At 41.6% G+C, this 63,364-nt stretch overlaps 1 protein-coding gene across 1 annotated transcript; it reads right to left on the bottom strand.

Annotated features, from left to right (window-relative positions):
• Positions 1-28,285: 28,285 nt before the first annotated feature.
• Positions 28,286-46,494, bottom strand: Kcna3 (potassium voltage-gated channel subfamily A member 3). The gene is made up of 2 exons (XM_052730243.1): positions 43,056-46,494; positions 28,286-33,937 (listed from the first exon to the last, which is right to left on the bottom strand). The coding sequence occupies exon 1, from the start codon at positions 46,188-46,190 to the stop codon at positions 44,604-44,606; it is 1,587 nt and encodes a 528-aa protein (XP_052586203.1). The 5' UTR covers positions 46,191-46,494; the 3' UTR covers positions 28,286-33,937; positions 43,056-44,603.
• Between the last annotated feature and the right edge of the window lie 16,870 nt (positions 46,495-63,364).

Raw genomic sequence — 63,364 nt, 5'->3', positions numbered from 1 at the left:
GCTGCCTGACTTCTTTGTTTACTTAAAATGGCTGGCCTTTTCCCCTTGATCTCCAGGCAAGTTTTATTTATTAACGCACAAATAAAATATCACAACATTTCAGCACAAATAAAATATCACCACAAATGTGGTAATAATAAACATGGTTCCATCATGAGGTTGCTCAGGATCAAGGAGGCACAGGAAGGAAAAACACATAGTAAGTGTTCAATCATTGGCTGGCCATGAAGTCCTGGTGTTACCAAATCCTACCCACTGCCCTGTACTGAAGTCCTCTTCCCTTGAAATTCGAAGGCCCAATTGCCTAAGCCTCTTGGGTCACCAACATCATGTCAATCAAAGCCATTATTATCTTCATCTGTCTGACTTGTCTTTATTTTGACAGCTAGGTCATAGGCTTTCCAGAGCCAGAATCAGTTTCTGGGGCTCTCTGTAACCTTCATTGTTGGTTCTTAATATGCTCAACAACTATCTGTTGCTTAACTAAGTCTGGAGAAAAGGAGCATGAAAGGAACACCAGAAAAAAAAAACAAAGCAAAACAGAGATGAAATCTAAAATAAAACAAGAGACATTTAAAGGCCGATTTAATTATAAAAATCAATCATGCCAGGCTCGCACTGAGGAGGAAGTGAGAGGAACAGAAGCTCCTATTACGTGGACAGGAAGTGAAATAGCAAGAGCGGGAATGTGGGGCAAGAGTATTGAAAGTCATGTAACTTGATTAGGAAAATGTCTATATTTAGAAGAAATACTCTCTGGCAATGCTGTTTCCGCTTTTATACATTTTTTTTGAAATTCAGTAAGAAATGGATGATTGAAATGAATTAAAATGTCCCTGCTAACTCCTAAGTGTCTTAGACACTCTGATGGGGACAAGGCACTATATATGAGTCATTAAAAGGCCATAAGTAGTCCCCTATTGTGGTCTACTCTGGACATCTTGGGATTTGAAATTTGCATCCAGTTTGGTCTTTAAAAAAGGAGAAACAACAGGAAGGAGTCTGCAATCAAGAGAGAAGGAAATGGCCTCACTCCTCTTTCATGCTCACCTCAGAAATTCCACCCACTTAAGGTTGCAGTGAAGAAGTCTCTGGAATGTCAGAGGGATTTTTCATGCTCTGCATTCCTGTCCACTCAGGACTTGTTTTCTATGGGAGACTTCCTCATCCAGACAACGAACTCCTTGAGAGCAGAAACCCATATTCTTCTCCTTCTCCTTCTCCTTCTTCTTTTTTGTTTTTTTTCCGAGACAGGGTTTCTCCGTGTAGTTTTGGTTCCTGTCCTGAAACTCACTCTGTAGCCCGGGCTGACCTTGAACTCACAGAGATCCACCTGCCTGTGCCTCCTGAGTGCTGGGATTAAAGGCATGTGCCACCACTGCCCAGCAAAACCCATGTCTTCATCTCACTGCTGCTTGCTGGGGACTTGTTTGCTTTTCTGGTGCCCAGCAGAACAGGTGTGCCATAACCATTTGTTGACTGAGGTCTTTTTGTAGTGTACTGGACAAAAGGCACTGACTGACAAGAGGTTGTATTAGATGCCCCGTTTCAGAGCTCCCACCATGCCCTGTTCTTCTGCATCCTATCTCCAACCACACGGGATTCACTTGCACATGGTAGATGCCTCTCTTCCAGACACATCCTCAAGACCACAGCCTGACTATTTGTGTTTATAGTAGGCACAAAGTCAGTGCTAAATGATAAAATGTCAGCTGAATAAACTGACATAATTCATCACGCTGTGAACCACTTCAGAGTTGAACAGAGTTGATTATCCTGGGAATCATGGGTTTGCCCTTTGCAGTCAGAGCAAGTCCTTGACAGCAGGATTTGATGTACTCTCTTAAAACTCAAATTAGATTTAATCCATCTCCTGGGCAGACCATGAGGATCTTCAAGGCTTCCAGATATGCCTGCGGTTTGGGTTCTTAAGGGTATTTTTAAATTCTTGGTGCTCAGGACAACTTTCATATCAATTAAGCTAGAATGTCTAGGAGTGAGAACCTGACATTGGTGATGTTCAGAAGTTCCCCATAGAACTTCCCCATAGAATCCCAAGAAATCCCTGGTTTCCTCAAGACCCTGCATGATCCTCAACCAGAGATTTCTAAAGACCTCTAATGGTCCCAAGATCTTAAAGACACAAGATCCCTAATGGTTCAGTCAATTTAGGGAACCATTGGCTTGGGAGATGCCATTTTATTATTGAAGTTGAGTTAGGCTCCCTAAATCACATGATTATTATACATACCTAAGCCTCCACTATGATGTAAGTGGAGTTTTAACTACAAAACATCTGTAAGGATGAAGGGTCTGGGGTGAGGGCTGGGATGTGTTCAGGTTCTTTAATGTCTGTGATGCTCCTGAGAAGCAGGCTCAGGTGAACATCTTCAGCACAACTTCTTTCTCCTTCTTCTGTGGGCTTATTCAGTAATGTAATTCTTGGTTGCCACACTGAACTATGAACACCTCAAAGGCTTGGACCACAAGCAAAGTGAGCATCTGACCCACAGTGGATGAGTGACACGTTGGTGATTTAAATGTGTCTATGCAGTGTGTGACAGACTTTTCCTGGGGAGGAGCAACACACACACACACACACACACACACACACACACACACACACACACACTCACTCATTTATTCATCCTAAATAGGGAGTCTATGACAGACGGAAGTACAGATACAATCTGAAAAGGAAAGTATCAGCTCAGGACCCCCAAGGCCAAGTTCTCAGCACAAAGGAGATGTATTTGCCCCAGAGGGACAGAGGGCAGGGAATAAGAGACAAACACAGGACATAGAGGATGAAGGACAAGGGAAAGGGGGTAGGGATATTTGTCCCAGAAGAACAAAGGACTGGAGAAGGGAGACAGGCACGTCACATAGGCAAATGGCAGTTTATAAAGGTACAGGGGGGACCCCATGCTAGGATGAGGTGTTTAATTCTAATTGAGAAGGTTAATTAGGTGAGCCAAGGGGGGCTTTTGATTGGGGGACTTCAATAGCTGAACCTTGGTAGTCAGCCTCAGGAGAGATTGGATAAATAAGGGAATGCAATCTAACACTTTTTAGCAAGGCAGAGGGAATGAGGGAGATGGGCAAGGCCTGTCAGAGCCATGCTCACCTCGCTCGAGCTGGCCAGAGTCCCTGCACCAACAAAGTCCAACGTGGTGAATCAATGAGTTTTACTGGGGTTACTTACAGGAGCATGGGTGAGGGGTTACCTACCTGGGCAGAAATAACTCAAAGATGGCTGCATCACCAAAGCCCACCCCAGCATGAGAGGCAGCTCACAAAGCTACTGAATCGTCTACAGCAGCTCAACAGCGTGGAGAGTGTCCTTCCTTTCCAGGTGGCTCAGTTGCTCTGCGCCTCTTTCTGGCAGCTGAGCTGGTCTTTTGTTTCCTCTAGGCAGTTTGACTGGTTTCTGATTCTCTCAGGCTGCTTGGTTGGTCTCTGCTTTTTCTGGGCTTGTCTGAGAGAGACTCTCAGCAGTCTTCACTGTTTATACACTCTTGGGGAAAGAAGAGCCAAGTGCATCTGGTCAGCTTCAGGGACTTCCTAAAGCCTCTTTGAGTTATTTACTTCCTGTCCTAACAGGCTTCCCTGCAGGATGGAATGTTTTACCTCCTCTTAGAATATCCCATTGTTTCACCTGCTTGTAAACATCCTGTCCTAAAACATCCCGTTGTTTCACTTTTCCTTTATATCTGATGTCTTAATGACTTTCCCTTTAATGTCTGTAGATCTTGCTGAGAGGAAACTGCTATACAACACTGTGAAGCCACTCATTAATTTATGATTAATTCAATGAACGGTGGTAATGACAGGAAGGTACAGCAATTGCAAAGAAGGAGTTAGTTAGGAGGAAAGAAAAGAAATATAGATCCCACAAAAAATAGGATTAAAGGTAGAAAAATCAAAGCTGAACAAGAAAAGAGAAAAAGATGGTATTTTTTCTATTCACATAGTTCATGGGTGGGTAGGCCATGTTAGGGGAAGTGTGTGCTCAGATAACCCTACAGCTGGACAGTTAGTTAACTTCTCTAAGTACCACGTGCTTTATTTTTTTCCTGCTAGGGTATTTATCACAATAAAATCAGTTTGTATGCTATTTCTTGAATAATCTCTCTTTCCTCTTCCAAGCTTTCATTTCAGTGGAGCAAATTCTCCTAGGGGAATCCATCTTTGTGTTCTAGTGTCTAACACAGCACAACCTATCACAGACACTGGATAAATATTTACCAAGTGTCTTGATGATTTCTCATGGTTTTCAGTTCCTTCTGTTAAAAGCGTCATCATTGTTCCAAGACTGCTATGCAGAAAAGTTTCAGTGAAATATATAAACATCTAGTACACGGCAGGCAGGTAACATTTTAAAATTCAGCACTACGATGGAGGAAAACAGCACACATGAAGTATCTATCTGCTCTGCTGTTTTCTCTGTGATGTGCTGGGGAAAGGGACAATCAAAAGTACAATATGTTGTATCTTTTAGAAAAGGTGAAGGTTGGATAATTCAATAGATGTCATTAACTTCCTGGCCACCCTTCCCTCAAAGGATAGGAAACTCCACTCACACTACTACTTGACCACACCAAGGAAGCCAGGCAGAACCATTAAGACTCATATTCCAGTCAACCACCAGATGGCAACATAGACCCCACTCACGGACTGGCCAACAGCCCGCTGGGTAACAGTCAAAGCTTTTTCCAGGGTCTCTGAAAAACACAGGGGGAAAAGAGGTCTTAGCACTTGGCCTTCAAGCTTTGTTATGCGGTTTGAAAACTATATAATGCTTTGGGATAGGCATCTTCCTTTCCATTTCCAACCACCAGTCAAACCCTACCCTGGGGTCACCCCAACACTGAAGGGTCCTCATTCAGCATCTTCTCCAGAGCATCTGGGGTGCTCTTCCTTTAACTACCATTCTATTAAAGACACCACACATTGCTTCTGTGGAAGCTTGGGATTGCCTCGTCTAACCTTGAAGTCCCCCCTCCCTAAAGCTCAAATCCTTATTCTTATATGCCCAACAGTGGCAGGGATTTGCCTGCTCTCCTGAGTTGGCTCACGTCAAGTCCACACATCCACATTCATCCACTGCCTCCCTCTTCTCTCATCAGCACACGGAGAGACCCAGCAGGAAGGTTTATAGTTTGACTCCGGATGAGGGCTCACTCTCCCTCCTCCCCCAACGCTTTCTTTCTTGGTAAGTGCTTACAGCTAAGTTTCAGGTTTCAGGGGACCTGCATGATGCTTTATCAGAAATCTTCGGTGGTTTCCTGTCACACAAGCCTAGGAGGGAAGAAATAGGTGGGTTTTTTTTTTAGGTCCTTTCTAACTACCTGGCTGTATCTTCCATTCATCATATTCTTACTAGCTACTGATGGGTTTAAAGAAGAAAGAAGCAAGTGTGTAAGTGACATGGGGAAGGAGGAGAGGTGAGAAGCTTGAGAACAAACTGCCTCTGAGGTTCCCTGATGAACAGGAAATGATGAAGGGCACTATTATAGCCAAATGCCCCAGAGAAATTGGAGGTTTTTTTTTTTTTTTTTTTTTTTTTTTTTTTTTTTTTTTTTTTTTTTTTTAGAAATGCAGCAACTTTTGAGACTTACTGGAAACAGTTCCTTCCTTCCTCCCTCCCTCTCTCCCTCCCTCCCTCCCTCCCTCCTTCCCTCCCTCCTTCCCTCCCTCCTTCCCTCCCTCCCTTCTTCCTTTCTTCCCTCCCTCTTTTCTTCCTTCCTTTCTTCCTTCTTTCCCTCCCTCCCTTCCTCCCCACTTCCCTTCCTCCATTCATTCTCCAACATGTGTATTGAGCACTGCTGGCCTGTGACTACTAGGAACTCAAAGATAAGATCAAGTGCTCATCTTCAGGGCCCTCAAAGCTTGATGGATGAGACAAGCCAGTAAATAACCAGTATGGCTCAGGAGAAGTGTGGACTGCAGTAAGGCCACACAGAAGAGGGGAGGTGGCCACAGAAGGCTTCTGGAGTGGGCCTAGGAGTGGAGTACTGAATGAGTAGGAGGAGCTAGTGAGCTTTGTAGAGTTTGTAGAGAAACCATCACTATGAAAACATGTGTGGACATCAGTGAAGAAATTCATTATAATTGAAGCAAAATTGACAAAGGATGAAGAGAGGGGCATGGAGAGATAGGGGGAGCCAGATCTTCAGGGTCAGTGCGGAAGGTTCTCCTAAGGTTCTTTGGACTTTACTTGGCTGGTATGAAAACTTTAAAGAGTTTAAGCAGGTGGGCATCATGATTGCTTTTTCTTACTAAGAAAGAAAAAGCACTAACTCCACTGCTGGGGGGCATGTGGCTCTGGTGGTGAGGGTTTAGGTTACACAGATTCCTGATAAGCAGACACAGGGAGAGGGGACAGAAAGGGAGACAGATAACAAAGATGGCAAATTCCTGGCTGCTTCCTTACCCTCTGGACCTGAGACAAAGGCCTGGCATGCTTTTCCTCCTACCAGGAGGGCACGCCTGAAGGTTTACCAGTCTGACATCTTCAAGACTGGGCCCAGGAAACATTTACCCAAAGTGATGGGCTCATCTGTCAGCTTCTCTGTCTTTGTTTAAACTGACCAACCATAAAATTATGGGAGGAAGACCCTTCAAAGATGCTTACACTTCCCTGCTCACCAGGAGGGACCGGGTTTCAGGGCCCCGAGTTCCCTTTCTCCTCTGCAAAGGGGTTTCCTCTCTGTGTGCCTTGCTGAGTATGTTTCTTCATCCCTAATGAGCCTTTCTTTCTGGTTGATAATGTTGGCAGCATTTGAGATTTTTTTCTTGCACATTAATTTTTAACTGGCAGAGGAAGAAAACCTGGTTAAGACTCCTAGATTGTAACATTTGGATGGGGAAAGGGTTACTACTGGAGGTGCAGAAATTATTGTAGTGGTCAGGGCAGAGTGTAGCAAGCTTTCTTGTCAGACTATCTTTGGACTGCCAGCCTGCAAATAATCCTGGAGACTTATTATTAATTATAAAAACTTGGCTTTAGCTTAGGCTTTTCCCCAACTAACTCTTACAACTTAATTAACCCATATTTTTCAAATCCATATTCTGTCACGTGGCTCAGTTACCTCTACTGTGGGCTGTATGTCCAACCTCTTCAATGTCTCCCTGGAATCTCATATATGCCTAGATTCCTCCCTCTCTTCCTCTCTTTCCCTGGAAATCCAGCCTATCTCTCCTGCCTAGCTATTGGCTATTCAGCTCTTTATTAAGCCAACCACAGTGACTCATCTTTACATAGTGTAAACAAATATTCCTCAACAGCAGAGACCAGGGTATTAGTTGACAAGAGATGGCATGGAGAGAGACTCTGTAGGCTCTACAATTCATATAGACTGATGGAGTCTGGGAGTTGGTGGAAAACGCAGGGGGATTTTGATATTCCTGCCTTTAACTCAGAACAGGCCTAGGTGGATCTGCAGGGAGATCTGGAAGTCAGTACAGACAAGGCCTCCGTGGTGTGAAACTGATCAAGGCCTAGGAACAAGTAGAACAGATGATAAAGATATAAGAGCATATCAGGGCCAGGAAGAGAAGAAGGACACATCAAAGGGAAGAAAGGATGGGGAAGCTCAGGAGGAAGGTCAGAGAGAGGGATGTATCCACTCAAGTGGTGCTTTGCTGGAGTGACTATAGCAAAGGGTTAAGTGAGTTAGACAACTAGCAAGAAACCACCTCAAGCAATGACCAAAGACTCTAAATTGTCTTTTGGCAGGAATGGAAACAGGCAGAGGCTGGTAGGATGGAAGAGGAGAGTGTCTATGTGGGGAGGGCACCAGCAATCAAGTATGTGGGGTGTGAGAAGCAGGAAAGCCTAAAGGTTGGGTTGAAAGTGGGTGACGATTGCAGAATTTCCAAGGAGTGATATGTCCAGATCTTGTCAAAGTCTAGGATGAGGCTCCAATTGGGATTCCCAAGCGAGATCAGTCTGAGAGCCTGGGATGAAGAAGGTCAAAGGTGTTGGGTGGATCGTACCCAGGTATGTGAGTATCAAGATGATGTCTGGATTCTGGGAGAAGCCTGTGGGGCAGATGCCAAGAGGTAAAAATGGAGACAGAAGGGGACAGATTTCCAAGTGGAAGAGAGAAGCTGTCCTAGGAGGTGGGGTTTCATTGGAAGGCAGTGGCTTTGGGGAGACAGATCCATTTGAAAGGGCTCACAGCTTGTGAAGTCTGTAGAAGAGTAAGGTCTCCTTAAAGTGAGGAATGTAGGGAACACGGCCAGGTATGTAAAGGGTTAGGTGCAGGAGATGGATCAAGAAGAGAGAACAGCAAAGGGACAGAGGATGCCTTGAGCCATGTGGAGCAAGAGGAGGTGCAGGCCAGACTTGGTTGCAGACGTGAAGCCCTGGAGTGTTTCCAAGGGCCTCTGCCCTCCTGCTCTAGCCCATCCTCCTTTTCCATGTCTCGGCTTCAACATCCCAAAGAAGTCCCTTCTGATGACATTCCCACCCTCCCTTCTGATGACCATGCTGTCAGAGCTGCAGAAGAAATGCTGAGCCCCATGTGGGAAGTGGCTTAGACTGACAGAACTCCGGATGATAGAAGGCTTTTCAGGCTAGAGTTCCCATTCTCTACCCACCCTGAAGTTTTGGTATGCTGAGCTTGGAGAATGAGTGAGCAGCTCTGAGAGGAAGCCTTGTTACAGTCTGGATGCTGAAGCTGCGCAGGGGATGCTTTAGGAAGCCACTTGACCTAGGTCAGCTTTTGGACAACAGAGTTGAAGTGACTTGACTGAGGACAGGCAGTGAGGAAGTGGCCGTGTCAAAATGGAATGAGTCGAATGTGTGGACTCTTTCTCTTCCAACTCTCACCAACAGCCCATTTGCATAGATGTTACAGTTCATAGAAATCTTCCTTTATAGTAAATCTTCCTTTATAAGATTATTGTTTATTCTGTTGAGTTTGAAAAAACATTTTCACCACTGCCCTTGGGGAATATACACCATGTTCCACCATCCTCATCTTCCACTGTGAATAATAGGGGTTGAAGCAGAGTGTTGGCTTTTAACCATGGCAGGTAAAGCTTCCATAATTTGGTGGAAGAGTGCTATGCGGGGAGTTACTGGGAATATTGGGGTGTTTTCTGAATCCATTATGGTGTCAATATGAGGAACCATCCTTGGATGTACACAAATGCTATGCTTTTGTATGAGATTTTGTTTGGAAAGAGGAGTGTGCTTCCTAGCACAGTGTTAATATCTGTATTCTGGCTGACCCTGACTCTTCACGATGCTTTGGGTCACTGAAAGTTTGCCTTGTCTATAAAGAGTTGACTCAACTTTATATGCTGAATGTAGGACATGCCTGGTGGGTGGCTTGTCTTCTGCAAAGCCTTGCCAGTTTTGTTGCCTAAGTACTTGGTGGGTACACAACATCCCAGGATGCCTCTGTACGGCTTGCAGTGACCGGTGGGTTCTCTTTGGTAGCAGTAGCAATGCTCTTCCAAATTCTGCTTTACTAAAGTGGTTTTGATGGGCTCAGCTTTTCCCAGGACCTTTGATGATGAGTCACATCCTGAGTCTAATGAGTGGACAGCTAGGTCCTGTAGCCAAGCCTGGACCTGTTCTATGTCACCTAGCACCTTCTGGGGGCCCTGTCTCAGGCATGGCAGCTGGGATGGATCACTTGGCCACCAGCGAGCCCTCCCAGCTGGGACCTTTCTGAGAATCTGTGCCAGAGAAGTTACATCTGTGACTCACCACTCCAGGGGAAAACCCAGCTGCTGGGCTCCGCATTAGCCCCAGGAGGTATGGGGGAAGGTCCTGGAGGCAGGGTGGAGAGGAGATAGCCCACTTAGGCTTTCTCAGTTTCTGTAGAAGCTTGCCATATTTTCAGTTCCGCATTTCACAAAGGAAGTTGAGAGAAGGAGCTAGAACCTTTCAGCAAAGAGTGGAGCTTGTGGCTGTGGAGGGTCAAGACTTTGGGCTGAGTCCTTGGAGTTGCTCCCCTGGCCCTCTGAAGCTGCCGCCCTCGCATCTGACCCACATGTGACTGTCACCATGCTTATAGTCTGCACATGGTGTTTTCACTTGTTTCTGGCCCTCACAAGGAGCTATAACCAGGTTTATAGTCTGCACGTAGTATTTTACAATCATTGAAAATTTTAACCTTAACCTGGAGCCATGGAAAACATCCCCCAAATATTAGGAAAGAGCATGGAACCTGCTTCCTAACTCAGAACATTGGATTCTTGGACCATGAATTACCTTCTCTGAGGGAATGTTTAGCCAGGTGAGACCTGTACACCACAGCTGTTAAAGGATGACCCCAGGGCAGTCCCTGCAAGGACTCAAGTGACTGGGAAAGCTTTTCAGGGCCATGGTGGGAAGGGATGCTATGTTACTTTTCACAACAGTGACAGTCATTGCTGAGACTAAGATGTCTCTGTGTGGGTGGAGTAGAGGGGCCACCTAATCTGAGGTAAATCCTTAGCTGCTAAGGAAGCCCAGTAACTTTGGTTCTGATGTTGGATGAGTCCTTGTGGCCTGGGAGTCCCTCTTAATCTGCACAGACCAGGTGTGAAAGGTAAGGTATCTTGACAATCATGTGATCAGGCTGGAGTGTATCGGAGCGTGTCTGGAATAGTGGAGGCAGAGTAGCAAAGTCTAGAGGAGAGAACAGGAAGAGGGTGTTGTGGAAGCCCTGTAGCCCCAAATGGCAGAACTGAAGCCAATAGGTGGAAATCTTAGGTAGAAAAATTGTGATTGATCAGCAATAAGCTTCTTTGATTGTTTTAACATGCATCAGTCCACTAGTTAGGATCCTGGGCTGTAGAGTTGAGCCACAATGGGTAACTATTGGCAATCTTGCTCACAGATGTGCTTAAAAAAGTCTTTCAGTGTAGGCTTCCAGAGTAATTTTGAAAAATTGCATTCATTGCTAGTAAAAATTGGGAGATTTTTGTATAAAAATCTGTATTTATAGGCTTTCTTGAAAAAATGTGAAAATCTAATCAAATAGCTTCATACTGTTGTGTACTAATAATTGAGGGCTGGGTGGCAGCTGCATCCTCTACTCCTGTTCACCACAGGTACTGCCTCCCTGCACTTTTCTTATACTTGCTCAATTTCAGGGAGGCCCTCATGTCTAGTCCCAGGAAGTATTGTAGTTTACAACCCTGTTCTGGTTAAAACTTTAGAGTGTGAGTTCTGGGGTTACCCTTTGAAACTATTAAATAAGGGAACCAGCTTCCTTACCTGGGTATGGGATAAGACACTGAACAGAAAGGTGTAGCTCTGACAGAGCCACCTGGCAAGAGCTCGTTGGCTCTTGGCTGCTGCAGATCTGTCCAGCAGGGTAGGGCTTTGTCTCACAAAGATCTGATAGCACTCTTACCACCGTCAGAACTGAAGAGACCGTAACTTGGCTGAAAACCTGGGCTGCAAAGGAGAAATAACCACCAAGAATCTCTGAAATATAAGTGCCACGTAGGAGTTCTCTTTGGACCCTTCTAAATGACCAAGCCAACGGTCCTGTTTTAGGGTTGCTCTCTGATGCTCAGTCAAATTATATTTAATTCTTCTGGAAGAAGACTTAGTAAGAAAGAGTTCATCATCTAGAGTAATTGGCTTCCACTTGGGAACCTGTGGAATGATCACAGAGAGGTGGGGACTCCCAGGCACAAAGTGATGGGGGTGGGGCAGGGTGGCAGCATCCTTTGTTTCCAGCTTCTCTTGGTCAGGCTCTGTCCTCTTTACTGACAACACTCACTTTGCAGCTGGCAGGTGCTCAGCAGTCATCCTTCCAGGATGAACATCCAGAGGGCTGTTAAATCCTCATTAATACCTTGGCCTGTGATTCCAGCATTTCTGGGCCTTGGGTCTGCTCCTGGGAGCAGGCTGGGTAGCATGAACGCCCTTTGTATGGGTTGGACACAGACTGATAAGAGAGATTTTGGTGTCTGGGTCCCACTGGATCCAGAGAAGCTTTCTGCTGGAGTCGCACGGCATAACTGATGTGATTTTGGGTCTTAAGCCGTCGTGTAGTTCCTGGCTGGCTCTAGGAGCAGAATATGCTTTATGTGCCTGGGATGCTGAGCCAAGAACAGACACATCCTTACTTTCAAGGAGCTATTTGAAGAGAGGAAGCAGAGATCTATAGGTTGCGAGCATAGCAGTGCGTGTCCTTGTCTACCAGATATGCAGAGCACAAGCCAGGGTGAGAGTGGGCAGGATCATCAGGTCTGGAGGCTGCAGAAAGGCAGGCAGCAGAGGGGTGCTAGAAAGACATGTGTACTCAGGACTGGTGGCTAAAGTGAGGTGAGCTGCATTTGCTGGGGGCAAGTGTGCTCTGAATCTGTTTCCCTCTCTGCATCTCCACTCTTGTATAATCCACGCCCCACTTCCTTCTAATAACTGTTCCCCTGACTGTTGCAGGATATTTGATTGCACTGTGAAACCTGAGGCTGTGTTAGTAAAATCAACCTTAGATCAGGGGGTGGAGTCAGCAACTACTGTGTCAGGAATTAGCTATAGAGAGGACAGAGAGGCCAGGAATACAGATAGAGAGGTGCACACACAGGAAGGAGTAGGGAAGGATTTGGAGTTTCTCAATCTTTTTGGCTTGGGACAGCTGGAGAGATGCTCTCTGGCTGGGTCTCTGTCCCAAACAGAAGTTCAGCTGGTTGCTTCTCCGCCTCTCTGAGCTAGCAGGTTTTCACCCCAGCATCTGACTCCCAATTCTTTATTGGTAAATGGAATGATAGAGACTTAGTTAAAAACCACATTTGGTGGCAGTGGCATCTCTCCAGGTTGTGATCTGAGCAGTGGGGTGCTGACTGCAAGGCCATAGGGCCACAAACAGTAGTTAAAATATTAGTAAGTGCAGCTGCTAAGCTGATGGAAAAAGAAAACCTGACACCTAAATATCACAACGGCCAGAGAACATCTGTCAGTAAGCAGTCCCCGCCTCACCTCTAGGATGTGTGCCTCCCATGTAGCTGGCCTGAAGCAAGTGGAACAGCTGGAGCCTACCTTTCTATGCAATCACTAGGCAAAATCCCGACTGGCAGCCTAGCTTATGAGATGGCGAGGCTCAGGCTTTGTGTCCGTGCTTGAACTGATTGTACTTTTTGGAGAAGCTTTCCAGGCTCTGCTCTCTGGACACCAATCCCCATGGCTTTTCTATTGTGCCTCTGTAGCTACTGTATTACCATCTGCAGCCATGTCTGAAAGCTCTTGGCTTGGATCTGAGTAGCTGAAGAACTGTTCAAACCATTGGCTTTAAACATTAGATCAGGGAGGTTGCACATATTTCATAGCATGACCTCATTGACATACTTATTTACTCTTCTCCTGGCTATCCTAAATTAATAACTATGTAAAATCACATTTTGACATTGAAATTCGACTTGCTTATATTCTGTTTGGAGTGCTGCTTTGTGAGGGTGTGTATATGTGTCAGGAGGCCAGGGAGAGCAGAAGCAGACAGCAGATACTTTAACAGGAAGTCATGACTGGAGTGCTGACTTAAACATGAAAATATAGTTCATTAAAAAGTGTGGTGCTCACTTGCTGTGGCATGAACCTGGTTTAGACATCAGTGTGAGAATAAAGTGGAGAGGACTGTCTTCACTTAGGGAGTCTGGATTGGGAAATAATAGCAAACCTTCAAATACAAGCTAAATAGCAGAATGCAAATGCAGAATGACCTGCCGTATGCTCCACTGTACAAATCTGTACACACCTGGCCAAACAGTAAAAAACCAACCCAGGCTTTAAATTTTGAGATTTAGATTACAAAAACCTACACATAGAACCTCTTTCTTTTGAACTTGCATTTTCCTGTAGTATGGTGGTGGTGCATGGGCACTGGAGATGAATGCAAACAGCTCTCTTCCACTAGTTGCTCAAGCTCATTAATGCCACAGGACTTCTGTCTGCATCCTTTTCTTTATCTGCAACACAGGGACACAGCTGTTCAGAGGGTTCCTGAGAAGTTTAAAGAATTTAAAACGTGGTCATGCTTCCAACAGAGCCCGACACATGGACAGGACTTAATAGAGAGAGGAGCACACAGTGAGGTCTCACCTCCTCATGCTAGATCCTAAAGGATTTCTCCACCTCTCAGTGGTGCCGTAGACTAGCAACTGAGTCTTGAACATGTGGGTCTTTGATGGATATTTCAAAACAAATTATCCCATTGCACACAGGGCTGTGAGGAAAGCCCTCTAGTGTGTTGGATAAGAAAGTATCAGGGGTAGTATGAATCCGAGTGGGAAGGGAGGGAAGTCTGCCATGTGTCTGAGACTGAAGTGGAGTCTAATATGGTTTGAGCAGGCTTGTGTGGAGGTAGGTCTGAGCTACCAATGGAGTTAGTGGCATGCAAAAGCAGGCATTTTATTAATAGGCAACTGAAGGCCACGAAAGATTTTCTGGACAAGGCACTAATAAGAGGTATGGGAAGCAGAATCGTTTTGTATTTTAAAAGTATTAGAATCTAGTGGGTGAGGAAAATGGAGGAATCAAAGTTGATAGCACAGTTTAGTTTTTGCTTGGGTGACAAGGCTACGGTAACATCTGCTGGAAAGGACATGAGAGGACAGGGCTGCTGCACTGAGAGAGAGAAATACTTTGTGTGGACAGTTTGCATGTTAAGTGTTAGTGATTCATCCTAGAGGCAGTGACTGGCAGGATTTCAAAGATGGAGGAGGCGATAAGAGGTAGGCTAAGGATGGAAATGTGTGACTTCGTTCCAAAGAGCCAAAACATGAGAATACATGTGATAACACGGGGAGAGCATGGAAGTGAACCAAAGGGAGAAACTTAGCGACAGGCACTGAAGGGAAGGCCAGACGAAGAGGAGCCATAGGAAAACCAAAGGGAATAATCGCCAATGAGAAGTGAGACCAATAGCATGGAAGCCAGAATCCAAATAAAACCAAGTAGGTAAACATCAATGGAAGGCTTCTGGAACAGGTCACCCACTGTGACGTCTGCATGGTGTTTTAGGGAGGGCAGAGTAAGAGTTTGTTAGTGGAGGGAAGAGGCGGTTCAAAGGATTGTGTGAACCCATAAGAGGTTTGAGGAATTAATGGGAGAACTGAGCTACTAAGATTACTTGGGTTGTCTATCTTCTTTGCTTGAATTAAGTTTTGAACTAGATAAAGAGGTCAGATGGTTGCCAGATGCTAGGAAATTAGAAATAGATGTCAGCAACAGAAATGGAGAGGATGAGAGGACACATGTAAACATAACCACTAAGAAAACATTAAGATGCCATAATATAGAATTTCCTGGATTTGAGTTTAAATAGTTTAACTTAGGGCTGGAGATATGGCTCAGTTATTGCTTGAAATCCACAGAGTCAGCTTAAAGGACAAAGGAAAGAAAACTCACTAGACAGAACAGAAGAATTGTTGCAGGGTCCTGGAAGGCCGAGGCACAGTCCATCGCTGTTCTTCCATCTAGTCTGTCTTCAGCATCCAAAACCACGAGGGAGTGAAGAGACCCATGTACATCCATTCCAGGTCTTAAGGGTCCCAAGAGGCCACACCCCAGGGGTATATACTTCAAGGTCATAGGCAGGTGTAACAGTTACCTGCTGCCCCTCTAGGGGTGGTGCTTCAAGGTCATAATCAGAACAGCTATCCACTATACTCAGTAGTTAAGACTGGCTGCTTTTCCAGAAGACCTGGGTTTGATTTCTAGCACCACATGGTAGCTCACAACCATCTATAATTCCAGTCCCAGGGGACCCAGCACCCTCTTTTGGCCTTTCTAGGCCCCAGGCATGTACATGGTGCACGGATATATGAAGTCAAAACACTCTCACACTTGAATAAATAAATAAAATGAATTAAAAGATTTTTTTGGGAGGGGGACTGCTAGGAAAGCTTTCTACTTCTGAGTTGAATCTCTTTGTATTTTTTTATTTTGATACAGGGTTTCAGTCAGTTGTGCAGGTTTACCTTGGGTTCATTCATAGACTAGACAGAACTTGGACTTGTGATACTCCTGCCTTGACTTCCAAATAGCTGGAACTACAAGCCTGCACCACTAAGCTCAGGGGAAACACTTATTCAATATTAACACATTGAAAATGCTAGATAGGCAAAGGTCATGAAAAACGGTCGCATGACAGCAGCACACTGTCCTCCAGGTGCTTGGCTAGGCCACCAGTAACCACAAGGCTTCCTGTGGGTGACTGACTCTTTTCTGTTGTAGAGTCCCACCTGATGACACCAGTAGTAACACTTTTCATGGCATTTGTGTTGTGTTGTGTTTTATTTTATGTGTGCTTGTGTGCAGATGTATGTGTGTGCTCCATAAGCTGACCACTTTCATTTGTTGCTATAAAATAATATGGAAGACTTGATGACTTAGAGAAAAACAGTTTGTCCCACTCATAGTTCTGAAATCTGGGAAGTTTAAGATTGAGCAGCTGCCTCTGGTGAGAACCCTCTTGCTGGTGGGGCACTCTATACAACCCCAAGGAGGCACAGAGCATCACAGGACAAGACAGAGCACCCTAGCAAGGGCTCTTCTTCTTGTAAAGCCAGAGTCTCTTTAGGCTAGTGCTCCAGTCATCTTCATCACCTTGTTTAATTGTAATTACACCCCAAAGGTCTCACCCCTAAATACCAAAGTCTGATGAAGGTTTCACCCTCTTACACCAATATTCACAAATACAAATTATGATGTCACAAGTTGGCCTTTCCGATGCTTAAGTGAATCGTGCAGTGGTATCATTTACCCATTTCTACCAGTCAAAACTGCTGCCTTTTCTCTTGTTTTACCATCTCTTCTCCCCTCCCCACCCACACATGCACGTCTGTCATTTCCCAAGCGTCTCATTTTTCTTTTGTTTTCACACATGGGGACTAAATTCTAACATGAATTTTGTTCAGGCTGCTGCTGTTCTTCTTTTCATTCACTCTTTATTTACCCCAAATAAATGAACCTTTTAGGAAAAGCATTCTGGAAGCTGGTGATAGTGATCACATATGCATCCTCTCACCCATTCCCTTTCATCCTTCATTGTTTTCTAGTTCAAGGAACCCTTGCTATGCCCAAATGACTTTCTTGTTCGTTGGTTTTTCTTCAACACTGTCTAGTACATGAGGTTTATTTGGTAGTACCCCAGCTGTATGCATGCACCATGGCTCTACTCCAGCAAGGTGATGTGTGGGTTATTTGGAACCTGTTTTTGGTACTAGCCCTTCCCCTGCCAAACTTCCTTCATTATCACTTTCAGAGTATGGGGAGGGGGGCAGAAATTATACTAGACATCTGCTACAGACTCTGCCACAATCCAGTGTATTTAAAGTGCATTACAAAGTCCTTAAAATGACCTTGGATTAACCTTTGTCTCTTCCCCACTAAAAGAAGTGATGTAGAATAGCTTATGTGAATTTACATGAGTCTGTTGTCCCCTTTCCTTAACACACACACACACACACACACACACACACACACACACACACACACACACACACACACGATCTCTCTCCCCCTCCCCCAAAGTGCTAATTAATGAATAGATAGGATTGTTTAAACTGTCACAATATGTGACTGAGACGAGCTGAAAACTGTGCAAATGATCAGCACTGACTCCATTCTCCAGGAAAGACAGGGAATTTTTGCATACAGGAGCTGGCAATTAGGTTATTGTGTCTCTGCTGGCTCGTCAGGTTTCATGACAAAGTGAAGTAATTCCACACTGCTGAGATAGCTCTGCAGTGTAAATGAGATAATGTGTAAGGGCATGATAATCTGTGAAGAGATGAATAAAGATTGTCCCTCTATACTAGTTGTCCTTAATATTATCTTTGGATATTCAAAATATGTGAATTAATCTATGTCTTACGAGTGGGTGGAGTTCTGGTCAATACTACTCTTTCTGATCTTTTGGAGCCAGTCCAGGAGTGAGGAGTGGGGATGGAGAATAGTGATTCTGGAATTAATATCTGAGAGTATATACGGGGTGGAGGAGTAGCAGTTTTCAGGAGGATGCTAGGAGCATTACTGCTTCTTAGAAGGAACAGTCACTTATCTACACATCATTTGTGAAGGAGAGTGCTGTGGCTGAGCTATGAAGACGATGACCAAAATGAACCTCTGGTGGTCTCCTTGCTCCATGAGGAGGGACATCCCTGCATGAAACCCATCCTTTGTTTCCTCAGCTCATTACTCATTTGAAATTATGAGAGAGAGAGAGAGAGAGAGAGAGAGAGAGAGAGAGAGAGAGAGAGAGAGAGAGAGAAATGAAGAAATTATTCTCTCTATTCTGTCTCATTCTACTTGCGATCATGTGCCATTTAGGCTTTCTCTATTTTCTTTCCTTTATTTACTATTTCTTACTTAGTCGTCCCTACTCTTTGAAAGCTGAGGTAATGGTTGAGTTGTCATGGCAACCGTTTTACCCCGCCCCCCCACCTCTCTTCCATTTCTCAACAATTTTTCTACATTTTAATAAAAATAACTATTTATAGTGCACAAAGCTGCAGTCCTTTCCATCACAGCTCTGCAAGGGAGGTTTTTTTCTCTGACCAGAATACTAATGACTCACATATGACTTCTACCTAGGGGATGAGGAAGGCCTCCTAACAATCGCTTCAGTGGACATTTGTGCGTTCAGGCATCATTTAAACACATGTACAGAATGTGACCTGTGTGTATAAAGACACATATACATATGTTGGCAGAGCTGAAAGCCAAGTCTTGGAAAATACACCATGCTGGTTATACTAAAATAATCCTGCTGCATGTGGTTGGGAGAAGAGACGTGAAGTGTGGTGTTTTTACCTTTATTACCCTGGTAGAGGAAACTGAGCTCCTGAGTTCTAACTGTGTTTGGTTGAGATGTCACATCCAGCTCATTAGGTATATCTGGGAGATTTGTGACATTGAAGGTCGACAGAAGACAGCATAAAACAAGGGCAGAACACGAGCGTCACTGTTTATAGGCTGCAAGAGTGTTCTTATTTGTCCATAATACCTTCCTTGTAGGATTGTATATGTGTTTGCATGTGTGCATATGTATGGCAGCTAGAGTTTTATGTTAGTTGTCTTCCTCAGTCACCCTCTGTATTACTTCCTGAGACTTGTCTCTCGCTGTACCTGAAACTTGCTCATCTGGCCAGGTTGGCTGGTCAGTAAGCCCCAGGGGTCCTCCTGTCTCTGATGCCTCAGTTCTGCGAGTACAGGTGGATGTTTCTGTTCCCAGCCCTACGTGGGTGCTGGATACGGAGCTCACATCTCCACGCTTGTGCAGTGAGCACTCTACTGACTGATTCATCTTCCCAACCCCTTTCAGGCCTGTTGTGAGAAGTGGAAATGCTGTATCTTAAGCACTTCAGGATTATATATTCCAGCTCAGCTACTGTCTCATGACTTGAAGGGGGTTATTTGCCTTCTTTAATATCAGTTTCTGAATCTCTAAAATGGGAACGGTAGTGATAGATAAGATCTACATGTTTAGTGTTGTTTTGAGGCTCCAGTAAGTTCATACAGGTAAGGTCTTACAATGAGGTTTTCATTGGCTACAGACATTTGATAAATAAGAATTATTAATTTAGAAGTTCACTCAAATCCAGAAAGACTATATCAGTCCTGCGGCTTTGCTAGGCTTTGTGGCTGTAGTGATAAGTCAGTTGAAAAAGAGTTAGTAGGGGCCATTTGGTTACAGAATAAGAGACATCTAGTCTGCATTGAGACGTCCAATTCAATTGTAATAGGAAAATATGTTGATATGATTTTTTAACAACTAACAGTAATGGTGATAGATAATGGCTGTGCTCATTTCTGAATTACTAGGTGAATTAAAGGCCAAGGTTATAAGATGAGAGAGTTATTTCAAGGATGAATCAGCAACTTTTCAATTCTTAGAGTATAGTCATGAAAATATTCCTTTATCACAATATTTTGGAACTTCATGAAAACATATTTATGTAAGAGCAAGCCAGGTTATTTGGGAGTAACCTAATTTGGATTTGCACTCTCAGCCTATTTTAGTAGCTCACAGGTAGAAAGGCTGAGTGAGAATGCACAGTGACAATCTGCTAGTGGTAACTCTTACCCTTTCATGTGCATATAAATCACTATGGAGAATTTATTAAAGTTCTGCTTGTGATTCAGTAGGCTGGGGGCAGAGTCTATAACTCTGAATGTCTATAAAGCACATAAGTAATGCTGATTCTTTGGCCCTCAGGTACCAGTGAACATCAAAATTATGAGGCTTTTTTTATTAATTCAGAATTTTGTATAATATGTTTTAATCATATACACCCTTCCTGTAACTCCTCCCAGATCCACTCCACTTCCTTACCCACCCAATTTTATGTTCTATTTTTCTTTTACCCAGCAAATCCGTTTTGTGCTGCCTAAGTATAGTCTCAGGTGTGTGACTTTCCAGTAGAACATGGTCAGCTTTCCAGGGGAAACACTCTGAAGGAAAACTGATTGTCCTCTCCCAGAGGCCATCAGTTGTCAATAGCTCCTTAGCTAAAAATGAGGTTTTGTGCTCACCTGCCCTCTCCATTCTGGGATTTCGTGGCATGAACTTGCACAGATCTTGTCCATGTTGTCACAACCACTGTGAGTTCACATGTCCACATGCCCTGCTGTGTCTAGAAGACAGTTTCTTTGTAGTTATCAACTGCCTTGGCTCTTACTATCCTCTGTTCCTTCTTCCAGAATGATCCCTGGGCCTTGGGGGAAGGGGGAGTGATACAGATCTTCCATTTAGGGTTGAACATTGGTCAGTCTCTTAGTCTCGGCTCTTTGGTCAGTTGTTGTGAGTCTTTTGAGGACAGTTCTTCCCAAAGACATCTTTGAACTCCAGAATGGGTTTGGAGGAGGGGATCTTATTTCCTACATTGAAGCAAAGCTGGAATTACCCAACATGAACAGATCCAGACACCCAGGAGAGAAGGAGATTATGAATGATAATTGGAAGCTAGAAGCCTGTTCTTTTTCTGAGCTTTTGACAAGAGAAGTCATGGAAGCCTATATAAAATCTTCGAGGGGAGGCGTAAAGCTCAGAGATGTCTGAATTATGAAAGGGCTTTTCTTTCACTACTCACTTTGTTTTGCTCTTAACACTCAGAATCTAACAAGCTTACTATTTTTCCTGATTGTTGCTAAGGCTTTTTGGGAGGTGGTGGTGTTTGATTTAGTGAGAATATTTTAAAAACATGATGTTTGGATCAAAATACAAGTGAAGTTGAGCCAAATGCAGACTCAATTATTAAAATATTAACTTGAAATCTTAAGTTCCATTTAAAAGTATTGCTTTCCCACTATAAATCTCTGACAAGCTCTTATTTCAGTAAAAGCTTTGTTAAGAAGAAAAAAAGCAGATGATACTCTTGACATGCTTTTAACAACTAACAATAGTGGTGATACACAACAGCTGCAGGTTCACTTCTGAATTACCAGTGGAACTAAAGGCTCCATTATAAGATAGGAGGGTTAGCTATTTGATAGGATGAATCAGCCTGTGACTCATAATTATGAGTCATGTGACTTAAAAGTCCTGGTAGTTGTGAGCTTCTCTTGAAGGGATGGACAAATTGTGAGGAAATACGTTAAATTAGAATAAACGTAAAGTAGACTTCCCCTCTGAACTTTAGGTTAACTGTGACTCAAAGAGTGTGGTAAGACGTCTATGTATGCTCATTTCATTAGAAAGGTTATTTCAATCTAGCTCATTAGCTGTGTAATCTGTTCCCTTTAGCACAAGGAAGCATTCTGTCTATCCTAGTGTATAAAAATTGTCATTGCCTCCAGATTCTTAAACCAGTTCAATACCGTCTATCGAAAAGACTCACAGTTTGAGATATGTTGATACTAGTTAAGGAGTAATTGCTCTGACAGTAATGCCTTTGATGATGCCAGTTCATTTAACTAGTAACAATTCAGATTGGGGATGGGAGAGTGTGACAGATTGTATAAGAATGTACGTTTGAAGATGCAAAGTTCACTGCAGTGCTAGGGAGCTTAGAGACGCTGAGGAAGTTTGAACTGAAACCACATAACTGGATTTCAGATGAAAGTCTCCTCAGCTGACAGATGCCTACTGGGAAGAGACAAGGGGAGATTTATCTGAGAATACCATGACCTATCCTTAGGACAGAAGAGCTTTGCCTCTCCTGAACTTCCGGAGGCCTGTTAGAGTAGCTACCTCACAATTTGTCATTGAACAAATCCCCAGCAGCAGTTACATTAGTTATATCTCACTCCTCGACGCTCCAACTCGTGCTTCATAGACCTGAAAGACTTGAGATGTACAGGGCACTGAGACCCATTTGCAGTCCTCAGAGTCAGTATTTTCTTCCCAATAATCTAGATTCTTTATTAATGTGGATAGAAAAACCCCGATTTTCAGTTTTGTGGAGCTGTTTGCTTTGAATGATCAGAAACTAAAGTCTTATTTAGTCACTTTTTATTTTAGTAGTATGTATTAATTGCACATTTTAATGGCGTTAAGTGAGAGGTTTAGTACGCAGATAGCATGCCCCGATCCAGTCTCCCTGGGTACTCTGCCCCCAGTCTTCCCAGCCTCTATTTATCACTAGTCCATATTCAGGTTGGCTGCTGTGTAGAGCTTCCCCATCGGGGAGGAAACACACTGCGCTTGTTCTTTCCTGTCTGGCTTGTCTCAGTTAAGGCCCCCTAGTGCCACCCATTTCACTGCTCAGTGTGTGCACATAGCTAGCACATTTTCTTTGTCTTTTATCTGCCTGGGGACACTGGGCTGGTTGTGTACCTCAGCTACTGTGACCAGTACCGCAGCAAACAGGGGAAAGGAAGCATCTCTTTGATATGCTGACTTCATTTCCTTTGGATAGGCACCCAGACGTGGGGTAGCTGGGTCATGGGGCAGATCTCGTTTTAACGTTTTGAGGAGCCTCAATACAGGCCTCTAGTATACTGTCTTACATTCTCACCAACAGTGTATCCTTTTTCTTCACACCCTTGCCAGCATTTGCCATTTTATGTTTGGTGCTTGCAGCCTCATGTAGGCTAATTTCCAGTAGATTCTACAGAAAGGAGAGAACGTGCGTATATTTTTGAATTGAAAGTCATTTTGACTGGGATTTATAGAGAAATCAATGGCTGAATCCTTTATAGTTTAAACACAAGAGCCCTTATCTGAGCGGAATACTTCAAAGGATTGGAGATTAAAGTATGAAGTCTAAAAACTACTGGAAATGTTTAAATATTGAGGTTAAAATTACACTTGAGATAAAATCTGGTTTCTTGTTTCTAAGCCAGAAAGCTTACACTAAGGACCCTGAAGATTTCTAGAATGACAAACTACCCCTTTGTCAGCCACTGCATGAGGTAAGTGTGGCTGACTTGAAACACAGGTTAATTTCCTCAACACTGTTCATGTTTTAAGATTAAGAGAGAAAATTTCCAAGAGAGACATATTTGAAGTTTCATTGAATCCAAATTCTGCAATAATTTGAAACATTTTCAAAAAGCTTTCTACAGCCCAATGATTACAATCTATTGATTTATTTTATTTTTTATTCACTTGTGTTTTGAGACAGGGTTTTGTAGTCCAGACTGGCCTCAAACTCCCTTTGTTGTTGAGGATGACCTTGAACTCTGATCCTCCAGCCCCCACTTCCTAAGTGCTAGGATTAAGAGCATGTGTCACCATGCTGAGTTAAAGACTAATTTAGGGAGTAGTACTATGCCAGATGTGGCAGATTGTGAACAGGTTCATGTATCACTGAGCTCCATGATAATCAAAATTAAATGCATGAATATTATGCATTAGAATACTTAATGTTTGTTACATTTATTACTGATACATATTGTCAATTTGTATCTAATGCAGGTTTTTATCATTTTAGTTAAGTGTATAATAAGTAAATATGAAGTATTTTTCAAATTAATAAAACAAAAGTTTTTTTTTTTTAACTGCTAAGACTATTACCTAGTATCTTCAGACTGCATTTGACTTACTGATCTAGTGCTGGAAGCATCGGTGTGTAGTAGTTTTATGTGACTGTACAAGACAAGTTTTGGCCCTGGCTGCAAAGAGCTAAAATCCCTTCCCTACTCTCATTGGCCTCCTCTGGTCTTTTCTACCATTATGCCTCATCCCTTCTCTTATTTTCTCTTCCCCTTTTCTCACAGTACCTGAAGCTGCCTGCTACAGAACTTGCCACCGTGCCAGGATTAGAGGACTTGTCTCTTATGATTTCACAAATTATTGATGGCAGAAGCACATCTTCTCAGTCTAGTATTCATTCAGCAAATGTTTATTGAACTTCCCCTGTGTATCAGACATTGTGAACCCGAAGATGACTAGGTGAGTCAGCTTACAAGTTCCACACTTTTGCAAAGGAGTTACACTCCTGACTCAGCCTTCTTCCACCCAGCATCCTCCTCTCTCCTTGTCCTGCCTACACTATCCTTCCTGCCTGGCTACTGGCCAATCAGCGTTTTATTTATCAGTCAATCATAGCAACATATACCACAGCATACAGCACATCCCACAACAAAGGAGTCAAAGAATAGATTACTATATTTTGTGTTAAGTTTGACAACAGGCTATTGGGGACACATCAGAGGGACACTTAACAATGATTCCTAGGGAAGGTGTCAGAAAGTTTTGAAATATCATTAGTTGTCACCTCAGTGAGCCTAAGAGTATGGGCGGGGAAATTGAAAGACGTCATTAACTCTGGGCTATAGGATCAGTAAACGTAATGACATATCATATTGGAGTGTTCCACAAAGGATCATAATAGGTCTTGGACGTGAAAAAGTTTGGCCTTTATTCTAAAATGATAAAGAGTTTTTGAAACAATTTAGTTAGAGGGATCATTATATTTGTGATCGAGAGAGCTCACATTGTCCATAGTATAGAAAATTTAGGCAATTGCTACATGGGCAAGAAATCACAGACGCAGAAGCAATTCAGAGGTGGAGGTGGTGGTAAAAGTCACAGAATGAATTGTGAAGAGGGAGGGAAATCCCCGAGTTTAATTGATCCCAAGTTTCTAAGCAGTTGCATTCTGAAGCAGCGGTCTTATTCCCCAAGGTCATACGATGGGTTGTTGAGTGTGTGGTGCTTAGCTTGAACATGCCAATTTTGAGAACTTTTCATAGTCCAGTGACCACCCCAGATGGAGTCTGCCAAGGAGACTGATAGACAAAAAATAAGTTATCAGTGAGGGACAGAAAACCCCAATGGAGCTGGTCAGTATCATTAAAGCTTCTTAGGTTTATATGAATCTCATAGACCCCAAGGGCAATGAGCAGAATTTGCTGTCCCCTAACTGGAAGGTTTGTACTGGAAGATTGCAGCTACTTTCCATCTCTCACCTAGGCTTTTCACCTTGGCACTGTTCTCGATGCTTCCTTCATTCTTCTCTTGGCACTGCGGTGTGACACAACCCCCAAATGACTCTGGAATTCCTTGCTTCTATCTATCTCTAAGTCTCTATTCTGAGTTCTAAGGAGAAAGGATCTACCTTGGTCAGGTGATGCACTGTGGACAGAAAATGGGCTGACATGGGTTTTAGGGCTGTCCCTCTTAGACTGTAGAGTGGCAGGTTCTCTACAAAAGGAATGTGAGCAGGCTCAAGATTGGCTGCAAAAACAGGACTGTGGAGAGAGAGCGAGAGTAACAGTTGGTGTGTGATTCGGGACAGAGAAAGTAGCTATGGGAAGGGGTTAAAACTCAGGTGGTGGGGAGATTATAGAGACAGAATCTAGGTTCTGAAAGCATCAGACCCTTGGGGAGCAGAATTGAAGAGGTGACAAGAGGAAGATAAATAAAAAAGCGATCGAGAAGAGATGGGAAGAGACAAAGTGTCAAAAATCTAGAAGGAAGGAGGTGCCAGTCAATAGTGTCAGTTCTACAGAGATCTGGGGAGGTTGAGAGCTGAAGTACAATGAGCAAAGTAGTCTGGAGGAAATGTTCAGTGAAGGGGTGGGGACAGAATCCACACACAGTGGGATGACTGATTTGTGGCAATGAAGACGGAAATAATTACAGTATATCCCTACCCATTCCACAGTCTTACAGATTGCTTACATGCCTGTGGAGTGTGTGTGTGTGTGTGTGTGTGTGTGTGTGTGTGTGTGTATACTTAAAGTCTACTTACTGGAAATCACAGGATAGACATTAATATATACACAGGTCCCATTAATATATACTCGGTCATTCTGAGTATGTGGAGTAACTCTGAGGTTTGCCCAGAAGGATTCTCTATGGTCTAACTATGTAACGCATACAATGTGATTTTGGAGAACTGTTTGCTAGATTTTTTCTTGGCTATAACACATGCTGATGGCTTAGCCTGACAGTGCATAGCATTCTTGCTGGCATAATATGCCCAGAGGGACAAGCATATTAAAATTACAAATTCATTACTTTCTTGAGAGTAGGACACATAACATTCTAACAATCTTATAAACTGCCTCCAGAAATTGTAAGGCAAAATTAATTCTGTCTCAAAAATTGCTTCCATGTTTATGAATGCTATTTCTCTCTCCCAATTATTCCCATCTCTACTGCCACGATTAAAAAGCTAACACAGGCGTTTTCTACCTGGCTCCTAAGCTTCTCTATAGAAATATTTAAAACAAAAGCCTTAAAAGTGTAATTATTATTTCGTTGTCCAACTTCTAGATTCCAGTCAGTATCTTGAAGATGCCATCTAGTCTCTGATTATTTGTAAATTCAGTTTATGTGGAAATAACCACCTCTTCCATGGTTAGCATAATGGGTTTACATTACACAAGTACTTTCTGAAACTGAAGGTTATGATAGTGCCTGTGAACCCATGTGGTCCTCATCTTCATGTAAAAACATTTCTTATGCCAAATGGGACCAGGTATAGACTCCGCCACGTGCTCATTTTCCTATCAATTACGGGTTTTGAGATCTCTGGATTATTTACTTTTCTCTTTCTCTTGCTTCATTTAAAACAAATGGAAACAACAACAAACCCCCTCCCCCAAACTTCTCTGACTTTAAATTTTAACAGAATATTGTCATCTGGTTTTAGTCTGACTCCTTGGTTTTCATGACAGTCTTCTTCCATGATTCAAGCCAGGTATCATTTAGAGGGAACAAAAAGGAACAATTTCAAAACAGAATAAAGTAGCCTCCTTTTGGCTGTGACTAGTAAAACCTCTAACTAGTCAACTTAAAGGGGAGAAAGGCACAAGACTGGTAGAACTAAGCCCAGAAAATGAGACGATGTTCTAGTGGCCCTAAGTCACAGAAGGTATGCAGCATCATTTATATACTAACTTTTCAATGTTGAAGCCTCCCAAAAATGTGGATTATCTTATTTCAGAGTCTACTTACAATCACTTGGAAAAAACTTGAAAAACTTTGTTCCATATAATTAAACAAATGATGGCTCATGGAGTTGGCAATTAGAATTGTACAGAAGGCTTAAAGTTATTTCTTATAGAAAATGAAAGCTTAGAAGTAGGTATGTTCTTCCCTTTTTTTACAGCTAATCACCACACATATAAGGCTGTTTAAATCTCCACTTGTTTTTGCCTGTTTTAGATAAAGTAAAATTCCAGATGGAAACAGGAGAGTGCCTGTTTTGATGATGTCGCCATTGCTGACATTCCAAAAGCACAAACACATGGGAGGAGCTGCTGTTAGAGAAACAATGACGATCAACATTGCTGGGCACAAAATGATTGCAATGGTTAGGGGCTTGCTGGATGTTAGACTCTGTAGTAATCTAAAAAACAAAACAATAACGGAGATACAGAGAGACTGCATAGTAAAAATAAAATGTCCTGAACATCTCACTGTTCTGGATATAAATAATTACTCTCCTACTCTACAAACTTTGGAATATCTGACTATCTATAATCCATCTGATAAAAATAGGGTCATCTACACACTGACCGTAATACCCCCACAGTGTTTTGAACAGGGCAGTACATAGATGAATGTGCTCACTATTTTTAAGTGAAGTAATGTCATGATTTACTCTACAACTGGAATAAGGTATAAAGGCTCAGTATTATTATTTAGTTTTCTTTTTTGACACTTTATTGGGATTCTAGAACTGTAAGATGGACAATGGAATAACATTTAGGGAATGTTAGAAGAGGGAGGACAAGTGATAGATAATCCAAAGGCAGCTGATGCTGGCACAGTTGACAAGAGCTTAGCTTTTGATGTTTCTTCTTTTGCAAAAACAGAATAAAGGAACAAAAGGAGAGAAAGAGGGAAGGAGGGGGAAGGGAGAAAGAGAGAGAGGAGGTGTGTGAAGAAATGAAACAAATAGTCATTTGGAATTATTACTGCAATAGGACATTTCCAGGTGTTTTATTGGATTCTGTTTTTAACATTTGCAATAAACACTTCAAGTGCAATGACAAATTAAACAACAGTCATCACAAGAAAATATCACACAATCAAAACGCATAGGTAGTTACTTAACAAAAGGGCCCAAACTAAGCAGAGAACATGGTGTTTGAATTTACCTTTACATTACTACATGGTAAATTGACCTAACTCAATGTCAAAAGAAAATGAATATAAAAATATAAAATGCATGTTTGACATTGTAGTTAGAATACCATTGTTATTATGAGTAACTATTACTTCATTTCATACAAAATAATACTTGATTGACTTACCTATTTAATGGGGAAAACTGAAGTCAATGGTAGGAAATAGTAAATGCCAGTATAATAAACACCTTTCATTTAAATATTCATAGTTAACACTGCATTGCACAGAGAAGTACAGAACATATCACAGACTATTGATTTACAAGAGAAAGCAGTACTAGTGACTACCTGATATTTGAGAACAAAAATGTAGTATCTGTCATGGATGAAAACATGACTGTTCTTCATATTCAAACTGAGAAGTCATTGGGTTGTAACGTAACTTGGGAAAATCCTCAAGTACGTCAATAAATGAGTGAAAAGCTTACCAGTATTTAAACTATGGCTAATGTTAACAAACTGCTACCTATGACTTAATAATCCAGTATTTCCATATAGTTACTGGAAATGATAGCGTTTCTTTAAAACATACACTCCCTCCCCAACTCTTTTCTCTGTCTTCTCCACTCATACAAAAACAAAAGACTAAAAAAATGATTGCTATGGGGGCCTAGTTTTTTCCCCTTTGAATCAGAATGGCTGCAATTTCTCTAGTTGCTTTAAAAAACTGTTCAGGAATTAGTTGTTATGATGGACTTTTTTTTTTTTTTTTTTTTTTTGGTTTTTCAAGACATGGTTTCTCTGTGTAGTTTTGGTGCCTGTCCTGGATCTTGCTCTGTAGACCAGGCTGGCTTCAAACTCACAGAGAACCACCTGGCTTTGCCTCCTGAATGCTGGGATTAAAGGCGTGTGCCACCACCGCCTGGGCCCTATGATGGACTTTTTAAAAAGCAAGTGAAAGAGATAGAGGAAGGACATTGTTTAGTTTTGCATGATGACATTAAATGTGTATGAGGATGTATGATTTGGGTGTGGGGACTTAACATGTCTTAGTTGGGAAATCTTTGGGTATTTCATGTAGGTAGATACAGTTTGAAAGTTATCTAAGAAGGTCTAATACAATCCCAATGACTCCTTTTCACCAAAACCTTAAAATTTCAACATGTTTTGAAGTTTCATTTTGAAATATAATGGCAGTGATAAAGAACACACAACATGCCAGGGTGAAAAGTGTAAAGAGAATGACATTAAGAGCCACTTACGGGCACACGATCTGTGATAAGCCACTTGACTCTTTAAAACCTTGACTATTCTATCTCTAAACTTCAGACGCTATTAGTAGTTTGTGTGGACAGTGTTTTAGAAATTAAATCGAACATGTTGATGGTCTTTGCAATGCATAAGTATGCTATGAAAATAAACACATGTAGACTCCAAGAAACACTACACACACTGTTTGCTTTCCTTTGTATGTGGTATATATTGTATGTTACATATATAATATATAAGCTCTTTAAAATCACAAATGACAGCATTTATGGGCTAGTCCCCAAAGTAGTCTATACAGTTCTATCACAGTTGAAAAAGAGGATATTCCTATTTGGTTTATTGTCACACAATTTATGGCATTTAAGAAAAACACTTATACATTTTAAGTAAACTAAATACTTAACCTCCCCCACCCCCAACCCCAGCATGAAACAATCACACCATAGAAACAATTTACCAGAAAAGAAACACTATGGTTGTTTAGCGTGGTCAGTTCACAAATGGTTGTAGGATACAGTATTAACATGGTATGCCGGAATCACCACTTAGCACATTGTATCAACTTCAAAGAAAAACGAAACTGATGAAGTCATTCCTCACGATCACGGACACTATCACATGTTCAAGAGACTAAGTTACACCTACGATGAAAATTCAGATTCGCAAAACTAAAATGACCAGATTAAATGCTTTAGCTAATTGCTTCACTGGTCAAAATATACATTTCCTATTCCGACAGAGGCTTTTGAAAGCTGCCTCCTTTTCTGAATGGAAGGGATATAAGACTAACTTTCTTGACAAATAATCTCAGTATGACAAAATAGTTCTGTTATTCAATGGACCCCTACCACTTTAAATAACTTTCTAGTGTCTGGATTCCGGCATTCTTTTAACATATCTCTTCCTACACTGAAGCCAGCCACCAGAAAATACTCCCATTTTTAATGGGTATCGTCACATTATCTTTGTTGTGCAAAAGATATAAGCCTTCTTTCCCCAGTTGTCCACTAATGCCAAACAGAAGTGTTTGGGTTATCCCTGAATGTTTTTCTCACTCCTGAGCAAAACTAATTACAGTATGGCTCCATTGGGCCTCCTTTGTATTAAAAAATTCACAACACTTTATTAATATTCTTTTATATTATAATTATAGCTTCTGGGACCAAAAGGGCATTAACTTTTAAATGTGACAAAATTGTATCTTACAGTCAGCTATAGTTGGTATGCCAATATATCTGATTATTAAATTACAACGTTATGGAGAGTAACTTGAGAAGACATTTGTTTAGGTAATGAACTCAACATTAAAAGATGAAATGACAAATTTTAATAATTCAGCCATATATGAAGGAGAATGAGGTCTAAGTTTTTTTAGGTCTTGTCAAGGTCAAGTAGTAATATTAGGAATATAAACGTTTGAGTTCATAATCTGTTCAGTTACTTGAGAACTATGTGGCATCGTAGTGACTGATGGAGGATCAATGCATATATGTAAGTATGCATATATGTTAAGAATCTAAAATGCTATGCAATGTTAAAAGATGAAAAGAAATACGCAGATTACTAAATTCAAATTTAAACTCTTCACTTTACAGATTAAGACATTGGAGTATCGAGAAGTTAAAGGGACTTTCCTGGGGCAAATGGGTGATTGGCAGATCCAGCATTGCAATGCAGATCCCCACCTAAGCTCCCATGTGTAAAAAGAATAAAGAGATAATAAGGCAAACACTTCTGTTCTCCAGTCTTTTCCCACCCCTTTTCCTACCTTTAGTAGTGCAATAAAGTTCCTGGGACCATTTCAGCATTTCATGAACACTTTGCAAATCACCTTAACATCCAATTAATGTTACCAATACCTGCCCCATCTTGTTAGCTATTTCATTAATCTGCTTCCCTTTGGGATGCCCCCCCCCCATTTTTCATGATCCTATTATAGATGAGTGAAATATCTTAAAGAAGAAGGAATCCTATTTCCTCTTCTCACAATTTAAAGAAGGAGATATATTCATGACGCTTTCAAGGCTTAAATCTCATTTCAATTTATTCTTTAGAAATGCATAAAAATCTTAGTATGTAAGTATTCTTCAAAGCATTTTTAAAGAAATGTGTATAACAGGATTCAGTAGCTGGAAAGGGCTTTTGAGTTTGCTGAACCTGGCATGCCCACTCTGTAATTCAAGAAACCAAAGCCTAGCAAAGGTAATGACTTACCTGGGGTCCCAGAGGTAGGCAGTGGGTAAGAATGCCAGTATCCTGTTATCTAAGCTCATGCTATTTTTATCACTCATCATATGAATGTTTTGGTATGTTATACATCTGATACTGTTCTGTGCTTTTCTTTGGTGTGTGTGTGTGTGTGGTGGGGGGTGGTGGTAAAAGTCCAGGTTTTGTCTTTATTTGGACTGTAGCCTATAATCATGAAACAGATATACTATTACATATATTACATTGCTTAAAGTTGGGTCATTGTATGAAGGTAGTTCTTGCATAATTTTGCAACACCTACTAATCCTTACAAAAGCATCTGAACGTTTAAGAACCCCTGTTTTGATTCCATTGCTTTGCTGCTAACGGGGCTGTGACCCTCAGTTATGAGGAGTCAGATAATTGCAAAGGGCTCACTAGTCCCTGTGCCAGTATCTCTACCACAGGAGTGAACACTAACAAAAACAAGGTGGCGGTGGCTATATTTTCACTTTAGTCACAACCATCTCTATTGGAGACTCACGTCACGCAAATCAAAGATAGTTGTCATTCCTTTATCGTCACTAAAATGACAGTGGTATTACGGTCTCCATGTTCTGACCATGAAGAAATTACCAGGAGATTATTAAAAATTCATTTTAGACATTGCCTCAAAGAAAGTTACCTGGGTTGTATTTCTACTTTTGGGGGCTACTAGGTAAATGGCTGCTTAGTTAAGATTCTTATAGATGAATGAAATTCATCACTTGAATTTTTTAGGTCATCATAAAATTTATATTCCTGGCTTTGAAACTGATATATTTTTATAGTAATTAAACTTCTAAAAGTACTCATTTTTTATCTACTTGTTCAGGAGTATTTTGACAATAAACTATGGAAATGAATAAAGTAGTGTACATACTAAATGTTCACAGTTTGACTTTCCATAAGGCTTATGAAATAATATACAAATAGCTACCATTCTGCTGAGATGTCACAGTAAATACAATAATGGCACAGAAGTTAAATGTTCCCAAATGGGACGCCAACTTTAGGACCTCCCAAGTCTCTTTTCCAACTAAAAATTTGCCCTTTCTTAATTGAAAAAGAGTTCCATTTCTAAAAGAATATAAAAATAGAAAATGAGTCAAAGAATATTTTACACATATAATTTTGAAGGAAAAGTTATAAACATCAGATGAGATATTACATATATCTCTAAGAATGTACTTTGTCTCATCATACCAAACATTCCATGAAAATAAAATAGAACTTGATATATATGAATTGCCTAAGTATAACTAAATATTGTAATTTTAGTTAACACAGACAAATTAAACATAAAGTAAGTACTAATACATTTTTGTAAAATTAAGGTCAACTAAAACCTACCTAAAATCTAATTTGTTAATCTATCATTTTGAATTAAAAAATAAAAGACTGTTTAATCAAGCAAGGCACATTTCTTTTAGGCAAGTCTGTCTTTAATACCATTCATCTGGGCACAGTGTTACTTTCACTTATTTGTGTGAATGGGCTAGTCTACCAGTGGAAGCCTTTGGTATAATCACACACTCACAGATAAAGTTAAACCTAACCCAGAACATAGACTATAGGAACATGTTCCACAATTAAATACAGTCCAATACTTAAATGAAAAAAAAAACCCAACAACAATAGTTGGCTTGTTAGAAACACATACGAGGTTATCTTTATCTGTGACACTGATTGTAGTTTTTGGATGATTTGACTCCACCAGAATGTCAACAGTTTGAAATGATACCTTAACATTTTATTTTTTTAATTTTTAAAATTTTTAATGTTCCTCTTTCTCTCCTGCTCGATATCATTCATACCGTTCATAATATGAAGAGTACCCCCCCAGCTTTGAGTTCTTTCTTCACATGAAGCATTTATTAGAGATGTATCTCTGAATACTAACTGAAATGAAAATATGTAACTGTCACTGCACTCTCATCCAAGCAGTTTAAAGCTGAGCATCCTTCTGGTCAAGGTCACTCTGCAGTTCCTTATGTGGGGCTCTTGAGGGACCTGTTGGATAGAGAAGACTCAATAATTTACAGTATATTTAGCATTTGAAATTATAGAATTCATGCTAATAGAAAAGTTCCATTCACAAATTTTTTTAATTTTAGGTTTTCTTACTGTTACCTGCAAAGTTCAAAAAATTTCATTTTTTGAAATATTGTAGACCATATTTTGAATGACATCAACTTGCAAATTAGGAAGTTTAAGATTACATTGGTTATAATTTTTTGACTAATAATGTGCCACTAGTCCAAGCCAGTAGGATAGTATGCTTTTGGAAAAGAGAATTTATCCTTATCCTCAAGGCCATCTGACAGGTTTACAGTGATTTTTAGAAAAATGTATTATCTTCTCAATGATTTCCAAAGATTTCTGGTTCTATCTCCTCCTGTGGTAAGCTAAAATGAGAACTCTCTGAAGTGAACAAGCTTTCTGTCCTCAGAGAGGTGCTACATGGAGAGGAGTGGGGTGAGGATCTGGGGGAGGGAGAAGGAGACACAGAGAAAGGAAGGGAGTGGGGAGAAAGTTGTGTGAGTGCTAGGGCCTAGCCCCCTTTCATTATAAACCTAATAACCCTTAAAGTATGACTATGCGCAGTTATCTATCACTTTAAAGAACTAAGACAACCAAACCTTCTCTATCGGGGTTGTGGAGAACCAAGAAATAAAGGCTACATGTTTGGTGACCTCCCTTTCCTCCCATTAGAAAAACTCTTAGAAATACAGACAGTAATTTGTAAAAATATAAAAGGATAATGACAGTATGTTTTTTCAGTTTTACCAGAATCTAGATGGACTGTGGCACACAGCAGACAGTTTATATATTACAAAGGTAAGTCCCTACTGCTTTGAACAGTGTCTGATACACTGTGAGTCCTCGTTATAGCTATGTTGAGTGAATACAAAAAGGATACTTGAAAATCAGGGTTAGGTAGTCAAAACATTTGCTTAGTCTGTAATATAAAGGACACAGAGACTGCTAAATCTAGGTTGAATGTGGGAACATTATCTATCAGACTCATGGAGAAGACTGCTCTGTAGCAGGAATCTTAAATGATCTTATTAGTAAAATCAAACCTGAGGCCAGTTATTGGGGTGAATGCTGGAAGATCAGAGAAGCAGAACAAGCCACACCTACCTCACCTTGCCAGTTCCTCAGCTGATCCTGTTTCCTCAGACTGGAAGCTTCTGAGTCCTCATCTGAATGGGTCTCAGCTGAACTGCTGCTCGAAAGCCTGAAAGCTTAACCAGCTAAAAGCTTCTAGTTTCTGGTCTTCACGCCTTATATATCTTTCTGTTTTTGCCACCACTCCCTGGGATTAAAGGCTCATTTCTTGGGATTAAAGGTGTGTGTCATCATGCCTGGCTGTTTCCAATGTGGCCTTGAACTCACAGAGATCCAGAGTGATTTCTGCCTCTGGAATGCTAGGATTAAAGTTGTGAGTGCCACCATTTTCTAGCCTAAGTATCTAGTGGCTTTTCTGTTCTCTGATCCCAGATAAGTTTATTAGGGTGCACAATATTTTGGGGAACACAATACTACCACACTGTTCCTCCACTCCTGGCTTTAGCAGATGTCACTGAACCTTGGGTAAATACCCAAAGACGAGGATCTGGAATTTCACTGTGCTTTTGATGGGAGAATTGTTCACTCATCAAGCTACATACCATAGGCCTACTGTGAGCTGGGCAATCACCTGCAGAAACACTTTTCTTGGTGGTATGGATTACACTTGGTCATGTGGTCAATATTTTCTTTACACTATTTTTCTTGAGTAGAAATATTAAGAGTATATTCAAAATATACTTAATTTTTATTATGAAAATATGAAAACTCCAGTGGTTTAATTATTAATTGCCACTAATAACATGAATGATCTGGTCTCCATTTTAGAACCTAAGCCCTCATTCGTAGCTTGGTGAGCCTACAGCCTATTTGTCTTGAGATGGTTCTGCCAGGTTTCACTTGTTTTGCTACTGTTACAACTCAGTAAAAGCCACTGAGCTTCCTGTTTTAAATCTCATTCGTGTCCATTACTTCCTGTGAAGGCCTTTGAAATTACTGATAATAATAATGTAGTACTGGGGCTGGGGGATGGCTCAGTTGGTAAAGAACTCACTGCACAAGCACAGGGACCCGAGTTTGATCACCAGAACCCACGTGAAAAGGCAGGGCGTGGTGGTATGTGCTTGTAAACCCATCCTGGGGGAGGTGGAGACAGGTGGAGACCCTGGGGCTGACTGGCCAGTCAGTCTAGCCTGCTTGGTAAGCCCCAGGCAAATGAGAGATCCTATCTAAAATACCAGGGGGATAGCTTCTGAGGAATGACATCCAAGGTTGACCTCTGCTCTCTCTATACATGTGCACATACACTTGCATACATACACATGCACCCACACAAACACATATCCAGCAACATGCATGCACACATGTGCACACACATATCATACAGCATCTTAAGAGGTTATAAATGTGGATAAAGTTGTAATTCTATAGGAACAAAAAATAAAGGTGATATCTGGATTGTAATAAGGATGCTTGTGTTAGTGGATAAGAAGTGGGTTGAAGAGAAATGAATAGACATTACGTATCAAAACCAATTCTATAAAAGAGACAGGAGGTACTGTGGAAAATGATGACCTATAATTAAAGACACCTGCTCACCTGGGGGATAAGAGTGGTCAAAGTTTAATAATTATTCATTTGCAAAGAAGCAACTCATAATTCTATCAAGTCCAAAATGAAAGAAATATAGACTCAGTCCACTGAATAACATGTATTTGATGAAAAGCCTAAAGTCATTCTAAAAAATGTAGATTTATGGGAACTTTGTTCTTATGATGTATCTATATTTTTGACATCTATTAAAAGTCTTAAAATTGGCCACATTACCAGTAAGTTCTACAGTTCTAGCAGCTAAATGGTAATGAATGATCCCAAAGACTAGAAAAATTTCTTCTCTATTATGTACAGTTTTCTGATTGAAGTCTTGGAAGTTATGAACTCTTGGCAAGCAACAAAAGGTTTAAACACAACAGTACCTAAAGTTAGTAACATGAAAGATATGAGCATTGCCATAAAACAGGAAATACATTGTGAAACTGAATCAATACTACTTTTAGTAACATGAAGAATATTTAAGTCTATTATTAATAAATATCCAAAATTCACAGATCTAAGTATGTAAGTAAAATATCCAAATTTGACACAGCATAATAAACTGCTCTTCTTAAATCAGTAAAAATGCTTGCAGCTAAAAGGTCTATAGACTCTAGAAATAAAGCAATTAAACTACAGTTTTTATTTGGAGAAAATATGTGTCTTTAGTTTACTGGGTAGACGGACCCTGCAAATGTGGCCATTTAGAAATCTGACATATGGGTACTAGCAGGAAGGCTCAGTGGGTAAAGGCACTTGCCACCAAGCCTGATGACCTGAGTTTGATTCTTGCAACCCACATGGTGGAAAGAGAGAACTAACTCCTGAAAGTTAGCTGTCTTCTCACCTCCACACTTATATTGTGGGGCTGTGGGGCATACTCACCCACCCACCCACAAAATACAAACACAATTGAAAAAATTAAAAGCATAAAAAATAAGAAATTAAAATATCTATTTCTACTTTTTGTTCTATGTCATTTCTTTAAGAAGACCTAACAAGATATTTACAGATAGAGTATTTGGTCCTGTACAGGCCTATTAGATAGGCTGCTGAAAGGAGTTTCTAACTTCTGTTGGTTTACATATGGAAACTCAAACATATATGTTGATTTTAATTTGTTGACACATTTAGTAAGAAAACTATGCCACCTGGATGTGCAGAAGAAATATCCAGTTCATCCACTCATCTGATTTGCCTGGGATGGAGATAATTCAAAAGGAGTATAGAGAAATATTTCTGGGGCTGGAGCACTGGCTGTTCTTCCAAAGGTCATGAGTTCAATTCCCAGCAGCCACATGGTAGCTCACAACCATCTATAATGGGACCTGAAGCTCTCTCTGGCATGCATGCAGACAGAGTACTCATACCTTAAAAACATACATAAACAAATAAAAATTTAAAAAAATTAGTGGGAGAAATATTTCTATTCAAATCAGTAGAATCATACTTCCTGCAAAGGAGAATACATCTGTCACAACATTATCTAAAATCATGGCAGTATCTTTGTTTAACAGAAAGGTAAAGTCCCCTGGGGAATCATCTGTTTGTTGGGATTTTCTGTACCACTTGGGCTGATAAATCTGTGCACACAGGTATGAAGAGGACTACTATTTATAAGAAGTACTCTACTAGCTACTATGTAGGATCCATGGGAAACATCCTAAGTTCTAAGCACCCTTGATGATACCCATAGTTAAGTTATTTATGTTAAGGGATTCCATTACAAATGGGGAGAGCTTCTGGTAGGAATCTGAAGTATGTTACACTAAGTGGAAGCCTTTCCAATGGATAGAACTATAGGAATTTTTATTCGTAAGAGCATAGTGGGGAGTCTGAGCTCCATAGCAAAGAAAATGATGCAAGAAAACCCATACTGTCCTCCAATAAATAAATACTGAACACAAATGTATTTCAGGAACTATTCCAGGTCATGACCTCAAGGAAGGAAAGAGAAAATAATTAGTAACTCTAATAGACAGAATAAATACTATGTTAGAAGGTAGATTAAATAGAGAAGGCACAATGGGCTGCGATGGTAAGCAGACTGGCTAGGGAAAGGTTGTGATGAGAAGGTAACACACGCAGGAGGCAATGGACTGAGTCCTATGGATGATGCTTCAATGCTCACACATACTATGCAGAAGGAGCAGCCAGCACAAACCCTGCAACGTGGAGATGACTTCTACATTTTAAAAAGAGCAAGAGGAGCACCGTGGATCAAGTGTCAGGAAGGCAAATAAGGCCAGAAGAGTTAGGGAATTATGTAGGGCCATGCAAGTCACGTAAGGTCTATACGGGAAGACTACTATGAGTTCAAGGTACACCTGGTTTACAGAGTGAATTCCAGGCTACTCATGTCCCAGACCAACCAACCAGCCAACCAAACAAAAACAAAAACAAAAAAATAAACCAAAAACCAGCAAACAAAAAGCCCCCAAGACCCCAACCAACCAACCAACCAACCAACCAAAAAGAGAAAAAGATGGGTTTGATGATAACTTTCTTAGTTTTTTTTTTTTTTTTAAAAAGCTGGTGGAAAAAAAAGCTGGTGGGGATCTCATCAGGAATTCCCCAGAGACTTTGTACTGTGACAGTTCTAGTTAGAAGCTCACAGGAAGAGAAAATGCTTCCCCTATTTCCATGCGGCCTTCCACAAATGAAGGTGGGATCTCACTGTCTGTAATGCCCAAACCCTGAATAAACAATTATTCATAACATTCTTCAGATATGATGAAACACCATTTGGGGCTTATTCAACTGCTATATTACTAATGCCCAGAGCCCTAGCTGTTTTCCAGGGCATTGTTCCTATTCTTCACATAGGTTATGATAACAATATGGCACTCGAGAAAACGATGAAGCCTCTTTTCTAGGTCTCCTTTTTAAAGCATGTGATAGTGATGGTGCAAATTCTGAAGTGCAGGGAAAAAGCACCTGATGGAGAGGTAAAGGGAGGAAGGAAGGAAGAAAAGGGAGGGAGAACATGAAAATACTCTTTTGTAAATATATTTTCTTTACAATTTGGAAGAGAAAATTAGACCACAGCACCACTAAAACCCAAGCTAAACCACTGTAAACCTTCTAACAAGTTGGAATCATTAGGCTGTATTTGCAAGCTGAGAATGAGTATATGATGAATACTATTACCAAATGCTACACAACACTGACCATTTTCTGGCAGGAAGTTAAAATTTGTAAATAAGGTTTGAACTTTGTATAACTTTAATTATTTTTTTTAATTCCTCCTGATTTATCTTTCCTCAAAGATAAATATCCTTACAGAAGTTGTATAAAACACACACACACACACACACACACACACACACACACACACACGCATGCCTCAGCACAAAATAGGAAATCCTACAAACCAGTAATTCTATATTCCTTAGTTGAAAGGGCCCATTACAAAACAGAAAGGAAAAAAAAATCCCACCCTAGGATGCCATCCCTACCTAAATAGCTTTTTCCAGGTCTAGAACTTCTCACCTCTATCTCACAGTGTTTCTGTAAGTCTTCAGATCAGGGGGGACATGCTTCTTTGAATTTTTTAGTGGGAGGTGTTATTACTTCTGTTCACAGCCGAGAGGTGGAAAGGGCTTGAAACTGCTGTAGACAATGTTGAAAACTTCAACGTGTAGAAAATATAGTTCTCAAAGGAGTGACCTATTGATATGTGTCATATGTACTGTAGTTATATGCTGTGTATAAAGTTGTTGCTTGGGTGTGCTATATGACAAACATGTAAATAAGCTTTATGTAAATCATGATTTTAAATTTCCTTTACTGTGCACTCAAAAGTTAATTAATCCTGAAATTCTGTTTAGAAGCTTAGAAATGACACTTTCTTTTCCACGTAGGTGTCCTGTTTTGTTGCCATAGTTAGTGGATGTTTGAATTTGGCACAATGAGTTTAAAACACCACACAAGGAAAAAGAAACAACAAATGTCAGCTTCTATGGTTTGCTCTGGATCACTGGCTGTGGGGCACAGACATCCTCCCAAGGTAGTGTTGAGTTGGACCGACCCAGCCACATAACTCACAAGAATCTCTTTTCAACACTCAAGATGTTCAGCTAAGTTCAACAGTGAAGCCTGTAGCTGGCAAAGCTAATTGGCATAGGCAGATGTACATTCATTAGCACACACTCTAAAACTCAAATCCCTATCTGTTTTCACAATATAAAAGATTTAGAACCTTGGTGAAGGGGCTACATCCAGTATACATGACAAAATTATGTCCTAATGTTTTTTAAGCAGTCTCTTAATGACTCAGGGAGTGGCTAGCTGAGCCACTAATGCCAGCAGTTTCAGTGACCTGAGAACCTCTTTCTTTCTATCCTGTTGTAAGCAATTTGTACTTTCTTGCAAGAGTCAAAATGTTTACATTAATTTCTGGCATGGTTCCTCAGAAACCTAACCAAAGTACAGAGAATGAAAAGCATAGTAATTTATATCATATTGATAATTAAAACACATGTGACTAGGAAATAAATATAAAAATTGAGAAACACCCTTGTCCTGGTGGGTATCCCTAACATTACTGATAATAGCTTCTAAGGTTAAATCCAGATACATCAATTACATTAGAAGGAAAGTCAATCTCTGTCTGACTTAAATAACTTAGGTTTGATTCTCCTGGTTGAACACATCTTATTATTAAGAAAGGGTTAATTTTCAGTGTGCTGAAGAGAATAAGTTTCTACACATTAATTAGTAACATGGACTGAAGTCAAATTTAAAAGCCTAAGGGATTTATTTTATTTTTCAAGACACCCAATAAAATTAGCATTGGTTTTAGAGTCATAATGACCTGGCTTTTAACTGTGGCTGGGTGTCTTACTAGCTTGAAGCCATAGGGAATCACTTTAGCATCCATCATCTAGCTTTCAACCCCCTTAAAATGAAGTTAATGGCACTTGCCTTACAGAACTGACAAGTGTCCAGGGTACTGTTGATCCTTTAAAAAGGTTAATTGTGTTATTACAAAGAGGAAATTACTGATTTATTATTCACAAAAATTTGTATTGATTATATAATGTTCATAAGTAGTGATCACAAAATAATGCAATCTCTTAATTTGATGTATGTCATGAAATTATTTAGTATGACCAACGTATGAAGTACTACTTATTACTTGGATATTATAGAAAAGAAACTAAGGAACAGAGAAGTTATGTAATGTTCTCAAGGTCATGCAGTAGAAACAGGAGACAAACCCTGCTACATGACTGCAGAACAGCTTCCTTCAGCCCCTTCAGTAAGAGCCAGGGAATACTAATGTCCGAGGAGAGCGTTCACCTCACAAACACGAGGCCCTGCTTTCTGTGCTAGGCACCAGTACCCAAAACATCAAGCATCCCCAAATCAAAACACAGAACCTATAACCTTTAAGGAGTTTCCAACATGGCGACAGGAAGCAATTACATCACCTGAAAGCTATGACTCAAAACCTGTGCTAGTTCTCTGGTTAAAAAAACATAAGGTCTCCTTCAAACTCCTCTTATTTAAGAAGCACAAAAAATATGGGCTAATGTAATTTGTTTATGGAATTAATCAAGGTGCCTACATTTCAAATCAGGAATAAAAGTGTTACCTTTATGTTAGTCTTTTATGTGATTGCCCTAATGTGTCTAATGTGTCATGAAAGGAATGTCTCTCTACCAAGAATATCAACTATTTGATCAAAATGTGGATCAATGCCCAAAGAAAATCATACAGGCAAAGGAAAGTAGGTGAAAATCCTGTTCAGACACAAAGAACAAACAACAACCAGGTAAACAAAGAATTATTGCCTCTGTCTTTTTTTGTACATTTCCCTTATATTTCCGGTTATAGTCTCCATTAATATCTCCCACTCTCTCAAATGCACACATACGTTAGGTAGGCTTATGAGAGATTACCTGAAATGATTTTATGAGCTTTAAACATGAGGTTACTGTCATGTACTCTGAGGGACAGACTACATGTGCCACCAAACCCCCAAAGCAGCTGTGTATAATTCATACAACACACATAAAGCAAAATGACTATGTTGAAGTAAAATGTCAATCCTATTTCAATTTTAAGTATTTGCTTCAAGAACTATCCTACTGATACTAAGTTACTTGTGTAAATTAAAACTGGACTACTAACCCAGCAGTAGGGTCTGCCTTTTATTCATTTTAAAGGGGAAACCAATTGTTAAGAAGCCAAGTGGGTTGGTTAAAGTAATAGAATAAATTTCAGGTCAGCTGTTCAGAGGAGAATCTTCTGTATCCTTTTCCAATGAACAATGGAAACCAAAAGATAACCAGAAACCGGGGGAAAATGGAAAAAAATTCATAATGATCTTTTCAAAGGCCAGTTGGCATGTAATATAAAACTGTCTATTTTGCAAATATAAACCCAGCTATGAATGACATTTCCCTGGCTCCCTGCAAAAAGGACCACTCTTAGAGACACACAGCACAGTGCTCACCTGATTCTGTCTGTTTGCTGGCACCCCTCAGCATGTGGCTGAAATTTGCAGGTGTTCTCTCAAGGTCTGGCTATTTCCCGATCCTCCTTTTCATTGACTATAATCCGCTCAATGAAATCTGCATCCCTCATATATTTGAGGTTAATTTTGCTTTTCAAGTGCTGTGGTGGTGACAGTCCTGTTGTGGGGTCTGGATGTGTTTCTTTTTTAACGAGGAAATCTGAAGGTATCTTGCAGTAAGACTTCGGGTACACTGACTTTCACTTATGTACAGAACATGTTTATATTGCTGTTTTCATTTCATCTGTTGGCTTGCCATTTCTCTGTAAGAAGCATCTTTAAAAATTGTTATCAAATAACTGACATTTAATTCAGATCTTGCCTTTTTGTGGCTTACATGTAACATTCCAAATATGATATTTTCCTTTTTGATTCAGTCATTATAGGATAACATCAATGACTTATATAAAATATAAAAAAAAACATTTTGAGATTCATTTCACCTCTTTATCATCTTACACTTGATTTGTGCGGTTTATTCAAATAGTGTTTTTTTCTTATGAAATCATGTAAGTAGGAACCATCTGGAAAGGTTACTGTGGAAACGGCAAGGCCTGAGGGGGGGTGGGGCTAAAGAGCAAAAGATGCCATGACAACCTTTTTCGGGTTTCCCAGGAAACATGGGTTGCTATGGGAACTGCATCAGTCAGGTCCGAATTAGTAACTTCCGCTGGAAGGGGTGTCTGCCACTTTAATCTTCTTGTGACACCGAAGCAGCTTATCTCTCACATACATTAGGAATTTTTGTGGTTTCTCTTGGCAGCACTGTAAACGAGTTTCTAGACTGTTGCAGATGTCGGCTGGGGCACGTACTCACAACTTCACTAGAATCCGTGTCTCATACTTTCAAAATGCTTTGCAAACTCCAAAGAGTTAATACTCGTATCAGGACATTTGGGCCATTTCCCTTTTGGTTCAAAGTTATTGCGAACCTCCAATTCTTAGAGGAGAGATTCAAACTGAAAGACCAGTCAAAAACAAAATAAATTTATGGTGGATTTATAAGTCATGGCTCTAGTTAGACTTTCTGTCCACATATCCAGAGGCCAAGCAATTAAATAGTCCACAAACAGGAGCATCATTTAAGTTCTGCCTCCTTTACTCAGTAAAGAAACAACTATCTTTTGATGTTGAGGTTTTTAAACAGTTACTCTGAATCTTTAGTTTCATTTCCTCCCAGGATGTAGCTTTTCATAGGGTGTGCACTAGAAGTCAAGCTTTAATGTAAGTTTGTTGGTCACAAAATTAAAAGACAGGGAGAGAGAGAGAGAGAGTAAAAAAAAGAGCTGAGAGAATGCAGCCCACTTGCAGAACAGACACCTGTTTCAGTATGAAGCAATAGGGAGAGGGAGAATGAGGTGTGCTTTTCCACTTCTCCACGTCCTTTCCTTGATGAATGGTCTGGAAATGCATAAATCAAGGGTATACACAGACCAAGGGAGCACGTTCCACACAGTACTGGGCACAGTATGTCAACAGTATCATATATTAGACATCAGTGAATATCTTTTTAATGTTGACACAGGAGTTGGGATTATTGTTCGTGGTGCACGTGGCAGTGGAGTTTCCCGTTTTGAAAGGTGTCTGGGGGAAAGCGCTGTGGTTCATACCCCCCTCTTCGATCACCATATACTCCGACTTACTCAGGGTGGAGTTACTCCGGGCTTTTCGGAGCTCCTCGGCTGAAGAGGAGAGGTGCTGGCAACTTCCCACGTGCATGTACTGGGCTTGCTCTTCCCCTTCTGTCTCCCGGTGGTAGAAGTAATTGAAGTTGGAAACAATTACAGGGACTGGCAGTGCAATGGTCAAGACACCTGCAATGGCACAAAGAGAGCCCACAATCTTGCCTCCTATGGTCACTGGGTGCATATCACCGTAACCGACAGTTGTCATGGTTACCACTGCCCACCAGAAGGCATCTGGGATACTGTTAAAACCCGAAGAAGGGTCATCTGCCTCAGCAAAGTAGACGGCACTGGAGAAGAGGATGACCCCTATGAAGAGGAAGAAGATGAGCAGCCCCAGCTCTCGCATGGAAGCCTTCAGTGTCTGCCCCAGGATCTGCAGCCCCTTAGAGTGGCGGGAGAGCTTGAAGATGCGGAAGACTCTTACTAGGCGGATGACCCTCAGGATGGCCAGAGACATGGCTTGCTGCCCATTACCCTGTCGCTCAGCCAGCTCAGTGCCCAGAGTGATGAAATAAGGGATGATGGCCACAATGTCTATCAGGTTCATGATATTTCTGGAGAAGGTGGCTTTACTGGGGCAAGCGAAAAACCGCACCAGCAGCTCAAAGGAGAACCAGATGATGCACAGGGTTTCCACCACAAAGAAGGGGTCTGAAAAGCTGGAGGTCCCAGAGGCTACCCCCGACGTGCTGTTGTTGGTGGCCTCGAACACGTCCTGGGGCGGGGAGGCGGGGTAGTCTTTCTCGTCGCGGAACTCGGGCAGGGTCTCCAGGCAGAAGATGACAATGGAGATGAGGATGACCAGCACCGACACGATGGCAATGCCCCGGGCCGGCCCCGAGCTCTCGGGGTATTCGAAGAGCAGCCACACCTGGCGCTGGAAGTCTCGGCGGGGTAGGGGCCGCTCCTCCTCCCGCAGGAAGCCCTCATCCTCACGGAACTTCTCCATGGCCTCTTCGCCCAGCTGGTAGAAGCGGATCTCCTCGGAGAAGATGTCGATGGGCACGTTGACCGGCCGGCGGATGCGGCCCCCGGACTGGTAGTAGTAGAGGATGGCGTCGAAGCTGGGTCGGTTGCGGTCGAAGAAGTACTCATTGCGAAGCGGGTCGAAGTACCGCATGCGCCGCTTGGGGTCGCCCAGCAGCGTCTCGGGGAACTGGCAGAGGGTCTTGAGCTGCGTCTCGAAGCGCAGCCCCGAGATGTTGATGACCACGCGCTCCCCGCAGCAGTCCTGCTCGCCCGCGGCGGGCAGCGCGGGCGGCAGCGGCTCGTAGCGGTCGCAGCCGCCGCCACCGCCGCCGCCGCCGCCACAGCCACCCTGAGGCGGGTCCCCACCGCCACCCGCCGCCTCTGGCTCCAGCAGGTGGTCCCCGGGCACCACGGTCATGTCTGGCCGCAGCTCGGTGCGGCCGGGGCTCTGCAGGGTGCGCGCGCCGCCGCTCGCGGGGTCCTGCGCAGGGTGGGCGCGGTGGCGGGTGGAGGGCTGCAGCGGCGGAGCGCGGGAGGCGGCGGTGCTCTTCTTCCTTGCAGGCGGCGGCCGGCCCCAAGTCGCTCCTCCTCGAGCTCCCCGCCCCACCGCCGCCTCCGCCCCGCGAGCCCGGCCCGCCGCCTGTTGCTGCGGCTGCAGCGAGGCTCCGTCTGGGGCTGGCGCGGTGTGCGGGGCTGGCTGCACGGTCCAGACGCCTCCTCCCTCCTCCGCACCCCTCCCCGCGGGGCGCGCGCCCGCCTCGCCGCCGCCGCCGCCGCCGCCGCCGCCACCGCCCCCGGGTTTCCCGCCCACCGTGCGCGCGCCGCGGTTCCCGCTTCCCGGCCGTGCTCCTTGCGGTTCTTTGTCACTGGATCTCCTCCAATTTGCACCCCCTTGCCCTAGACCCTCCCGATCCTCTACCCAGCCAGACTGGCCCTGGAGGAACCTCGCCTCCTGGCCTCATTACTGGCCTCCACTTGCTCTGGACAGCGCGCATTCCCTTCCCGCGCGTGGCCCAATCTCAGGACTGTTAGATCTGTTGAAGAACCACACCTCAGCCCTGGGTTGCAGGCCCCCTGGCCCTTCACACTTTGCCTGGGCAGGAGGAAGGGCAAGTTCCAGTTGAGCAGGTAGCAGAAGGCCCAGGCAAAGGAGGAAGCAGGGCCACAAGGTGCCAGGCCTCCTGACCCTGAATGTTGTGGGAGGAGGGGGTGAAGGCTAGGTGGTTAGTTTGGGCAAGAGGTGAGTCTGGGGCCAGCATCCGGATTTTGGAGGACAGAAGATTGCTAAAACCTGGTGTGTGGGTGCTGTAAACGATTGTGTTTGGACAGGAAGACCAACTGAGTTAATGGGTACATAGGGTCTGAAGTCTTCCCAAGAGTCTAAAAAGGGGGTCCTTAGAGGCGTTCATAGACCTCACTTTTGTAAGGGCTAGTTCACCCGGACAGAATCAGGACTAAGTTTCTGGCTGGAATTAGTGAGGGCAGCCTGATTTTTAAAAGTTTGTTTTACTTCCAGTGGGAAAATAAGAGGGGGAAAGGTAAAGAAAATCCACCACATCTCATCTATGTGGTTAGATAACTCAGTGGTTTGTCTGCTGCGGGACAGACATGAGCAGCGCGTCTGTCCCGATTTTATTTAATGTCTGTCCCTCGATTTTCTTTAATGCAATGCCTCCTGTCCTTGTGTCGGGGAACTTGCCTAGGTTTAGCTGCTAATGTGGGAAAGGCTTCATTTTGCAGCTTGTGTCCCTCTTGCTTCATCTGGGCCTAGAGAAAACATGTATCCCCCGTAAACTGTTTCCCCAAATTGTTGTGGTTGTTTTAAGCCTAATTTCTGCCTCCAGACGTTTTAGAGATCCCAAGTATAAGTACTAGTTACAAAATTCTGTTTTGAATCATCACAATCATTTGCAAAAGAGGAACTGTTGTCTAGACATCTATCTACTCACTCCCTGAAGTGATCTGAAGATGCAATTTGATGTAAGAGTGATTGGTGGCCATCTTTCCCTACCACCTCTCGCAGGCGCCAAACTCTACTCATAGACCGGGCTTGCGCAACTTCTGTTCTTAGCAACCGTCAAAGCACCTTGGGAATCATGGGAACTCATCATTTGTTTGTTGAGTCGAATTCCCCAACAACCGATGCTTTGTACTTCTCTCTGCTCCAGGCAGACCTTTCTTCTGTGGAGTCCAGGACCCTACGGCGATTCTCGGGATGAGGAGTGAGGGGAAGCTGAGCAGGGGGTGCAGTCACCCTACAGGTTTCTACAGCCAGTACTTGCAGGGTATAACAAGTACCAGATTCTTTATCACTCCTTCATCTTTAACTTTACTTCCAGCCCAGTGCTGGGCATTGCAGAGTTAAGTATATTGTCAGATGAAAATACCGGGCAACCCTATAAATCCCCCTTAAACACACAACTTCAGAGCTATATGTTGTGTGATGGTCACCACATTATTTTATATACATTATGTTAGCTGGTGATTAGGGGAGCAGGTGGATGTTCATATGTAAATCCAAGGATGAGAAAGACTGCATCCTGCAAGGATAGCTCACTGAAAGGCAAAGACCCTATTTTTAAAGACTGAATGTTTCATGCACTTCTATGTCTGACTTAGAAGGTGATTTATTCTTCCTTTTGCAGGAATTAATATTGAAATTAATATTAATCAATGGCAAAGGAGACTAGAGCAGAGGATGGTCCTGTGATGGATGGTCACAAGTTTCTCCCTGCTGGGAAGTGTCTTGCCTTCAGAAATGACTATTTCCACTTCTTTCATAGGTTTGCCATGTCTGGAGGACTCTGATGACGGGCTTGTCCAGACAGCCCTTATTTTGTATTTGAGACCCTGAGAAATTTAGCAATTTGTTCAGCTTGCATAGCTAATGAGTGACAGAGCCGGTCCTAAAATCTTGGATTATTTCCAAATCTAGTGTTTGCAGTATTCTATCACACTGGGAAACTCACGCTGATCACTGTGAGCACTTGATAAATACTGGATTTCTAAGAGCAGCCTATTTGCTTCTGATTGCTGACTGTTCGCTTTCAATTCATATTTATTTTAACTGAAAGCCACTGCCTTTTAATGGCTGCTCGGCCGCCTATGGGAAATGAGTTGGTGGGTGCGTTCCAGCCCTGTTGGGCAACCGACTCCATTGGAACAAATCAATGTCAAAAGTGGCACTTCAGGGGGAACACATACCATTTATTAAGTACCCCCAGGGGAGTAGCTCAAAGTGATTTGATAATGTCTCATTAATCCTCATGACACCCCTGTGGGATAATAATAATATTATTATAATGTTTAAGTGTAGAACTGTGGCAAAGCAAACAGCTTCTCAGAGCCTACCCAGGATTGCTTAGTATTTCAGTCTTCAATATTCAAATCCAAGTAAAGCCGCCAGGTTTGCAAGCAGCAAGTGCATGTTGGCATTTGGTCTTTCTATTTTGCTCTGCACATAGCCTTGGCTTCTGACTGACCACAGAAGGACTAGAAATAACTCTCCATTTGCTCACCAGATGGGAAACAACATCTGGGAGGAGCTCTGGAGTGTTTGAGAATGTGAAAGGATTAGGAAATATTCTAATCCACATTCATAGATGAGAGAACAGAGAAAGAGCACTTACCCAGATGCTAGGTGTTGTGCCTTACGAACTTTAAATATAGATCTTGCCCTTATTGAGAATTACCTAGAATTCAGAGGAAAGACTACAAACCTGTGGAAAAATTTCAGTGCTTTTAGTTAACATGCAAAAAACTGGTATAGAAATAGCAGAAGAAGTAAACCGTAGCCATTCAGCCTGCTGAAGCCAGGCAGGGCCGTGCTGATTGTCAATCGTGTCAAGCTAGTTTCTATCAGAGTCTTCATGCTTGCTCCTCTCTGTGCCTCAAATGCCCCCTCCCCAGATTTTCACATGGCTTGCTCTATATCTTCATGCAAAAAGTAAAAAAGGCCTTCCCTTACCACTACTACCTGATTTTAAATTAATACTCTCTCCTCTCCTTTCCATCTGCAGTCTGTTGTCTGCTTCTCCCCCACTTTGCATTAATTTACTGAAATTATATTTTGTGTTTTTATTCACATGTATCAGTTATATACAATAACGGCTTTCATTATAATCTTATACAGTACATAATTAATTTTTAAATCATATCCACTCACATTACCCTCACTTCTCCCCCAACCCACTGATCCCCTTCCTCTTCCAAGTAGTCCCCTTTCTAGTTTCATGGACCTCTGACCCCGCCCCTCTCTCCATCTCTCAGTGTGTGTGTGTGTGTGTGTGTGTGTGTGTGTGTGTGATTTTTTATGGGGGACTATGGACAGTGGTTACACTACTGCAGACAATGTTTCTTCTCCAGTGACCATTACTGGGGGGAGGTGGGACTTTATGAGCTCCTCACTCCTAGCCACCATTATCTGCTGCTAAGTCCTTAGGGAAATGCAGGACCTTCAGCTCCTACCCCATGGCAGGGTGTTGACAAGTCCAATGCAGATATGTCTTGTGTTTATTTGGCTGTTTGCTTATTGACTGCTGTCTTTTGCACAAAGACAGAAACTCCAAAGGCAGGGTTTTGAGTTTTCACTGTCTGTGTCTTTCAAATTTTGAACAGTGCTTGGCATAGCGCATGCTTAATATACGCTTGATGGAGGAAAGAGAAGACTAGGGATGAGCGCAGAAGGTGAGCTGGGACAGTGGTGAGCCAGCTGCTGTAGAAGAATCATTTTGATATGGTACCTGTCCAGGTCTGGAAAGAGCTGGACTGTGCAGATGTGCAAGGATTCTTTGTTTTCTTTCCCTTTGTAAAAAATTCTACCCTTTTACCCCCATTTTTCCTTCTTTCCCACTTCTCCACCACTCTGAGAGAGTCTATCCTGAACACCAGAAATGTACTTCAAAACTCCCCACTTGATTTTCTTCCTGTAGACAAACCCTAACTTAATATTTATAGCCCCCAACTCATTATCTTTCTTCCCCAACTTGCTGCTTTTCCTGTTTTTCTTACTCAGCTCTGAAACACGGAGTCATCCCCACTTCCTTCCAGTGGCTCTTCTGTCCAGTTTGCCAGCAAGTGCCTCTCATCATCCGCCCAAGTCCCTGCCAACTCATCCCCACTTCTTCCTTTTTACCACCAATGTTCCAGTTCTGGCCGCATTAATGGTTCCATAAAAGACTTCCCATTTTCAGTTTCTTTTATGTATTTCATTCTCCAGGGTGTAGCTGAGTTATTTTTGTAAAGCTAGATTTTATCACGGTGTTTTTGGCATTGCCCTGATGGTGGAACCTGCTTTTGACCTGTTCTGGTAGCATCTCTGCACCCTGTGCTGGCCTGAACAGGTCATCACTTACACACTTGGGCCTTTGCTGGTGCTGTAGTTTGCTGGATACTCCTGCCTTTATCCTACCTGTGAATTCAATCTTCTAATCCCTGTTTGGAAGCTACTTCTTTTGAGATCTCTCTACTCCCTGTCAGCCATCATCACCCTTCAAAGAGTACTCAGGAAGGGAGCTGTTACACTGAACAGGCACTAAATAGGTGTGGTAGCTAGCAAGAGTACTTCAAGCCAGGCAGTATTCCTACTATGCTGTTTCACAGGTAGAGAAACTGAGCACAGGGTGAGAGAGACACTTGTATAATACCAAGTGTTATAATGGCAAAAACATGGCTAGGAAATGTAGAAACAGGATTCACACTGAAAAGTTCACACCCTCAAGCCCCAGTTGTCCATGTTATTTAACTTTATATTTCTACTCTGCATGTTATGTTGCTATGCTGGTGAAGTCATATATCAGCAGAAAAATGATTATGAAACACCAGTTTAAACGTGATTACCATGGTGAAGGAGTTAGTGGATTGAACGTCAATGCAAAGATTATAAATGGATCCTCCTGAATTTGTATGATTGTTTTTCAAAGGACTCTATGTGTACAGAGGAAGCTATTACAGAAATAGATGCAGATCTGGGTCCCGACTGAGGCTAAGATGGCTCTGGAGTGTCCCTCAGAATGGCTCAGTAATGTATGTTCTCACACAGCAGAGTGATTTTTAGAAAAACATTTCTGTCAGGGAAGATGAAAATCTTGTCAGCAAATATGCAACCCAAGAGTTAGAATCACGATGCTCAACCAAGCATCTTAAGCAAGCCCAGCGCTTTCTTCATGAGCCTCTGCACGTGAGAGAAGACAAGCAAGCACAGGGACACCTGCTTGGCCTTTTCTGATTCTGGCTCATTTATTGAAGAAGCAGGCACAGTAACACCTCTAATCACAGACGAGGTGAAGTTAATGATGAGATAGTCTGTGAAGGCTCCTGGTATGTAGCAATTATTCATCTGCAGATGTGAGTCTTCTCAACACTCAACACTGAATAGAAACAATGGAGTGGCTTCCAGAGCACCCGTGAACATACATTTTTCTGGCAAGGGGAGCATTACAAGCAGTACTATAATGCTGTCACCATGTTTTTTTCTCCAAATGGATCTGACAAAGGATGTTTTAAACATTTCTGGAGAATTCCTGTAATTTGTGTCCTCATGTGTCTCCCATGAAGTACTTTGTTGTAAGGCGCTGGACGAGCTGCAATTTAGTTCTTTATTTCAAGAGCTAAAAGGAATTATTTCAGTCATGTGATTGTGTTGACAGTAATGTGAACTATGGAACATAAGTTAACATGAAATTGAAAAGCTTTTACAAATGCTTCTGAGAACCTGCTGAAATATTATAAAGTCAAGGATAAATTTGATTGAGTGAGGTTTTTTTTTTATTCCTAGTCTGGTGAAAACTGAAACCTATTTTATTAAACTACAGACTTAATCTTACAATGTTATTACCTTTTCATTGGTTTTACAATGGTGTTGACAAAACAATTCAAGAATATGTCTGTACAGTAGTACTACAATTTTATTGCGTTTTCACTGATAGTAACATTAATGAAGGTGTATAAAAGTCTATAATGAATTAATATCAACTAGTATAATGACAAAAGCATGAACACAGTCCTTAGGGATACTTCATTATACCTGAGACACAATGCAATTAATGTTATTTGTTTGGTTACAAAGTGTATACACATAAAGCAAAGCATGTTGTGATGTGTCCTTCTCCACTGGACTCAGATGCAGCTCTATGCATTGGACATATTTATTTCCAGATTAGGGACATGTCAGTTCTAAAGCTCATTCTATGCCAAACTGTTGAAAATCTCCTCCTTCCTGCCATCCCTGCTTGTAGATCTTGGATCTTTCCTGTTGCACTAAGCCTGGAGAGTCTGAGGTGGACTCCCCACCATCTATAAAACTTCAGGAGGTTCTGAACTCTTACTGGTGCTTGCATCACATTAGAACTGAGCTTGACTTGCTATTATTCCATCTTCTCTATTGAGATTGAAGCCTTATTTTGAACTCTACTTGCCTTGCTTGAGACAATGTTTTTGTTTTTAGCAGTTAGTAGGCGCCCAGGAGCTGAGCCCTTCCCTGTAAGAAATCTTTATGCTAGATGGGCCTCCTGGAACTATACAGCTTCTTCCAGCCACCTAGCAGTATTGCTTTTGCATTGCCCATCCCTGTGTTCTCCCATCATCCAATGCCTTGAAAGGAAGTCTTCCCAGGTAACACTCAAATTTCATTCATCCTTTTGAGAATTTCTCTCTTGAGAAGTTGGCACCCTCCTTGGGAACCTTTCAAAAGCTGAATTTATCCTCTCTGTACCACATCTCATCATTCTCAACTTCCTTCTGTATCCTTACTAGCCCCCTGAAGTTCTAGAACGCCTTGTGATTGAATCACGAAGTTTGGCAGGCAGAGCTAGAAGTGAAAAACCAGTTTACAGAGAGACATATTGCTTACATAGTTATTTAAATGAAGTGTATAATGAATTAACTGACATGCACATACCTATCAGCTGTATAAAGGATAAATTATCTTGATTTTCTATCCCTATAACACTCCATTTGAATTTGGAAATTCACCTAAAGGATGCCATCCTCAACATGCATGTGAATAGATTTTCTGTCAAATGTTTTTAGGTTTGGAATTGGCTTCAAGAAAATTGTTTGATCTTATTTATCTATTATGCTATTTTAAACTTTCTTTTTATTTATTCTTTGTGTATTTCACATCATGCATCTCCATCCCATTCATTTTTCCATCCCTTTGTATCCACTCTCTGCCCTGGCAACCTACCACCCCCTCAATAAAATAAAATAAAAATTAAGAGAAAAAAAAGAAGAAGAAAAAAAAAAAGGACAAAAAAATCTTGTCATGGAAGCTGTAGTGTGACACAGTGAGTCACACAGTAAACCCTTTTATCCATATGTCTTTACTTGCAAGTGTTCATTGCAAAGAGTCATTGGTCTGGTTTGAGGCCCCTGGTTTCTGCTGTGCTCTCAATGCTGACAGGAGAGCTGCCCCTGCAACTCACCAGTAGCAGCACTCAGGAGAGCAGGCCCTGCACCTTGTCTTGGCAGCACAGTAGAGCTGACCTTGTTGGCAGAGGTGTGGGTAAGCCAGCCCTGAAGTTGTGAACTTGGGATAGGTGAGGGGCAGGGGCAGCTCTCCCATACTGACCTCAGGCCTAGCTCTCCTACCAGCCATAGGTGGTGAGGGAGAAGGGGAGAGCTCACCCTGATGGTGAGGACAGTGATCTGTCCCCACTACCCATCTGTTATTGTCCCCCCGTATCTATCGCTTGCTCCTCACCACCAGACTAGGGAGCTGACCCTCCCCCTTACCAGCTGTAGCACTCAGGAAAGAGGGCCCTGTTCCCTGCCTGGGCAGCACAGTAGAGCTGACTTGGATGGTGAGAGTGGGATAGCTGGCCACACCCCACTCATCTGCCTTGGTAGTGAGGGTGAGGGAAAGATGTCCCCTTTGCTCCTACCACCTGTGGTAGGTGAGGGGGCTGACCCTCCCCATTACTAGCTGACATACTCAGGAAAGTGGGCTCTGCCTGTCTCCTGGGAAGCACAGTAGAGCTGACCCTGCTGACTTAGTATAAGTGAACTGCCCTGAGAATGTGAGCATGGGATATCAGGTCCCATCCCTCATCTGCCATATAGTGGTGTGGGCATGGAAGCGATGCTCCTTCCCCCTCACCACCTATGGCTGGTGGGAGAACTGGCCCTGAGGTCAGAGTGGGAGAGCTGTCCCTGCCCCTCACCTACTGCAGCACCTGGGAGAGTGGCCCCTGCCCCTTGCCTAGGCGGCACAGTAGAGCTGGCCCTGATGGTGCAGGTGTAGGAGAACCCACATTGAGTATATGAAAGCAGAAGAACTGATTCCACCACTTGCTAATCACTGCAAGGGGTGAACTAGCCATGGCAATGATGGAAAGCTCACCCTGATGGTGAGGACAAGTGAGAGCTGGTGGGCTGACCAACCCTGCAATTACCCAGGCCCAGAACCAGGGTAATGAGTTGGCCCACCCCAACATCCACCCCATCCTGTGACTGCAGGTTCTGGCTCAGATGCCCTATCTGGACTCACCAAACCTCCCCACTATGCCCACCTGATTTCCCTGGCCACATCTATAGTCACTTCCTTTTTCATATCAAACAAAGTTTTTGCTCCCGAAAGCTTTGGCTTTTACTGATTTATCAGTAATACACTAATACAGTAATACCTGGACATCTTCTCCTTTGGGGCCCACAATCAAATCCTCCTGTATCTAGGTGCTGTGAGAGGCCCTAAGTAGAGGATGAAATTTTTTCCTGGAGACACTACAGGCTTCCCATGCTGGAACAAGCATGTCAGCTCTTTCTTCCTCACCATCACAGTCCATACTTAACAAGATCAATGCTATTAAGGAATTCTGCCAGTGAGCAGCAAGCAATACATGAAGTGTGTCATAAATCCCCACAAGATGTGGTAGCAAACTATTATAATTCCAGCACTCTGGGATAGTGAGCAAGAAGATCACAAATTCAAGACCAGCCTGGGCAATTTGAGGAGATGCTGTCTTACAATGGAAAAGACTTTGAATAAAGGTCTGGGATATAATTTAATGGTAGAGCACTTGCCTACTTTGTGTGAGGACCGTGATTCAATTCCCAGTACTGCAAAAACAAAACAAAACAAAACAAAACACATAAAACAATCACAACAAAATTTTTATTGCAGTATGCTAATGTGAAGCTAAGGTTTCTGAATGGCTAGCAAGTTATCTGTCTGTCTCTTGAATGAGTTTTTTAATCTTATGTTTTTCTCCCTTTCTGTAAAAAAACTAGAGTTATCTAGTTGTTTTTTATCACTCTCTTGAAATACAGCTTGAAATCTGACTTGGTGATTCCTCCAGCATCATTCCTTTTGTTCAGGATTGCTGTGGCTATTTGGGGTCTTCTGTGTTTCCATAGGCTTCTATTTTCTATTTCAGATAAAGAAAGTGACTGATATCAAATGCTTGTGAGGACATAAGGAAAGGAGGATCTTCATTCATTGTTGCTGGATCACAAACTGGTACAGCCACTATGGAAATCACTGTGGAGAATTCTCAAGAAACTAAAAGTAGATCTCCCATATGACCTAGCCATGCTACTTCTTGACATTTGCCCAAAGGACTTGCCATCTTACTCCTCATATACTTGCTCGGCCCTGATCATCGTTGCTCTATCCACAATAGCTAGGAAATGGAAACAACTTAAATGTCCTTCAGTTGATGAATGGATAATGAAAATGTGGCACATAGCATTCCATTATAGAAAGAAAAATAAAACTTGCAGGCAAATTGATATAACTAGAAAATATTTTGAGTGAGGTAACCCAGATTAGAGAAGCAAATGCTTCATGTTTTCTCTTATTTGTGAATCCTAGCTATGAGTCTTTAAATGTGAATTTATAACCTGGAATAACTGCAGAAACCAGGAAAGTATAGAGGAACCACAGGACAGGGAATAGTGGGGAGCTCTAGAGGGGGGAATAGTAAGACAATAATGCTGTGAAGGGAGAAATGGGAAAAAAATAGGGGGCAGGATTTATCTGGGAAGGAGGGAAAGAGGACAACACAGAGGGAGAGGGAATAAGTAGGGATAAGGTACACTAAGATCGATTGAAAAAGTCATAGGGAAACAATATTTACTTAGAGTACATACAATATGTAAGTGTTATGTTACTTGTATTGATGATGCTTCCCCTCAAGAGCCAAAGATCATAACAAAATCCTAGTGCCAGGCATGGGAAATCTGCATTAAGTTGTTGGTCAGAGGGGTTCAGGAGATTCCTGAAAGAATATAGGCTATAGCCATTGCCTTTGTTGCCTCCCAGAAGTTGAAGGTAAGATCCTATTACTGAAGGCACCATGCACTTTGGACACAGGACTTGGCGGCACCAAGTGGAAACTGATCCAGAAGCCTCCATCCCTGAGTACTAGTTCAGTATCCTAAGATGCTGTGAGAACTGCAAAGGGGAAAAAGAAATAGTCATACCTAGTTGTGATGCTCATGACCCACAACAATGACCATCATGGCAAAAATCCACAAGGGTGCAATAGTGGCACTCACATCTTGGGAGTCACCAACAGCCATCTTATTGGACCTAAAGTCCGCTCAATAGGAGGGAATTCCTGAACAGTACTGTAAATCTAGCTAACTACCCACAGTTACTGAAGTTATGGGCTCCAGATGAGAACCTGCTACTGTCACTTTCTTAAACTAGTTTAATTTCCAACTGCATTTTAAATACCTATCCTTATATCCACAAGTAAGTGTAGCTTACCACCTCATCTAAGAAGGTTCTTTTTACAGCAGGTGTAGACCATTTCAGAAAAAAACTCACAAATGTCAAATACAGAGAACAACTGACTGGGCGGTTCCCATCCTCAGTTGAGAAACGTGCAATACAACCTCTAAGTCTCAGGGAACATTGCCTCAGGGGTGTGGTATAAAAGCCAGAAGACCTGAGGTAAGATAGTATCTTTTGTCTATGATAGGAAATTGCACCCATGAAGTGTTTTTTAAATGAAAACAATTTTTTCATATAAAGTTTTCTGATCATGCTTTTTTCCTCTCCCAACTCTTCCCACACTCTCCCCACCTCCCTATCTACCCAACTCTATGCCCTTCCTTTCTCTCTTTAAAACAACCAAATAAACAAATAAAACCCACCACCAAACAAAGCAACCAACAGACCCATATACAAGCCCTATAAAACCATAAAACCCAAACTCCAAGATATGTAAGCAAAAGACCAGTAAGTCAAAAAAAAAAAATAATACAGAAACCAAGTTTTATGAGAAAAAAGTACAAAAACCAACACTGAGTTTCTTTTGTGTTGATCTGAGCATGGGATCTACTCTGAAGTGTGGTTAATATACTCAGTGAGACTCCGTAAGAGAAGGCAAATCTTAATAATGTGGTCGTCTAAATAAGATCTGCACAATGACAACACCAGGTGATATCATAATGTGGATGGGGGAGTTCTCACAAAATCCACCTCTAGAAGAAGAGCCACAGGCAATTAATGACTTCTAAGAGAGGGAGAAACAGTCTTCTCCAGACACACCCTCCATGATAGATTATCCAATCCCAAGTAGTCAGCCTTAAACACATACACAAGTGAGCAACCCTAAATGAACTCAGTAGGGTGTGTGTGTGTGTGTGTGTGTGTGTGTGTGTGTGTGTGTGTGTGTGTGTGTACATGTACAAGAAGTCATGAATTTGAGAGGGGATTAGGAAGAGTTGGAGGGGAAAAGGTTAGGATGGAAATGGTGTAAATACAGTACCCACATATGACTTTCATACACACATGCACGCGTGTGCGTGTGTGCATGCATGCCACACCCACACCCACACCCAAACAACCAGACAAACAACTAGAATACTTCCCTAACAACCCCAACCAGCTTCTGCTTGCTACCTGAGCCAGCAATTGCTGTCTAAATGTTTCTCTCCCAAAACCATTTCTCACTGCTTTGGAATGCAACAAGATTTCTACTGCTATCCTAACCCCAGGGTGGACACGAGTGGATGTTCTCACACTGGGCATGTGTCTGGTTTCCTTATTATGCTATCATAGTGAGGAGAAGGCTCCCTGTTTGAACTCTGGCAGGACTCAGGTTTCAGATCTAGGTACTTTGCCTCTTTGACTCTAGTAGAAAAAAACTGGCAAATCTAAGAGAGATTTGATCCTTAAATGTCAATGTGTAAGAGCTAAATGATCTGAATGTGTTGATGTGCTGAAATAATGCAGTTATTAATGGGTGTAAGTGCTTCTTTATGCCCTTATAACACTGGTTGCATAGTTTTGGAAGATAATATATCTGTAAGTACTCCTGGCATTCCATTGTGAAGCTGATTTCTAAATAAATGGGCTGAAACTCAATTACTAGAAGGGTTCTAGGGCTGCTGTGGCCTGAAGAATAGAGTCAAAGGTGCCAACTGAAAAGCATATTCCAGATGCTTGCATTAAAATATGTAAACTGAGAGTGTTTTAAGTGCATCTGAATACATCAGTATTTCACAAATAGTCCAGTAATATTACCAAGCCCGGATATTGAGAAACTAATAAGCAAACAGCTTACTCACTTTTGATAATGATGTGTGTTGAGCCAAAGGAAATACCGAGGATGACTAGAATATTGGGATACTCCTTTTTCACTCCGTTGTTACTGAATCCTTGTAGTCTAAGGAAGTAGAAGAGAAATATTTACTATATGCCACAAAATGTCTATCATAAATGCAGTCTTCCGAGGTTGTTTTGCTAATATAGTAAACATGGTAACAGAAAATTGTTCACATGGTCAAGAAATGTAGTACATTCAGCATGCCTGTTTTTTTACTATTCACTTGATTAATGGATGATCTCTTTGTTCAATGAAGTTCAAAAAATACATTGAGGAAACTTTGAGATTGCCTGCATTTTTAATCTCTCAGTTTAGGTTATACGGACAGGGCCACATCTTTCATGATTGCTTTCCTCGTGATTTGTTTGGAGTTTTCTGCATAGTAGGCGTTTCTCCATAGATATTAATTGTACACTTAATGAATTATTCACCATCTTTATTAACCAACGCAGTCATCTCACTGGTAAAACTGAACATGATTTTCTGATAATAGAGTCTTGGTTATGTTCTGCAACCATTTATTTCACCTTTTCCCATTTCTACACATTAATTCTCTGCATTACAACCAGATCTAGGATATTTCTGAGACAGCATGTAACATGCAGAATTGGGGTTTTTTCCCACCTGAACAGAGCTATTGGTGGATGTGAAGCCTATGTTTCAGCAAGAAAGCATTATGAAGACTGATGAAGTATATTTCCAGTCATCTTCCCCACAGTTGATTCCCCCGCTCCCTTCCTAAATCTCCACAGAAGCCTGAGGAGGCATTACTAATTTAGATATAACTACAGCACTTTTCATGTTTGTTTAATGCAACAAAATCCACAAAAGTCCTATGTAATATAGGGCAGAGACAGGCCAGGTCCCTTCTGCTAATCATTCATTATTTAGAGCTGGAGAACAGGCTTCAGCCCCAGCCAGCCCAGTTTCTGTCAAGTAACCAAGAAGATGAATGTATCATTCTTAGAGGACAGAAGACATGTTGGGAATCAAGTAACTTAATTTGGAATATGAAATGTATCTAATTGATTTGCAATACTGTCCCTGAGGTACGTCCCATTGGAAATGCAAGATTCAGAGGTTTGTGGGCCTGTGACATTAGATACGAAAATATCATCTACTGCTCTTTCTTAGGGAACAAGAAGAAATAGGAGAAATACAAAGGCGGGTGTTGCATGACTTTGCAACTCCAGGGGGCTGCTTCATCTCATCCACCCTCTGGGGCACTGACAGCACAGAAATCTGTACTGGGGATGCTTTGCTCTTGGCTATGACATTAACTAGTATGTGTATACTGCCCAACCCTTAATAAAGACTCTTAGACAGTTAAGAACAGGAATTAGATTAGGATGAGTGGGCCAAAGAGGCTGCTTTCTGGCAAGAGACAAAAATGTTCTTTTATTCAGCTTGGCTAATGAAGTAATATTACCAAGTGGTGAATTCTTTTATTCTTGTCTAACTTAGGTCATTTCCTTTCTCTATTTCTAGAATGGCATTAAACTTCAGAAATTGAACTCTAGTTAATATTACAGTAATCCTGATTGCTGACAAATATTTTAAAGCTCACCATCATCAAAGTTCTGCAAGCTGTTTTAAAGATGCACAAGAGATTTAAAATTACAGATTAAGTACTGCCATTTCTTACAAGCATAGATCTGGACAGCTTGAAAGTATTAAGATAATGATTGCTAAGAATAGCAACATCCACAATAAGTATGTTCAACTACTGAAAATTACTGTTTATTGAATATGTTTTCTTGAATGTTGCTTTTCATTCCAAAAACAGATTATTGGAGAGTTCTGTTTTGAATAATGGACATCAGAAATAATTTTGGCTAGTTAGATTAGGGCCAATTTATATGTCTATTATCTATCTATAAAATGTTATGCATAATATATTAATATGGAGTGTGTGGATAATTAATTTCAAAAGGTAATACTATAGATGAAAGAAGAAAATTATTACTATCATTTTCTCGTATATGTGTGTGGTGTGTATGACATGTCTGTGTATATGCATGTTTGCATATGTGTGTACAGGTGTTAATGTATTTATGGGCACATGCAAGTGGAAGTTTGTAGTGGATATTGGGAGTCTCCTTGGACTGTTCTCCACCTTATACATTGAAGCAGGGTCTTTTCCTTGTGCCTATAGGTCTCCCATGTGGCTAGTCTAGCTAGCTGTCTTGTTCTGAGGGTACCTTGTCTTTGTCCTGAGAACACTGGAATTACAGGGGGGTCTCCACATCCATCTGGCATTTATGGGCATTCAGGGGATCCAAACTCTGGTCTGCACACTTGCTGCTTACGTGACAGTGCTTTAGCCACTGAGCAGTCTTCCCAGCCCCATAAATAAATTATTAAGCGAAGTATGGATTAATTAAGATGCAATGCTTATTAATTCTCCTAAAAACTGAGCAACTAGCAAAAAAGTAACACATCTTGGCAATTGTATGCATTTTCCCATTTATAAATTATAATGATGGCTTTTATGGATATTTGTTTTTTGATATGGGTTAAGGTTATAACCTATGAATGGGGAAACTGACTTTTGAATAAGGATGGTTTATTAAAATTCTTAAATTGGTTGTTTAATATTTAAAAGTTGAGATAAAATAACTCATCCATTACTGAAACATTTCATACAACCCTAGTTTACAACTGTCTGTATACAAACATGTCTATAGGTACACATAGCACACATTAAGGGTACTGTATATTATGAAATGCATATATGTATATATTCTCTTTGATAAAGATGATTACTAATTAACAGGAATAATTACTGTGTTCTGACTCTCAAATCATTCTAATGTTTGGGTCTTGTTGTCCAGATATATTCATAGTATTTTATTTTTGGTAAAAATCTTTCCTAATAATATGTTAGCATCGGATGGATCCCAAAGCATCACTTTGGTGCTTTAGTTTTTCTTGGCTCCCTTCCCTCTGCCAGAATCCCAGAGTTGCTTCTCTGCCTCTAAATGATATTTCAACTCTGGATAGCTCAGTATAATAATGAGTTTTTAACTTCAGTTTGCATGTGCTCAGCACATTTCCTCTTGTTAATTTCTATAACATTCTCAGGCCATAGTTATATTATAACATCATTAATTCATCCTCAAATATGCAAATTCTAGGGCACCAGTTAGTAGCAGTATCATTCCACTTATATAGTATGTTTTTAAAAATCTAATTTAGCAAGTAACTTTAAAATCATTTTTGTCTTAAAAGTTTTTTAACATAATAATTTTATTTTAAATTACTTTTTATCATAAAATATACTGGAACCACAAAAAACTCTAAAGATTGTTAATTACCATAACATTCTCTTGAATTTCACTAAGTAATATGACTTGCTTAAAACAAGAAGTACAGGCTTTCCTATTCATAGGTTTGCCTATGCGATGGAGTCAAACATGGGCCTCTGTTAGTAAATGCTTATGTCCTTGTCTGCTTTGCTTATAGATTATTCCTTACATTGGCTTTAATTCCAAGCTATTACAGTGTAGAATTTGTGCAAAGTATGTGCAGGTAGATTCTAGAGGAGATTTGGCGTCAGAGGAAGAATTCAAGAGTCTTTAGTGCAAAGATGCAGGTTTGAATTCTAGATCTCTGTGTTCCTAAAATTCTCTGAGCCTTCAATCTCCTGATCTATGATAAGGGATGGCAATAAACAGTTTAAATTGGATTAAATATGAGTTAAATAAAATATTATGTATTTATCACAGTACCTGGCATACATTTAATCTGACATCCACTAAACATGCTTGCCTAGTTTTGCTGGAAGTCAAACACTGGTGTTCAGTGTTTCTTCTCAGTTGAATGGGTGAACTGGTCATGGGACAGAAACAGTTATGTATTAATAATTGGCTCTGGGTCCATTAATTCAATTCAAGTCAATGAATAAGTGCCTACCCAGCACTTTGTTCATTCCTTCTTTCTACTGGTCCGGGTTACTTCCCTGGCAGCATCCTTGTCTGCTGAGTATCCTGGATCTGCTGAGCTAAAAAAGTTCATTCACAGCTAATTTCCCCTG

Source organism: Peromyscus californicus, unplaced genomic scaffold (genome assembly GCF_007827085.1).
Source record: "Peromyscus californicus insignis strain IS unplaced genomic scaffold, ASM782708v3 Scaffold_9__1_contigs__length_137607984, whole genome shotgun sequence".
NCBI lineage: Eukaryota > Metazoa > Chordata > Mammalia > Rodentia > Cricetidae > Peromyscus > Peromyscus californicus.
This window is presented reverse-complemented; position numbering and strand designations above follow the sequence as displayed.

Excerpts from the sequence above, each read along its gene's own strand:
- Kcna3 (XM_052730243.1), bottom strand. The coding sequence starts at position 46,190 with ATGACCGTGGTGCCCGGGGACCACCTGCTGGAGCCAGAGGCGGCGGGT.